At 40.0% G+C, this 72,089-nt stretch overlaps 1 protein-coding gene and 1 non-coding gene across 2 annotated transcripts; both read left to right on the top strand.

Annotated features, from left to right (window-relative positions):
• Positions 1-41,628: 41,628 nt before the first annotated feature.
• On the top strand, positions 41,629-41,701 carry trnar-acg (transfer RNA arginine (anticodon ACG)). Its single transcript has one exon. It is a non-coding gene; the product is annotated as a tRNA-Arg (tRNA).
• A 7,169-nt stretch (positions 41,702-48,870) lies between these two features.
• On the top strand, positions 48,871-50,604 carry LOC146580199 (protein FAM200C-like). The gene has a single exon (XM_085268047.1). The coding sequence runs from the start codon at positions 48,871-48,873 to the stop codon at positions 50,602-50,604; it is 1,734 nt and encodes a 577-aa protein (XP_085124173.1).
• Positions 50,605-72,089: the final 21,485 nt, after the last annotated feature.

Below are 72,089 nucleotides of genomic sequence, written 5' to 3'. Positions count from 1 at the left end.
GTGCAGTGGTATGAAATTATGCTTGCCCTTCAATGTGGAATACATCTGAATGCCAGATGATATATTTTCAGCTTGAGAGTTCTTCGGCCTCTTTTAAGCTGAATCTTTTTGGATCTAAATGCCTCTTTAGCAAAACATATACTCGAGTCATTTTGGTTCTGTTAGCTGGAAGGTTTAATTGAACTTTTCTGTATCAATTCTGTGCAACCTGCAGCAGAAACAAACGCTGCATTTTCTCTTTAATATCCAACTTCTTGGCTGTCTCCATAGACCTTGAAGATACCACAGGCTGTTTTCATGGATGTCATACTGTTTTCGCTCAGTTTTTTTTCCCCCTCCTCTCAGGCGACAGAACATCTTTGTTTATGTGATGATATCCTCCTAGAGGGTCAGATCACCTGCGTTTGTATACACAGGTCAGATCAGTGGGGAGTTGTCACCAGCTCTCGGTGTCTCTAATGAACTCCAGCCGTTTGACTGACAGATGGGTTATAGGCCGGGAGTAAACTGCAGAGCGACGTGCCGAGCTGCTGCGTTTGTGTGTGACTGATTGGATACATTCTTAATGAAGACACACACACACACACTGCACAGTGTCACAGATCTGTTTGAGGGTATGTTGGAATTGCAGCACTTCTGTGTGTCACGCGTAAATGTTTGTGTAGTGCTATTTACAAGCGCAGAAGAGAGAGAAACACACTGTATTTGCAAATGTGTTTAGTGTGATAGTGTTCTCAGCTAGCTCGTACCCCAGAGGGCCACCTCTCCAGCTGCTATGGAGTAAGTGTAAAAACTATGGATCATCTAACTAACAAAAATAAATGAAGACATTAAAACACCTGCTTATAGTATATATAGTAAGCAGGTGGTTTTTCTTTGTTTGTTTTTTTAAACTTAAGAAAAATGCAGAAGCAGTGCATCATCATCATTCAACAGTTTGTAGAACCACCTTTATCAGGAATAACTTGAATAAATGATTTTCTGTAACACTTTTTTCAGCCATTCTGGTGCAGATTTACTGCTGTCCTTGGGTTCATTGTCCTGCTCATGACCCATTTTAGCCCAAATATTAGCTGACAGACAGGTGGCTTCACATTTGACTCTAGAAAGCTTTAGTATACAGAGGTGTTCATGACTGTCAGTGACTGCAAGGTATCCAGGTTCTGTGGCTAAAAAGAAGCCCAAATCATCACCCCTGCACCAACAGAGTTTACCATTTAACATGCTAACTGAGATGTAGCTTTTGGGATTTGTGTACTTTCTCTGAGCCTTGCACGGTCTTACCTTGGAGGGAATTTGGTGGGTCACTCCTGTGAAGATTCTCAACGGTCTTTTCCTCTTGTAATGTTTCTCACTTTTGAATGATGGACTATGTTTTCTTCTTGGGGTTTTGTTAACACATACCTGAATGCTCTAGAACACAGCTTGGGCTTTTACAGAGACGCTCACGTTTGCAGATGATCAAGTGTATTTCATCACCAGTATCTGTTTCAAACAATATTTTATCATTTAACATTTTTACATGTATATTGTATAATGTATATATTATACAATATATACTCCTTAACTCCTTAACTGAAGTTAGAGCACTAAAATAAGAAATCCTACAGGAACATCTTTATTGATTCTTGATATTGTAGCGATTAGTTGTCATCAGGAGATTCAATTCAGTTTTATTTAATTCCCAAATCACAACAACAGTCGCTTTAAGGCGCTTTACATTGTAAGGTAGACCCTACAATGCTGTTTGGGGTGAGAGAAGGAAGACATGATAAAAAGACATGCTGTGGAAGAGAGCAAGTACGATTCAGTGCAGAGCGGTCAATTAACACATAGTGAGTAAGAAAGGTGAAAAAGAAATCCTCACTAAATCACGGGATTCCCCCAGCAGCATTCAATTTTGGATTTAACAGGGAGCCAATGAAGATCAGACATGCGATGCTCATATCTCCGAACAGCAGACAACAATGTAACATTATAAGCTAACATTATGCCAGCAAATTTTCTCTCTTTAAGTACTGTTCCTCTGATAAAAACTTTTATTATATTCTCATATCATATGAAAGTTTATTTGCTAAGTGCAAGTTTGTCCACATTAGATCTATCTTTAAAAAGGTTTAAGTAATAGCAGCGAACTGGAGCTAACAGTAGCTAACAGGGATAAAGACTGTAATGTTTGTCGACAGAAAAACATGGATACACTGTCATCAATCACACATGAGCTTGCTGCTTTTTCCACAATGTAAAGAATAATATACAGAGAAGTGTCAATATAATGCTGTAATAAAAATCAGGTAACTACCTTAGCAGTGACCAGTGACCTTGGTCCACTTATTCCAGTGACTGCGGTCTGTACCCATCTTGAAACAAACTACTAATAAAGATCCAAACTTTTGTAGGGCTTGAGATTTCGCCCGGTGTAATTTGAGGTGTTGTTGATAACATAATGATACAGTGTAACTCGTGTGGCATGCTGTCAGGGAGAGTGCCGGGGTTGCACTTAACATCAGTAAACACACTCGGAGGGACTAAGTAAACATCCATCTTCAGCCCCCCACCTTCCCCAGTTTCTTCACATAACAAGCGAGATGCTTGCCATGCAAGTCTTTTACTACCTCTGAGAGAATATATGCACTTGTTTGTTTTCTCATATTTGCCATAGTTTATCGCATCTACATAAGGTTTAGTAGGTTTTTTAGACACTTGGATTGCTACGCATCCAATATGGTCGACAAATAAATGTCACGTGATAAGTGATCATGTGCCTGCAAAATCTCAATAGAGTTCGGCACCACTCGTGGTGAGTGAGGAAAGTTTGGCCACAATGAAACACGGAGGTTTCTATTTCTGCCTAATTACTTGCATATGAATATAGCTATTTATGGCTATTTATAGTTTAGTTGTTTATGGGTAGTGCAAGGAGAACACAGACTGACATTTTAATAACAATACATAAAATCAGTATTATTCTTACTTCTTTAATGGTATGTCTACATAGGCAATTTGAATAATTGGAAGGACCCTTGGTAACCTTGGCAACTGAAGTATAAACACCGATCTTCTGAATCAAAAGTACATATGAAAGTACATCTTCACTTCAATTTAGTCTTTTTGTGTACCACTTCACCACTTCAGGTACAACCACTATTTTTAGATTGCTTGTACACAGTAGTACGGAAACCTAGGCTCACCCCATAGAAACTTTGTGCAGTTTTGTTATATTTGAACAAGCAAATACTAGATAATCTTTGAAACTGTCTACAGATACAGATGATTCGCTAAAGAAAATGTCACACAACTGACATTTTGTAGTCATTTTGATTCGTTAATTTTTTAAAAGTGGACTAGTCACATGGAAAGAGTAAAAACACCCACCTTTCAGACCTTAAAAACATTATAAAATTGCAATGAGGGATCCAGATCACTAGGTAAGAATCTCCTTTCAGAATAACAGGTGGAAAAGGTTTTGTTTAAACACCCAACATATAAGGTCTGTAGTTAACGTCGATATAAAAGTAAAGTATGTGTAGATATGGTATGCCAAGATCTAAAGAACTCTATAAGCAGTTAGAAAAAACTGTTTGTGAATGCCTTTTGTCATGATGCCAGAACAACAGGGCTTAAAGCCTTTACACAACAGAACTAAGCTCGATTTACCGGATAGGAAGAAACAGAACAGACCAATCAGATTAATGCATTTGGCAACATTTAGCACAAAATGCACAAAATCTTAACAATGATCAACATATTCTCTATACTCTATTAATCGACTACATATCAAGCCTTCAAGCTAGCTGTAGTCAAACGAGTACTTATAAAGAGATCACTGGACCCAGCTATCTTAGATAATTATTCAACATGTGATAATTAGCCAACCTTCCTTTTATCTAAAAAATTCTTGAAAGAGTAGTTGTAAAACAGCTAACAGATCATCTGCAGAGGAAGAGTTTCAGTCAGGTTTCAGAGATCATCACAATACAGAAACCGCTTCAGTGAAGGTTACAAATGATCTTTTTATGGCCTTTGACAGTGGACAGTGGTTTGAATCATATCCATCTAACAGACTAAGGTTAATTATGGAGTTCCACAGGGTTCTGTGCTAGGACCAATTCTCTTTACATTATACATGCTTCCCATAGCCATATCAATACCATGCAGATGATACCCAACTTTATCTAACCATGAAGCCAGATAACACACACCAATTAGCTGAACTGCAGAAATGTCTTAAAAGTACAAAGACCAAGATGACCTCTAATTTCCTGCTTCAAACAACAGATAAAGCTGAGGTTATTGTACTGAGCCCTAAAAATCTTGGAAATGGTATCTAACCAGCTGCGTACTCTGGATGGCATTACCTTGGTCTCGATGAATGCTATGAGGAATCTTGGAATCATTTTTGAGCAGGATGTCTCTCAATGGGACTGCTTTCTTCCATAGTTCACTATTATGAAGCTGTACTAAAAACTCCCTGAAATCCTGAAATACCTTCAATTGATCCATAAAACAGCAGCAAGAGTACTGATAGGGACTAGCAAGAGGGAGCATACTTCTCCCATACTGGTTTCTCTTCATTTCAGTTCAAATCACATTGAATTGAACTGAACACAGTTTCAACTCCTGGAGCAAACCATGAAATTCTCCCTGCTGCTGCCTTCTACTGAGAAATGGACGAACCCAGAATCTCTGTTTCTACTTTTTTTTGTTTAGAAGCATCAGGACCAGTTCATTATCGCTTGATCTCAACTCCATTTGTGTTTTTAAGGGAAAAATATTCCATTGAAACGCTATATTTTAGGTGAAAAATACTGAATTTTATGTCTCATATAACTCAAGGAGGAGTTTCCTTTCGAGGAACAGGTCGTGTTTCACCAGCATATCAAGTCTGTTCTTGTGCCTTCACTGGAGGGGAAAGGCAGGCTATATCCAAAGGCCAACGAACGATGATGGAGAGTGGGTAAACAGGTGGGTTTAAGGTGTTTCAGTTGAGCGAAAGATTCCTTTAGTTTGCGGGAGGCGAACAACTTGGAATTACCAGATGAGTTTTCCTTTTATAGGTGAAAACAGCTTGAAAACTGCAATCAAAGAAATTAGTAGAAGTGAGGACAAGAGAACAAAGTCAAGACTCTGAAGGGAACAGATCACCCAGTTACTTAGCCTGATCAAAACCACACAGGTGATAGGTGGAAAACCTGAAAACCAGAGTGTAAAGTCTACTGTAAGGAAAGAAAACTGAACCAAAAATAAGTCTCCAAATGTCATTCAGTAGACGCACTATAATCACAAAGTGACTGCACAAATTTATCCTGCATGGGAGATGTGCCGGACTTCTGTCCAAAAAGAACATTAGAGCAAAAGTAGAGTTTTGGTAATAAATACAAAGCGGACTATTGTTCTCTGGACAGATGAATCAAAGATAAAGTTGTTTGGCCAGTAAACAGCAGAAGTGTTTGGCACGCATCCAGCACAGCTTTTCAGGAGGAGAATCTCATATCAGTTGTGAAGTATGGTGGTTTCATGTGCTAGACTATGAATTCTAATGAAATGAAGATGAACCAAATGTAGACCTTTCACAGGACAGCAATCTTAAGCACATAGCAAACCCACGGAGGACTGCCTCAAAAAAAAGGTTTGGAGAGGCCAAATCAAAGCCCACATTTGAATCCCACTGAAAAGTTGTGGGAGGATTTAAATGGGACGTTACATTCAAGGAAATGTAACGCCCCCAGAAGCCCACTTGACCAGTTGATGTCAGAGACTGGAAGCTATTTCTAAGGTGCTAAGGTGGGGAAAGTAGAGCACGGTTTCTAAAGCCAACGGTAAATTAGATTTTTAAACAAATAAATAAATTATTGCCGCTGCTAATCGAATGCCCTTGACTATTATCCATATCTGTGGGAATTATTTTCAAGAGGATGAATGATTTGCTTTTTTTCAAATGTGCCACATAACCCAAAACACATTTCCCTAGAGACTTACATTTTTCACACTACTCCACAGTGTGTGTGTGTGTGTGTGTGTGTACTACAGTGAATGGTTTAAGTTCTTTGAAGTTTACAGTTCTTTTCAGTCATTCCTTATTAGTCATTCAGTACATTTAGATGGATCTGATTAGTGAAAAAAGCATGAAAACAAGCCAAAGTTATAGATATATATGCAACACACAGAACAAGGAGCAATGGCAGAAAGTAACTTTAAAATCAATGCGAGAAAGGTTGTGCTATGCAGCTGAAAATGACATGGTTAAGAAAACTGCATCTGGCCTTTTATAGTTTAAATGAAGGCTTTACCAACAGCCTGGAATTACTATTGTAAAAAAAAGAAATACATAAAAGTAAAACGACTAAATCAATTGGTTTTCATTTTGTATGTACGTAATAGACTTGCAACTACTGGCCTCCTGTTGTAGTATCAAATCCTTACAGTACTTGTTTTTCACAGCGTGAACTTTGTCCTCCCTCTTTAAATCTGCAATCTAGACGGCGCATTCGATGCACAGGACTGTCCTTGGAAAAAGCATCACTCATATCTTTTATCAAAACAACTCTTTTGGCAGCTGACTCCGGGGAATCCAGGGCAATATAACAGAAAATAGTCAACATCTCATACTGTCGCTGTTCTGCTGCCACGCGTCCTTTTTCTTTTAACTCTTTCATTTTTTTTTTCATTTTCCTCCTTTAATGACGAATACTCTAACCTCAGGTGTGTAGTACCTCAATCTGTGCGGCTTTGTTGTCTTGTCAGTGTCATGACTTTGAAGTCATATTTTATGTTGCACAATGCTCATTTCCTTTCTTTTCATATTTATTTATTTATTTATTTCCCGTGGCAGTCCAATATCATTATTTCCCCCCTCGAATGAAAGAGAATGAAATGATGACGATAAAAGAAGAAAAAGAAAGCAAAGAAACCGAGCCCGTGCCAACTTTTCTTCCGGTTCTCGACTCGTCTGAAAATTCAGTTACTCTTTCAATTATTCTAAACTAGAAAATATCTCTCCAAAGGGGTGACAACACTGACAAAGCTAGTGTAACATCTATCAGCATGGAAATAATTTGATGTCAGTCACTTTTTATTTGTTGCATATCGAGGATAGTGGTGCTGGAATTGATTCGCCGTGACATATTTTGGGAGGCGGCGAAGGGGACGAGACGCGAGGAAATGAGAAAAAGGTTGTGATGTACTATGCAGCGATCCCTTTATTCTGTCCCTCAGCTTAATTGGAGTAGCCTAGCAAGTGCTTTACATAGCCCGTCAAATTGTTAGCAGTGAAAACAGAGACTTTTCAATGTTGTCTTCTTAAGAATTCTAAAGGTGTTGCGTTGCCCCCTCAAGGCAATGACGCAGCTTTGACTGAATTCCACAAAATGGCAGCCGCCGTTCAAAGCAGCTCGTCTTTTGGGGTTTGACTGGCTGACTGGAGTCCAGACGATTCAACATCACAGTACATTGGTTTACAGCAAGCTCTCGATTTGATTTGATGTTGCTCCGGCCCGGTTCATTGCAAAGATCTGAAGCCGGAGCAGAGACTGAACTGGAGAGGTTATCTTCTTGTCTGTGTGCTGCAGGTGTAGCTGGCACTAGACTCTGACGTGTGATATTTAGAGTTTCACTCTGCGAAACAAGCTGTGGACATAAACGCACATTAGCACTAACATTGCAGGTGCAATCGTAAACGTGCTTGCTGTTTTTCTTAGTCATGAACGCACAGTACAGTGTGCTGTATTCCTCGCTGTAATGACTCTGTTTCATTCTTTGTCCGTGGCTGTCCGACTCTGACTGCTGTTAGCGCTGCAGCTGCTGTGTTAACGGCAGATAAATGGCACCGCTCGTAGTTTAGATTACATTATATCGCCAATCAAGAGGTAATGGCCGTTGTCATGGCAACTAAATCGAACAGGCAGAGGAAGGCAGGCGGCGTGAGCGAGGTTGAATATGCCAGGACTTGAAATACATTACATGTGCAAAAGTCTTCAGCCACCCCTCATTTCTTTAGATTTTGTTTCCAGCAGCCAGACTTTCAACATCTCCACTGGACAAGCGAATGAAAAAAGGGCTATCTAAAGCAGATGACCACTATCTGAAAGTAATTTCCTTAAGAAATAGGAAAGAAAATCCAGCAAAGACCTGACACGGGACCTGAGAGATGCGCCAGACCCCTCAGTCGATCCATCTACTGTTCGTTGAAGCCTCATCAGAAATGGTCTCAGTGGAAGGCTGGCTGTCAAGAAGCCACTCTTAAGAAAGTGTGGGGTATGTCAATTTACACAAGAACTGGACTGAAAATCAGTGAAACAGGTCTGATGGTGTGATGAATCCATCAGACCTGTTGTTCATATGTACGGAGGAGGGTAGGGAAGAGGTACAACAGTGAGTGTGTATCTGTAAAAATACAATGACATCTAGAAAGCGCCCGATTGGCAATGGTTTTTATGCAACAATGTTGCAGAAAATGTAGCACAAACTCACTGCCAATGCAGTAAAACCATACGTGGATAGAAAAAACACACAGTGGGACACTAACAGTCATGGATTAGCCTCCTAAGAGCCCTAACCCTAACCCTCAGTATTACTGAAGCAGTTTGGGATCATCTTTACAGAGAGTAGAACCAAAAGCAGCAAATATCCAAAGAAGAGCTTTGAATGTCCCTCAAAAGGAGAACTACTCGTGAAGACTACTTAAAGAAACAAAAAGAAAGCTGCCTCAGGCTGTGCTGACAAATACAGGTGGTTACGCCAAATGTTGATTTTCAAGCTTGTTAGAATTGTGTAAACTGTATTTTTGCCGTTATATACTGTAATTCCATATATATTTGCACGTTTCAATAAATTGTTGCGCCTATTTCCCATTTTCCTAGCAATCCCCTCTAACTTTAATAGAATAAGAAAACAAAATTCATGTTGTAATAAAAAATAAAAATGCATACTAACTGACTTATACAGGCCACACAAACATATACTGGTCCAAACAGATCCTTGTATCTGGGCCAAGCAGTTTAGGATGAATTATTGAATCTCATTCTTTTCATACTTCTTTTTTTATACATATCTGAAAACTTCCACCCCTCCGGTTACTCTATACTGACAAACAAAACATGTCTGACTACCTCCTTTCAGGACTGTCTTTTATTCCTCCATTTGCGCTAACCCTCGCGGACTGACTTCAGGACAAAGATTCAGCACACACTGAACTGACAGCATGAAAGGCTTGATAATGTTTGCCCCCGCAAGATACCGATACATTTTATTGGACTGCTTTGTTTCACATGACCTGATGTAATGTGACAGGAAAGTGTGGGATTGTGTTGAACCAAGAAATGTGTTTGTAATACAGATGAGCTGTCTGACTGTTCTTTCTGGAAGTCGAGTTCTCGTGGAATAAAGACTACGACCTGAGTCCACGGTGGATTCCTCTGTCGCTGTGCTCCTGTGTGCACATCATATTGCATTCATGACAGTGCCACGGCCATATTTAAGCCTGCAGACATTCAGAGATCCTGCTCTAGAAAGGCAGGAAAATAATATCTAAATTCTCTTAACCAGAGTTGGTCAAGGATCACTTACTGTAATTCAGTATAATTGCAGGGTTTATAACTGACGTGTGTTTGGACTGAACTCTTTCTGCATGACAGCTGTCTCACGGACGCCTCCAGCCCAGGCCCAACAACTTGGACGGAGGAACTGCATGGGTGCTAGTTACCTACTTGAATGAGTCCTGGGTTTGTGTTTTTTCCCACCATGACTGAGCAAAAACCAAAAATTCAGGTTTGTCAGTTTCACTGAATAAAATACAATAGCTCTGACTCTTGAGCTGTAGCGCTGTTCTCTTTTTCTCTGAGGCCATTTTACATGCTGTTTTCATGACATGGTAATAACTACTTTCCCCTTTCACGTGGTATTTAACTGAGTAATTTATTAACTACTTCTCAACATTTGAATCAGCCTCTCAGATCAAACGATGGTATGTCCCCTCGAGGGACTGCCACATCGTACGAGACAAAGGTCACGTGACAAATGCATACAGCAGAAATAGGCCGTTACTTTTGCAGTCAGGAAGTGATTAATGCCAGTACAGTAGGTCACATAGTTTGCATGGTTCCTGAAATGCTTCTGTAATTTCTGTTTCTTATGAGCAGTTTAAGATCTAATTACATTTTATTGAATGTGGCATACATATGAATGTAAAAACATGCATTTTTACTTAAAGTCATTGTGGCTTTGCAACTTCAAATCCTAGAATCCACATCTGCTCGATGTCCCCTTTAGTGCTCAGTGTCTCGTCTTGCGACTTCCACCAATCATAAACCAAATAAAAGATGGGCGTAGCTATCGTGGCTCCACCCCTTAATCTTTGAAACCACGGTTGCCATCTTGGTTTCAGAAAAGAAAAAAAAAAAAACAGTGACAAGGAGGGGCGGGTCTAACTGTGAAACTGGATGCTTATCGGCCAATGATTTGTGATTAACACATCGTTAGCCAATGAGTGTACAGTTTCATAGCATAGATAATCGTTCATTTTATAGTAGCCAAAGAAAACTTTTCAATTCAGCACGACCCAAAACAAGTGAATGAGTCCATATACTTAGCAGGGAAGTATTTACAGAGGTCAAGACAGAAAGCTATTTATCCATAGACATTTACAGGACCGCAAAACTTTGTGTAACTACAACTATCGCCATCCGATGGCCAAACAGTAGAATGCAGGTTAAAGGCAGTTTTCTGACCAAGAAGCAACATCCATGGATTTTATTATGTTGAAATGCATGAAAGCATTGCTACGTAGTGTTCCTAATTGTTTAAACATTTTTTTAATATGTTAAAGAAATTATCTGGAATTTTAATTCAACATATTTTTGTTTTTTTAATTGGTGGAATGGCTCTACTAAAAAATACTGTTTCTCTTTTCTGAGTGTCTGCCTGGTAAATAAATGCTAATCACTGAAGCAGAGGTGGAAATACACATGCAGACAGTACAGTATATTATCTCTGACGAATTGGCCAGAGAGGTGTTGTTTCGTATTATAAATTCACGCATTAAAAGCCAGTCTCTTTACAAGCTGTTTTTCAATTATGGATATTTTTTTATGGTCAAAACAGCAGATGCCAGGACGTAAAAATAAAAAAATGCAGAGAGTGAAGGATAGTTTCACCGTATCTACATTTGTGTGATTTTAAAAGGTGTGTTTACTTATTCAAGCAATTTCTAAAACATCTTCATTTGCACAATGTCTTTAATAAACACCATTTTCAGACCTTGACATTTACTGTTTTCATCCAATCAATGACAATAACTCTTTCAAAACTAGGAATAACTGCTTATGTAAACATCGAGGACGAGATCCACGGGGCTGCTGACATCTGACTTGTCAGTCTAAATTCCACTGCAGCACAGATCCCCCCCCCCCCCCCCCTTTTTCTTTTCTGCTGGCAAGCGACAACAATGCGCATTTATCTCCTGCTTTTCTTTTTAACCGCTCCCACACACTCCTCTCTCTCTCTCTCCCGTCGTCTTCCTCTATCGCACTTGCGAGAGAAGATTACCTCAGGTCTCACCTTTCAAAATTTTGAGAAGAAGCTTGCAACCTTGACAGAAGCTCTAAACATTTTACCTCCGTGTAAATATTAGGCTTTGTGCGAGATTTAAATCTTGGAGGCAGCCGACACAGAGCCGGAGGGCAAACATGCAAATCTTGATTAACTTGTGTAGTACCTATGTACAGATCTTTCTTTTTTCTTTTTCCTTCTCTCACTGCATAAATATGCTGCTTATCTATACACTGTATCTTGTATGTTTCATCTTGTTTTATTTCATAATTTAAAGAAATGCCACTTCAGAAGAAGGAGAGGAATGAGGCAGGGAACAATGGAAAAAGAGGAGTAGAAGAAGGCTGCTGAGAGTGACTATAGCATTACTGAGTATGAACATGATTGAAATTTTATCTTGCCCAATGTCATGAGGAAGTTTACAATGTTCCTAATATACTGTCAGATAGGTAATAGAATATGATTTCAAAGGGTTTCAAATGCACTCCTGTGTACCACGTCCATTCACAGTCACTCTGATAGAATGTTATTGGTGGGAATATACTATATCCAATATCTGTACTCAGGCAGCAGAGAGCATAAAATAAACCTTTAATCACCGAAGAGTGAATGCAATGTCCACAGAGCTGCTAAGCTGTCCAGATAAAGGGGCATTGTGTGTATGTGTGTGCCTCTGTCAGTGTGAGCTCATGTATTTTACATTATTTTGCCTGCTGCTGTCTATGTTTGTGTAGTACTGTGAATTCACAAGAGTCGTTTCTGTCTGTAACTTGAGCATGGATTAAATATTGTGGGCAAAGACTGCGGGAAAAATCACACAAAAATTTCACGCAGCAGTGAAAGGGTGGACAAGCTCATTTTGGTTGGGCAACTGGTGGTAGAGTGGGTCACTTAACAGTTAGAAGGTCCAAGGCATGTCAAGGTACCTTGGGTAAGATGCTGGACCCAAAAGCTTTGAGGTATAGATAAAAGCGCTGTATGAATGTGTATGTGACTGGTTCAGTGAGACCTAGAAAGTAGAAAGGTGTTATTTTCTAAAGGCGTAGGGTATTGTTACAGAAAATTCATTCACTTATCTTAGTTTAAGTGTAAAAATTCATCACCAAAAAACCCAAAAAATGAAGTCGACATCAGGCGATGATGAGCTGATTCTGATGTTTCGGAAAAAAGAAAAAGAAGAAGAGGAGATTCTGGGTTTGTCCAATTCTCCAGAGAAGGCAGCAGCAGGAAGAGTTTCACGGTTTGATCCAGGAGCTGAAGCTGTATGACGGCCCCTTTCGTACATATTTCAGGATGTCAGCAGGGCAGTTTGAGCTCCTGTTGGCAGAGTTGGGACCACATCTGAGGAGGCAGAGAAATCATTTCAGAGAGCTGATTGACCCGGAGCAGCGTCTAGCTGTGTGTCTGAAGTAAAATAGTGTTATTTTACTATTCATATATTGTTGTGTATTCAGTATCGGTGCACTTTTGAGCTGTGAGCACAATTGCTGCAAAATGCTGTGGTGTGATTGGCCAGAAAACTGGAAAAAAAATTGAAGAAAAGTTGGAAAAATTCATCTTAATTCGTTCAATGAAATTACACGATCAGTGCAAAAAGGCTGTTTAACAATAGGTGAGTCCAAGAAATACCTTTATGTCTGGTATTCAGGTCTTTTTCCTCCTGTTTTTAAGACTATTTGTGTGTGTGTGTGTGTGTGTGTGTGTGTGTGTGTGTGTGTGTGTGTGTGTGTGTGTGTGTGTGTGTGTTTACAGAGTATTTGTGCGATGGCATCCAGTGGAATCGCTTCATTCTGACAGTAACTAATGGACATTCCAGGTTCTAGCTGCCTAGGTAACCTAATGTATTTACCACCCTCTCTTATATCAATCAACAGCATCTCGCTCTGTCATTGGTAGTCGCTCCAATTGCTCAACTCAAAATTGGGGAAATAAAACTGGACCCATCCAGTTTGCGTCACCAGTGGTTACGTCGCCCACTGTCAGCTGAAGTTCCCGAATGTCTTTCTATGGACTGAATTTACTTCCTGTGCATATGATCCCTTGGGAAATACAGCATGATCTTTATCATGTAAGTTATTGCCCATTTGGAGATGTGGCGGAAAGTTTAGGGACTGGCTCCCTTGTGGTTTAGGGAGATGCAGTGGTTAGCAGTGGCGCCTCAGAAGACATCATAGATTCAAATCTACTGGCTGAGGATTGCAGGTGCTTCGTGTGCCTCTCCTTCCTACTACAGTTCAAAGAGATACTTTTGAGACTAATTGCCTGCTTTTTCTGTTGTTTTTCTAAAAAATAAACTGTGAACATGAATGGTTGCCTGTCTCTCCCTGTGTTAGCCTTATGACAGACTGGCAACCTGTTCAACAAAGGCATTATTCTTTTATGTCAATAATCAGTAAACTTCCTTAAAAGAAGCATCTGTAAATGTCATTTCTCTTCTAAAGTTGCTTTCTTATTTACTTTTACGAGTACAATCAAAACTTATGATCCATACTGTGCATTATGCTGCTTGTATTAGCGCTGCAGTCTGTCACCTGCGATATAGAATTCAGCAAACAAAAATAACGCTTTGACAAACATAGACATCTTGTCTTACAACTGCCTTATCACCGTGTAACCTTTTCATGCAGGGACAGATGTTTCTAATTTGCAGTCAGATTACAAGTGATTTTCATATGCAGGCAGCGTTGCCAAACATAGACGCGTGTATGTTTTCTTTACAAATTCCAGTTGCACTGTAGTGTTTTCTGATTAAAGCCAAAGAGAAAGATTGTGAGAGTAGGCATGTAATTTAAAGGGTGTGAATTAAACAGGCGTACGTTTTGACGCAGGCAGGCATCTACACCACCCGTCAACAAACTCACACATGGATGCATAGATGCGCTGACGTATGGCATTATGCACAGACAAAAACAGGTGCCATCTCCTTTGTTTTGGTTAAAACTTTCCAACCCCGCTAGGGCTCTTTCTTTAGCCAAAAAAGGCACAGTAGAAGACACTTGTTGGATGGAAAATAAGTGAGAGAAGTCAGCAAACGGGGGTAAATTGTACCGATTTCCCATCGAGCACTCATACACTGCAAGGAAATACACAGTATCACTAAAAAGCCACTTATTTACCTGCATATAGAGTCCATATTTTCACTTGTCACCGAGCTCATCACATGTGACATGAACAGAGAGTTCCTAATCAAAGGGTGTTTTCAGATACCTGCCCAACTACGCCTTTTGAAAGATGGTTTCATAATGAGAAAGTATAGTTCACAGTGGATGCCTGGCTTCTTTGTCCCCATGACAGGAATAATGCCTACCTTCATTAATTATGACTTAATGAAATACAAAATTGCCCCAGGTGCTGTTTGACTGACAGCTAGTCTTACAACAGAGAAACCCCCTTAAATGTATATAGGCTTCGCAGTACAATGTTACCCTCTAATTGGCAATTTACTGCCCGCTCAATAGCCAGGCTTGCTTTCTCGGTGTCAGTCGACGTATTAGCAATGGTGTTTTTCAACATCCAGATTAATTTCTTAAAAGCCTGCCTTTAAAAACTGTTGGGTTTGCAAATAAAGGGATATGATTTAAGGGGTAGAAAGTGCTCATGTTGGAAGTATTGTGAAAGGGCTCTGAGGAAGTGAGAGAGTGAGAGTGGTTGACAGAACAAGACAGAGAGGAAGGCGACGGAGCAATGGAGAGAGAGAGAGAGGCCGGCAGCATTAAACTCTAGTGAAATAAATTTGCTTAGCAAGTACTTCTGTTGGAGTCACCTCCGCTCAAAGAGGAGATCAGTCTTGCTGGTTCTGCATTGCCATTTCATCTAATCCCTCTCCATTTTTCATGAGCTTGGGAATCTGTCATTCACAGGCCATTCATTTTAAACACACGTGCCATTAACAAAATACTATAAATACTCTAATTTGGCTTTCTATGGTCTTGAATTGCTAACAGATAAAGGGGAAAGACAGCTTCATTAATAAATCGCTGTTTCACTGATTATTTATGAAGTGATAACACTGAATGGATTTTAAATTATTTTCGTGATCGTTACCGTCCAAACATGAACATTGGCTTTCATATTCCATGACAATAAAAGTAACATGAATGAAAATAGGGCATCTGGATCATTTTCTATAAATCTCGTTTCATAACAAAACCCATGATACCCCTGTCCTCATGTCCTTGACTGTTTGTTTCCACCTGTGTCTCCTCACCCAATCAACCGCTGTGTGAATATACATGTCCACCTGTCCGTGTCATGTTATCTATTGTTTTTTTTTCCCCTTTTCACCCCTAGCTCTACTTATTTTGCTCTGTATTCTGCATTTGGGCTGCCTATAGATCCACATTAGACTTCTTTAATCTGATAGGAAGGTAACAATAACTGCAAATAACCACTTATAAAAAGGTATGCAGAAGACCATCTCTGGAAGCACATCATGTTGAATATTAAAGGAGCTACAGCAGCAGAAAACCACATTGGTTGCCACTCCTGTCATTTAACAACAGGAAACTCAAGCTACAATTCACATAACCCTTTCGCGCATAGTGGTCACTACAGTGTACAGTGAATGCCAGAATTTGGTGTGAATAACATAAAAGTATGGATCCATGCTGCCTTATATCAGTGGCTGAGGCTGCTGTGGTGTATTAGTGTGAGGGATGTTTTTGCTCCATTTTTGGGACCTTTAATACCAACTGATCATCTTTTAAACCCCACAGCCTACCTGAGTATTGTTGCTGACCATGTCCACCTCATTATGACCACAATACGTCATTTTCCATTCCAGAAATACTCAAATGAAGTGGTTTAATCATGTAAGTTTATACTTCTTCTTACTCCTTTTGAATTTGAGTTGCTTATGAACAGACAATAAACAGAACTAGTGAGTAATATATTGGGTATTTTGCTTTGTTGACTATCCATATATGTCATTTTTATTCTTTTAAATGTTCAAAATAAACTCAGATACCCAAAAACTCAATACGTCCACAGTTGCCAGATCTCAGTTTAATAGAGCACCGCTGGGATGTCGTGGAACAGGAGACTCTGCAGCATTTGTCTGATGCTGCCATGTCAACATGGACCAAAATGTCTGAGGAAAGTTTCTACGACCTTGTTTAATCTGCGCTATAAAGAATTAAGGCAGCTCTAAAGACAAAAACATGGGTCCAACCTGATACTAGCACAGTGTAACCAATGAAGTGTCCAATGAGTGTATATTAACTGTTACAAATACATTGTAACCACTGGTTTACAATATGTGCTTTTTAAATGTGTTTGACTTTTGCTTTGTTTTTTTGTGTCTGTGTAATGGTTGATCTCTCCAAGTACTTAAAATGTAAATCAATAAGACGTAAACGATGGATGCCTTTCTTTTGTCTGTTTCGCAGAAACAACCACCGAAGCACAGCATGGCCTTCTAAAAATTCTGGTCCATCCTTCGCTTGTTGTTTGTTGGCAGTGGCCGAAACTTTTTTCTTTTTAGTGCACAGTAATTAAAAGTAGTGTGAGGTGAGTCAGTTGCCTTAATTAGTTTAGTCTTTCTTCTACCTCTCTCGTGGAGTCATTAATGTTGACGTGAACATTTTTCTCTCATTTGAATGCGTAAATAATGAAAGCAGAGTGACAGTTGGGAGGTGAGCTAGTCACAACCTTTTAAAGCAGCGGGAAGGAGGCAATTAACAGGATGTGACAACCCACACGCAAATACACACATGGAGGCGCACAACAAACATTCAAATAGATTCCATACATACTAACATAAAGACCTGCAGCTGTGAACTTTAGACCAGTGTATTGTTTGAGAACTTGGAACAAAAAAAACACAAATTTGCCGTCTGTCACTCCTGATTCACCTCGTGTGTTTTAAATAACAGAAATCACACGTGTGCGACATATCCCAAGCTTGTCCGTTTGTCATTGAGATTTTAATCTTGACTTTATTTTCTGTCACATTGGGTCACCTCATATCGAGCAGCACCCATCCCAGCAGAGAGATAGATGGACGAAAGTTCAATTAACAAATCAAAGCTGTAATTGTTTGGATGCTTCTCTCCTCTATAAATTTAGCAGCGATAATTAATTATAGTGAGTAAAACCACTCATCAGGGAGATGACCCATTAGAGTGTTAGGTAAACAAACCCTTATCTATTATGGGTGAGTGGCTAAGGAATGATGAGAAAAGTTTGATTTTCACACAAAAAAGCCTCGTAGCTTTATTTCAGCCTCAATACAGAGTCAAAATACCAGCAAGTCATCGTGATAAAGTTTTAATTGCATTAGTTATTTTATGTTTATCAGATGACAGAATGAATGTGTTTGCAGTGTTTGCTCATCGGTGAAAGTTTACCTGGCTGTCTTGGTGCTTTTGTTGTCTATATTAATTAAGCCGATTTTGTCCACTGTCTTGATCTTTCTTTCATAATAAGGCAAATGCACATTAAGGAGCGCTTAAGGTAACTTTTCTGACATTAATGGGAAATAACGTATCAATGTAGAACATATTGATGATCATTTGTTCTCTTTCATATCAGTTTTTACTCAAAGTTTCTTTAAGTAGAAACTGTTTTAAGTAAAAAGTTTTTTCAAACCAACTATTTGCTACTGCTTCTGGTATATCCAAGGATAGACCAAGGTATTGCCACCCAGCTTAGCACTGCATTTGGTAATGAAGAAGGTTATATTCTTCTTTGATTTTTAATTGATTTGATGCACACATAGAAGGAGCCACAGTGAAGAATGGGAGACTATTTTTTATCAACGTTTTGCAGTTTTCATTTTTCTTAAAGAGGTGTAAAGTTTTTCAACAGAAAAGCCATTTTTAGAAAAAAAATTACAATTTTCCTCACAATTAAATGTAAGTCACGCTTTTTATAAATTGATACAAAAGCGAAAATTAGCACAATTACATAATGGCTTGTTGTAATGAGTCCAAAATGCTCCAGTACTTTACAGAAATGACTGAATTAGTTTCCTTTCTGCATCTATCGCAAGTTTTATGGAGACGTTACTAAATCAGTTATCGCAGGTTTAGATATTTTGAACGTGTCGACAAATGTTACATTTACTGATTCTTAATATCTACCTGAAAAATGTATCTTACTGCCTAAAAAGCACTGCCTGGTTGTCTGGGTCGTTTCACATTCATTATTCACCGGGGACTTACCATAAATTAGCTAAGAATTAACACATGCAAATGTGAAACCCACTGTAGTAACATTCATTTTTTCTCCTCCACGATGAGCGGTTATCACATGTAATGTAATTAACACCTATTTTTTATTGTGTTTTATGCTTTAAACATAAGCAATAAAGGGTAGTAATGCTTAAGCTCTACTACGATGTGTCCCTAGAAGCTTATGTTAACAACAAAGTAATCCTTTTTCAGCAACATGAGTCATTACTCTTCCCTCTGAACATGTTACATTTTTTTGTCAAGATATTAAATTAGTTAATGCTCATTAGCCTCAACATTACATATGATGGTGAAAATTAAATATTCAGGTATCTCAAACCTCAGCAAAGTATGTCACCGAGAAAGAATGGGGACGAAAAGAAAGTTGAATGAGTGAGTGATGGCTGGCAGAGCCAGAGGGAGGCCTAAACAGAGGAGCGAGGGAGGAAAAATGGAAGAGAAGATGGAGACTGCTTGATTGGAAAATGGATCTGTGACAAAACGCCACAGCTTGGAGCTAAGATTAGGATTCCATCTGTCTTGAATGAAATATTCAAATATACGCTGACGAGAGGAGGCATATTACTAAAAGGATGGATGTGGAGAATATGTGAAACAATGACAGGCTCTTTACATCCAGAAGGGTCAGCGCTCACCCAGACTGTTATTTAGCTTGTGGTAGATGAGCTCATATGTTCCTTAGGCATATGTGCTGTTTCGTTTGTGAAGTGAGTAATAGGAACAAATTAAATGCGTTGAATGAAATGTTTCCATACACTGTTGCTGCAAACAGCTGATTATACTCAGTATGAGTATTTCATATATGGGAATTACTGCGCGTTCAGAAACAGAACATCCATGTGTGTCAAAAAAATGACAGGAACATCTTGCTACAGAATCTGGTGAGATCATTAAATATGAGCCAGGAAAACATAATAAAGTATTACAATTACAATAATCAAAAATCAGCATGATAGCTCCATGATTTATAAGATGTTTTGGATGACAAATCAGTTATAAACTCAGAGGAAGGATTTTTCAAATTTAAAATGGGACCACCGTGATCGTTTGTGCTGCAGGCCAACAGTAGAAATATGGAGTTCATGAAGGTTCTTTGGCTGTGTTAAAATAAAAACTGTTACTTAGCTCTGCAGTCCTGTGAAAATGTATTTGCCTCTTTAAGATCATTAAACAAATTTTAATATTGATAAGTTGAGTAAATGTACACCCAGGCACGATTACAGTTAGATCTGATGAATCAGGAAATCATGTAAATAGAAGCTGTCTGGCAAAGTAAAGTAGCCTGAAAGATCTCAAAAAGCAACAAATCATGAAACAATCTAAAAACTCGTGAAAAAGTCATTGATCAGTCTGGAATGGGTTGCAAAGTTATTTCTAGTGGCACTGTGATGGTGTGGGGCTGGTGTGGGGTGGTGGTGCTTTGTGACCTGGACGATTTGCCGTAATTGATGCAATCATGGATTCTGCTCTCTACCAGAAAATGCTAAAGCAGGAAGTTCAAGTGGTGGAAATCAATCAGGAAGTGAAGCAAATGCTTTTTGCAACACAAGGCAAGGCAGCTGATCTTAAATAAATATTTAATATCTAAGAGGAAAAAATGATTGAATTAATTAATGTACTCGGTTTTTTATTATTTTGACCAATTCTAGTATATTTTTGTTAGCATTAGCATAAGCCTGTGTCGAGACTTAGCTGTTCTATGGCTACATATCGCTGCCAAAACAAAAACAGCAGCAAATGTAAATGGTTACAATTTTACCAGTCGGCTTCAAAATAGAAGTCCTCAAACCAGTGGGGTATGTTAATCATTTATATACAGTCTATGCATAAAGATAATATATCTGTCAAACAGTTGCAGGTTTCTGACAGATCATAAATTATATTCTCCTTCATGAATGTCTGGCTCACTTTATTCCCAGCCACATCCTTTCCTTTTCTTGTAGCCACACAAAGACCACACCACTGCACACACACAAATTGAGAGTTGTTAATGAAGATTACATGTTGTCTCCGATGAAAATAACTAGTGTACACTTTTGCTTCCCGAGCATGTTGATGCCAAAATGTTTGAGGAGCTTTTCAGTTCTGAGACACTGAAGATCATTATCAATCTAGCCACAAATGCACGAGTGTTGTCTGTATTTCACAGAAAATTATTAACTTTCTAATGCAATCCTTCTCCAAATGTTGTGTAGCTGCTGTACTAATCTCCTGATTTTGAAGCCAAAAATCAATTAAATCTGTCATTAATCATTTCTACTGCAGCTTTCATAAGTCTTGATATTGAGGGTGGGAAGCAGAATGAAAACAACCCCCCTTGGCATCATTGAAAAAATAAACACAGAACCCCAAATTATTGAAATGCGTCTTCACATAAGTTTAATATAATCAGATGTCTGCTGTTTGGCAAAGTGTGGCTAGCAATTTGTGGTGGATTTCCTTATTGCAGGATCAAGAGCACAGACGACCTCTGAGGTTATGACAAATCACAGAGAACCAAGCGTAATAAAAGCCCTGTATAAATAGTACTTTTAAGTGGAAAAATTAAAGGGCACCACTTACAAGAAATTGCTCAGACGTTCAACGTCATTGTTGAAGATGTCACAGCCACCACATGGAAAGTTGTTTAGCAGCCGAACCCTGACCTCCCTGTGGAGTATGACAGTCAATATCCATGTAGGTGGAGAAGGAGGTGCAAGGTGGGATTGGCTGGGTGGGTATGTGAGGAGACATAATTAGTGCTAAATACAAAAATGCATTTAGAAAAAGAAGTCGTGCCATGATATTTTTATTAGTTGCACCTTTCAGGAGAGCCTGGGCTTGGTCCAACTCATCAAGCATTAAAGGTGGATTGTGGACATAGTGATTTTCATGCTTTAAAGTAATTTAGGAGTGACCTTCAAAGAGAAAGCAAAGAGTGCAAAAACAAATAAGGCAACCAAAATGTCAGGACTGTTATGGGAGATGGGATGTCATTAGGAAATGCACCATAACAGATCCGCTTTAATTCCAGAGAATGGGAGTCTATCAAATGAACAGTGAGCTTTAGATGAGATGCATTGACACATTTCCAAAAAGTTAACATTGTATGAGGACCTGCTGTGGTGTGATTTTAAATGTCATAATGTAGCTATGGGTGGATCATTGAGGACTATGAAGATTGTTATTATTATCATTGTTATTATTATTTACCACATGCTTTCAGCGGCGCAAACAATCCTAAATACATGGAACATCCCATCTCGAATTAACATAAAAAGGACTCAGTAAGTGTCTTTAACAATCCGTTACAATTTGTGATGTTTTACGTTTAAAAATTGTTTAAAGGATTAAATAATTAGCTAAAGTTATAACATCAATATAAATGAATGGTAGCTATGACATTATGGCCAATATCGTTTAGAGTCGTTCCTGGTGGCTAATTTTCATATATAACATTGCAAACACACATAGTTTTAGATTAGTTTGCAGGGTTTAGCTAACATTAGCAGTGCTAGAAGTAGCCTTGTTGTCTTTCATGCTAGTAACCATGTGCTGGTGCAGAATGTGGCTGGCTATTTTCCACTTTATTCTGACAATGGTGACGAAGCACCTGATAGTGGCCAGTAACTCCTATTTTACATAAATAAAACATGAACAATGCATTTAACTTACATACATTTCTGGAACATGCTAGCAAATACAGAAATGTTAAAACATCTAGACAACTAGGTGAATAGTTGCACACATCACTAACAGCTATATGTATTTTTAAAAGCTTCAAAGATAGCAAAAGAGCTAAAATAGTCCTTTACACTTGCCTTATAAATGCATACAAGAAGATGGTCCAGTAAGTTAACATAGCCTCCAGTCTGTACTCAATCTAACGCAAGATGAAAAGCATTTTTCCTCAGACCATCATCATCAACATTTGCTCCTAGTAAGATGTTAGATATTAAATCAAAGAAATTCTTCTAAAAGGAGAGTGAACTTCAGGATAAATTTCCACACTAAAAACAGGAATAAAGTTTACTGCTTGACTGAATTTCTTTTACACTGGTAAACAAGCAGCTTCCAGAGATAACACATAAATCTAGCCTTTAAAGGGGGCTTACTGTGTAATGTTACAAACAGTGTTAATGTAATTACTTAGTAAGCTTGTTGTTTATAAGTAGCTGAGACAAAATGCAATCACTGTATATGAGTAACCCAGTTATCACTTAGCCATCAAATTGAAGCACGTAGTAAACGAACCAACAGGGCACAGTGACCTTGTTTGGGTGAATCAAAATGGATTTTAAGTGTTGCTGACGCCAACACAGTCCACAAATGTAACAAAAAAAACTTTGTGTAAAAATGAACAAACATACAAGCATAAAAAATATCAAATGTACTAATGTGTGGTACTAGGCAATTTGCACTTCTGACCATATCGTGTTGAAAACAAAAAGACAGTAATCAGCGCTGCTGCAATGTGTCTTGTGGGAAACATGACTGTACAGAATGTTAGAGATCTACACAAATAGGGTATGTGTAAGATATTTTACCTCCAGCTGTTATTAGTAGACATATCTAAAAGCGCACACACAAGCAGCAAAGAAAGACAAAATAAGCTTTCTAATCTGTAAATCTGGAGCCCAACCAATAGAACACCGATATTAGCTATTTGCTGATATTTGAGTGTTGATGTTGCATAGTTTGTCCACTAGATGGCACTCCTTGTGTAAATGCCACAAACACAATAATCACCTACTCTAAGAGCCAAAGCATAAATGGCATATAAAACAATACATATTTAAATGATTTTAAAACCACATTACAATGTTATCTTATTAATAACGTTGTTGCTTTACCAGGTGTAACAATTAAGTTTATCGGGGCGATCGTGGCTCAAGAGTTCGTCTTGTAATCAGAAGGTTGCCGGTTTGAGCCCCGGCCCCGACAGTCTCGGTTGTTGTGTCCTTAGGCAAGACACTTCACCCGTTGCCTACTGGTGGTGGTCAGAGGGCCCGGTGGCGCCAGTGTCCGGCAGCCTCGCCTCTGTCAGTGCGCCCCAGGACGGCTGTGGCTACACTGTAGCTTGCCATCACCAGCGTGTGAATGTGTGTGTGAATGGGTGGATGATTGTGTATAGTGTAAAGCGCTTTGGGGTCCTTAGGACCAAGTAAAGCGCTATACAAATACAGGCCATTTACCATTTAACATCCAGGCATCCAAGAAAACAGAATTTATTAAATTTAACAGAGTTAGAGGTTAGCAGGAAGTTAGCTCGCTAGTTTCCACCTAAACATGATGTAGCATGTTCTGACTGGGAGATATCTGAAAAAATTAAAAAGTACAGCTCTGCTATCATTTCCAACATAAATGAAGACAGAAAACTAAACAGTGAAGTTTGTAGGGTTACTGAAGTTGGACTAGCTGGTATATAACGATGTGCTATGTGAAAACTGGTCAGTAGAAGCAATTAATCACCACTTTTGAAGAAAGTATTTTTATTGTTCTATTTTGTTTGAAGAGTTTTATTTATTTATTTATTTTGAAATGAGCTTTTTTCCCCCTTCTATCCCACTCGATAAAAGCAATTAGACAATTCTGCACCCATGGATCACACATAGTTGAATTATGTCAAGGTGAACAATTATCCTTTTGAGATGAATAAATTAGAAGAATGTAATTACCAGCCCAATGCCAAATAGATGCAAACCCAAACTCTGGCATTTCTGAAGTGAAGATTTAATCACGGTTTGGGTGGTTTGAGAGACTGTGGCTTTCATTGGCTGTGACAACCGTGAGCCTGCAGGGGAGGAGGGCTGGAAGTTTTGGCAAAGCAAAACAGGAATAAGAAGCTGTAGAGTTGAGGTTCGGCGTTGGCGCTTTGCAAAGTCTAGACAGCAATCACTCAAGGTGAGATAAAGCCAGGCTGGACCGGCTCTGGGGAGAGTGTACGACGGGAAGGGGGACTTCCATTACAACTCGTATCACCTGTGAGATAGAAGCTTCGGATAAGAGAGCTTCATGTTCTTTTTTTTTTTCTTCTTTTTCTTCTTTTCTCTTAATCGTTTCGGTCCCCTCGTACTTTCATGTCAGCATTTGAAAACAGCAGCCTGTTTGGTGTTTTCTTCACAGCTTTCTTTCTACCGCACAACTCGCCGGGTACGTGCTCACCTGTAATGCTTCTTAACCAAACCGAACACAAGGCGTCTTTAAGAACAACAAAAAGAAGATGACAACAAGTAAACAATCTCACTTCCCCTAATTAATGCCTCTAAAGTGTATTTCCTTTCCGTCTTTGATAGAATCACTTTTGTTTACGCTTCTTCAGAACACAACTCTGCGATGTGAAAAGAAGCTCATATCAGTGTCACGAAAACAAACAAACTAGTGCTTCATTTGATCAAACTTTCTTCTGTTTTTTTAAGGGATGAATTTAAGTGTTTAATTTATGAGAATTTTCGGTTCAAAGAATGAAAGAGTACGTGTAATTTATTCAGCAGTCCAGCGTTCCGTATCATGTAGTGTTTTTGCATAATGCAGAAGTTGGCAAATAGTGAATTTAATATAATAATTTAATTGAGGTCTATTGTTCCATCAAATGTCACTCCGTTGCTTCTATTACTTTATACTGTGTTTTCTGAAGCAACAATACTTTAAATGAAGCAAGTCGGAATCTTTTCAGTGGGTTAATTGGAATATTCACAAATGCTTAAAAAAGAAAAAAACTGCTGACGGTATGCTCTAATGGCACAAGAATGACTGACGCTGGCCAAGTGTAAAACACCTCGAACGCGCAGAGCCAGTCATACATTTGACCAGGCGTGAAGATCAATTTATTTATTTGCACTTCAATAAGGATGGAGGGGAAAGTTAAAGGTTTGAGACAGAGATGTGTTTAGTTTGTCCTTGGAGGAAATGTGAGGAACAATTCAAAGAATGTGGATACAAGACAAGAAATATCTCCGTAGCCCCCTCCTCCCCGCCTGGACCCAATGGAGTACTCTCAACTGCCCATGATCATAAATCCAGATCTGGGCTCTGCAATATAGGGTAGCTCCGTGCTTCCTCTCCGCCCCCCCTCCCGTTTCCTTTTTTACCTGCACCGTACCTGTTGGCGGAAGCAAAATACGTCCTACATATCAGCGAGGAAGAAGGGAGGCGAGCCACCAACTCAAAGGATGTTGATCACTTGTGTCTTATCACAGGCTGAGCCAGGCCACCCCTTGTGAATTAAAGGAGAAATAGTATCTCGCTCCCTCATTTTTCACCGCCCAGAGATGTTCAGTTGCTCCCTTTCTTCCGGCTCCTGCGCCAGAGAGATAATCCGGGCCCATTTCGGGCAGCGGAATCCATCTTTCTCTGGATACTGGACCGCTAGTCCTTGGCTCTCCTGAGGTCATCAGTGTTGCCAAGCAGAACCTCCTTTTTTATATATATGTATTGTTTTTATTCACCGATTGTTTTGCTCCGAAAGTTTGGGACAGATAGAGCAAGGACCACAGCGCTGAATCTTTTAGTTATGTGCAGAAGGGGGAACTCATTGATTACATTTTTTAATTCCTTCTCACAAAGCCAAATCATTTTTGCTACATTTTACTGTAAGAGATATTAAAAGACAACATTTCATTCTGTGCTGGCGGAGAAATGTATGGAATGGAAATACATACTCTAAATTTTTCATAAATTGTCAGGAAGTCTTTTTTTTAAATTTAGTTATTTAGTAATTAGAATGCAGTTCTGCTTAGAATGAATAGTTTACATTGTGCTGCATGCTTTTGATTACGTGGGAACAGGGGTTAAAGAGGGATTAGTTGTAGTGGTGCAGCGGGGTCATCGTCATCTGCGTTGCAAGCTTCATTGATACAGGCCATGATCAGCTGACTTGTGCTGGTGCCACTTTGAGAGTCACTGCTGAAATCAAATAGGTATAAGGAGATGTTACATGAGCTAAAAGGACTGACAGCAGAAATTAGTATAAAAGAAAGAATTCAGTGAGTCTAATCAGCACCATCTGCTTAAACTGATGCTCGCTAACCTTGATGTGACCTTACACTGGCCATAAACATCACAGCCTGCACTGGCGTCCAACATACAGTAAATGCTGCAAACAAAGCAGTTTAGTCTTCATCAAACAGCCTCATATTTCCTCATGCAGCCTATGAATAACACGCGATTATAGTGCTTCAGTTTGATGTTACACAGATCACTTCAGCACTGCATCATGTATAGATCCAATATGTGACTAAACAAGTGTAAAATGAATTAGGACACTACAAGAAAGATTTAAATTTCCAATGTATCAAATGTCACTTGCTGAGCAGTTCTCACCGATGAAAATGACTCCTCGTCTTCCTCTCCTGTCCTCTCTTTCTTACATCTTTCTCCATCTCTGATGGTGTCATATATTAGCTTTTATTCCTTTATTGCTGCTCCTCTTCTGTAGTGGTAGCTAGATGCTGAGTACATCGACCAGTAATAAGGATGAAATGTGCTTACTATTCCCTGGAATAGCCTCCCACTGTCGTTCTCTAAAACGTAAAAGAGAATTATGGATTTGATCAACTGGTCTCTGAATGCTATTGACACCCTTTTCTCAATGAGAAATCTGGGCTCGGGAGAGCCTGAGTGCCCTGGAGGGACTTTCCCTGCCGGATACACGATGGACGGGTGGCAGAACTGGAGGGTCATGTGTCTGGCGGGACTGTCGATCGAGGACGCTGAAGATATCTATCTATTCGGAACCATGATAACAGGGTTCATGCTGATCGGAGTTGGCTTAGCCCTGGTTTATCGGAGAAATAAGAGAGCGGAACCGGCTGTTCAAACCCCCCCCAAGGCTGCCCGCTGGAATCGAAATGGAACGAGGCGCAACCTCTCACAACGAACGTAATATGGTCAACACCTTGGAGACGCTTGCAGCTGCTGTGAAGGCTCAAAACAACACCATTGAGCGTATGAGGGGAAACATCAGAGAGAGGCCTGCTCAAAATGAGACCCTTGAGCGACAGTTGGAAAACATCACGGAACGGATCATTGCAGTTGTGAGGTCTCAGAATCAAAAGAACGATAACAAGTTTGATACCATCATGGGGAGGCTCGCGGCTCTCCAACGGGAGATTGAGAGGCCAGTGTCGGAGTGTTAAAGAGCAGCCTGAAAAATTCTCCTGGGCTGCTCGCATGAAATTAACAAAACCAACATAAACATTGTGGATCCCCATCACGGCGCCAGCTGCAGGCCCAAGGCTGGAGCCGAACAATCACTCCCTGATAACGACTGTGTTACGGCTATTCTTCCCATCCCATGCAAGGACACCTGGATTGGCTGGAGGACTGTTTACTTAGCCTGATAGGCCGAAGGACACTGTCTCAGCTAAACTATGGACACGCACACACACACACTTACATTGATAAGCACTCACTCATCCCCCCTCCCTTTCCAACGCCTTCGATGCTTGTGCCCTACCGGGGATGATAGCAGTCAACTGGACCAGCACAGATGCTGCAGGACCGGATGCGCTGTCTACACCGGCTCTCTCTTACCCTTTACCCGCCCCTGTTGCTTGTCTTGTGTTTCTATGGTGTATTGATAGTCATGTGCTTTTGTGCTGAGGTGTTTTTTCTGTTATCAAACTGTTCTCCCACTAGGAGCTCAGTCTGAGTGGAGTTTTTTTTCTCCTCCTCTTACCTCATGTAGTGTATTTTCGTTGTTTTTTCCTATCAGCCTACCTTTCTGACATGTCTGCCCAATGTGATGTTTGTGTAAAGTTGGTCAGAAGGTTCCTTTGTAAGTGCGCATGCGCCATTAGCATGCTGCCTGCTGTAACCCTAATTTCCCTCGGGATGAATAAAGTATTCTGATTCTGATTCTGATTACTTGCTAATAATCTAATCAAATCAAATCACTTTTTATTGTCACATCACATGTGCAGGTACATTGGTACAGCACATGCGAGTGAAATTCTTGTGTGCGAGCTTCACAAGCAACAGAGTTGTGCAAAATACAATAACATAAACAGGCAAAATATATGAATGGCTAAATCTGAAACTAATAAATAATAATAGGTTATTATTTATTATTATAATATTATTATTATAATAATATTATATAATAATATTATAATAATAATAATAGGTCAACGAAGCATGTTTATGTTTATAGTTATTATTAATATAGCTGTTAATTACTTCATATGGTGGATCAAATTATATATCATGTCACTTTTGTGTTATGTTTTATTGCCTTTTGTGGGTTTTTTCTATTGTGTCGACATATATTATGTCGACACAATAGAAAATATATTATGTATATATTATATTATGTTTGAATGAATATCTCCATGAAATATATCTTATATATTCCAGTTTTTTTCTCCTCTGTTGGTTGTCCTTTTAAGCTGGTATTCAGCCTTCACTGAGTGTATGCGATGAAGACTTTTTTGGTTGATGCAGGTAGGCTGTTTCATATTTGTATTATTTGTATTAAATAATTTTATTATTCCGACCAACATGAGAGCCTCAGGCATATTTCTGCTTTTATATATCAATGAACTACTTTTCAAATACATTTATATTTCGGTCACAAATATCTATGAATTGTGTTAGTTCATTATAAAAATGAGTAAACGTTGGTATGCAATATGTACAAAACAAAATGTGAGAGGAATCTTATAGTTTCTTTTTTCTGCCGGAGTCTGTTAGAGAAAGTGCTGTTGTTGTTTTCTTTTCTTTTCATTAACTTTACCTGCATAGAAATGGCTTCGTTTTGTTTTGAAAGTCTTGTCAAGGCAAGTTTTGTGTTCCTATGACTTGGAATTGGAGAATCTTTCCCGGCGGATCCTACTGGTGGTTCTACTACACAGACCCCCCCCCCCCACACACACACAGTATCTAGTTGAGAATGACCAAGCTAACATCCTGTGTGACTTCCAGATACAGACAGACAAACTGGTGTTGGCCAACCAACCAGACATAGTGGTGGACAAGCAGATGAAGACGGCTGTAGTGATAGGCGTAGCGATACAGACCAATAGCAACATCAGGAAAAAGGAACACGAGAAGCTTGAAAAATAACATGGAGGGCGAAGGCAACAGTGGTCCCAGTGGTAATCGGAGCACTCGGTGCAGTGACCCCCAAACTGGGCGAAAGGTTTTAGTAGATCCAAGGAACAACATCCGAGATCTCTGTCCAGAAGAGTGCAGTCCTAGGAACAGCAAAGATTACTGCAGGACCCTCAAGCTCCTGGGCCTCTGATAGAGGACCCGAACTTGAAGGATAAAGGATATACTCTCTATATAGTAACTAGTTATCCTTCAATTGTTTATTCCATCATCTTCATGCAAACATCTGTGCGCTCTGCATCATTGCCCCATAAATATATATGTTGTTATTGTCTGCTGTCTACTGTGTAACGTACAGCGAGAGCAAAGAGCTGGACCTCGTGTGTGGACGCACACTTAGTCAGTAAAGCTGATTCTGAGCGTAGCTTTTCCTAAGTTAGCTGCTATAATATAATAACTTCCCAATTTTCTAGATAAATAAAGTGTATCTTATCTCAGCTGGCCTGTGCTCATGAAATTTTAGATTGTTTTTACTCCTTGGCAGGGACCTGCTATGTCAATTGAAAAGAGGTTGTTTTTTTTCCAACATTGTTCCAAATGTTGCTACAAACAATGCTATTTCATTCCTCCCCTCATTGGATTGTATATATTTTAATATAGATAGCTTTCCTTGCAGGGTCTTGCTCAGCTGACCTGTTGCTTCCACTTACAGAACAGGGAGATACCACTTGGTTGGAATTTCTTATTTATCTGTTGTGGCTGTAGTGTACAAAGGTTTGTTTGTGTGTGATATATTGAAAAACGCAGGATTGACTGGATATTGCTGTGTGACTTGCTAAGCCCTTGTCCTTGGCTTCTCCTCTGACAGCAAATAAAAAAGTCAGACATCCTAGAATCCTGGATATCAGCACCTATGAAGTCGATGAAAACTGCCAGGATTGTGTGGGCGAGGGGAAAAGAGAAGTAAATAAATAGCTTGGAAAAGATATTTTCTTCTAAGCTTTTATGCATCTCAGAGAGGCGACACAGTTTCTTTGTAAGGGGAATATTGGTGTGACTTGACAGGAGTTTAAAAGATTTATGAAACACACAGTGAGTGGTTGTGTGTTCCTGTATGTGCAGCCTACCCTCTACTCCTGTAGAGGGTAGAGAAATATCTCTTTCCCCCTTGCTTTAAATTCAACTGTGATGCAAGTCTGGAAACTTACACTGTAAACTATAGATGTTAAGGGACAAAATGTGATTACTTTGGACTTGTGGACATGTGTTTTGCCACTTTCTACGCTTGGCTTCAGATGAGTGCTTTCAGGCCACTAATTGGACAGCAGAGCATGCCTGCTGAATGGCATATGTTTCTGCCTATAATGACCCTCCTGTAGTAGCTCAGAGTGGACAGGAGGAGAAGAGGGGATGCCGTCTGACCTGTAAATGTGCCAGAACCCCAGCTCATTGCATGTCTTTGATGTGGCATTTTGTAGTCCAAATCGTGCTACGACAACTTTGCTCCCAGACCGGAGTTCGTCACACGGACATGTACTATGTTTGTGAATGTTTCTGACTCCAATTTCAATAAAAATGCCTTTACTGTGCTGATTAACACGGCATAATCAATGGCCCTCGTCTCCACTCCAGAACTTGGCCCTAAATTAAGATGATATTCATTGTGAGAGTTGAATTTCAGTGATGACACTCCCTGCTGTGTCCCCTATTCAGATGTCGAGCGTGGATACATTATTGAAGGTCAAGATAGAGCCTAAAGCAAATGGTCTGAAAGGATAAGACAGAGAAAAGGGGAGAGAATAAAGATCTTCAGGATCTGAAGATTCTCTGTCTTTCAGCTTTCAGGCCTGCTCGAGGATGAGGACGGCCATTTCTTTAATTGGTACTCCAGATTTTTGAAGCTTTCTCCTTTTGCTCAGTCACGACACTTCATAGGATCATCTCAGCCAAAAAGACAGTGGAAAAACCGAAGGAATAGCGATAAAGGGGTCTTATAAAGAGATTAATACCACTAGGAAAATTACCAACGTTAGGTGCAAGTCTTCTTTTCAAACGGGGCTCTTTATATAGTTTCCCGCACAAGCATTTGCATTTGATTTAACGTGCCGGATGTTCAAATTTAAACAATGGCTGGAAGCTTTATCTCGTGGGAGAGCATTTGTAAAGGTGTCGCTGCACAAACTGAAGTGTCACAGCATGACAAAAGTACAATCATACACGAGCGCCACCATTCATCCAAATATCTGTCCAGGTATCAGCTCGCGAGCAGCTTGTTCCTTCAAACTGCTCATGCATCACGTGTAATCTTGAAGGAGGACTATCCCGTCAGTGTCTGCAACGGAAGAGGTTTACTGGCGATTTGCTCTGAGGTTTTTTTTCCATTAACTGAACTGTGTTGCTTCCTGAAATCAGAAGCCCCAGACTCAGATAACGCAAGTGGATGTACTGTGTATGTGAAGGGGAGGGGGACCACATGCAAAACAGAAGAGAGGCAGACTGAATCAGAGGAGAATTCGTTTGATTGGTTTTAGTTTAAATGCCAACAAATTAAGCAAAAACCGATGACTAGTGCTCCTGTGCGATATATACACATAGTATTTTAACGAGTAGCGTCTTTGACACAGCTTTTGCTTAATCATTCATTTCCAGTCACATACACACACAAGACACACAGGTATGAAAGACTGTGCTGAGCACTCAAGTATTGACAAGCAGTGTCTGACAGCAACAGGAAGTAAGTTCATTCCAATAGAGGGAAAAAGATGGAGAGCAATGGACTAGCACCACCTTGTGGCCTTTGGACCATTTTCCTGACCAAGTAGAAAAATAGAATTTTCTCAAATAGCCACTAGAACCAGTTTTGTTCTGTTTGCGTGTGGAAAATGTGAATGTCTGAAATCTGCGGATGAGCAATGCATGATAATGATATATGGTATAATGTCACCAGCAGCAAAGGAGCTGCACTGGATTGGTCTGAATGTGGAGATGGCATCGAGGGTCAGGTAGCTCCATGTGCTGTGAGACTTGTTAGAGTGAGTATTTTTTATAGGCACAAGCTGCATGGCTTTATGACATCACAGTCTGTCAATCGGTCCGTGCACAATTTCAGTTCAAACAACTATTAAACATGGATTGCCATGCAGTTATATATATTCATGTACCCCTGAGGATGACTCTTAATTGTTAGTGAAGCCCCTTTTCTACCATCATTATGAGGTAGAGTATGTGTTTATCCCATTATGTCCACCTCACTGGTGCAATGCTTAAAATCTATCCAGAGATTAAGCATCATTTAAGCATAAGGTTTTCATTGGTATAAAAATGGGACAAAAGCATTGATTGGAATGAGATTTGGTACTCACATTCATGCACAACTTCAACTCATTAGATATAACTTTTGAGGTCCTTTGACTTTTTACTTGGTGTCACAATAATATTTTCTTTAAACTTTGTGATCAATAGATTGCAGCTTTAATTAAATTTCCATCAACATTTGGATGCGTAGTCATGTGAAAAAGAAAGTTAAAAACAAATCTATGTAGTGCTGTGAAAAAGGAAGTAGCAGCCAGATGCTGAATATATTTGATGCGTTTGATTAACTGATCGTCAGGAAGTCCGACAACCTCTATAAAAGCAGAAGTTTTGGCAGTTTGCGGGTCTGGAGCGTTCATGCGTGTATTCACACAAGGTCAGATTGTCAAGCTACATATCAGACTCAACAGGTTGCAGCCAGCATGTGTAATGTTAAAGTTCATGACAGCACAATTAGAAAAAGACTGAACAAGTATGACTTCTTTAAGACGCTTACAAGCCTCTTCCCTAAAAGGAACATCATGATTAGATCAGAAAGTTTCATTGGAGAACAAAAACAGAAGACTTCTGAAACACTGTCTTTTCAACAGACAAGACCGAAGTGGAGACATTTGACCATAATGTACAGCGACATTTTTAAGGAAAACCAAACACAGCTTATCAGCACAAATGCTTCATACCAACTATCGAACACGGTGGTGGAGGTGTGATGATTTGGGCTTGTTTTGAAGACACAGTACCTGCACCTTGCAGTCATTGAGTCAACCACAAACTCCTCTGTACACCAAAGTATTCTTGAGTCAAATATGTATCTGACAGCTAAACTTTGACCAAAATTAGGTCATGCAACAGGATAGTAATCCCAATCCCAACATGACTGGCTTGCTTGTGTGGGACTTTAAGAGAGTCGTGCATAATCGTACACCCGCAAACCTCGATGAACTGAAACAACGTTGTAAAGAAGAGGCCAAAATCCTCCACAACAATGTGAGAGACTCATAAAGTCAAAAAGAAAATGATGACTTCAAATTATTGCTGCTCAAGGTGGTTCTGCAAGCTATTGAAGCAGGGGGGGGCACTTAGCTTTGCACAGGACTGTATTGTGAAAATACTTTCTTTTTCACATGACTGTGTTGTTAATTGCCATTTAACCACACGGTTTACATAGTACCTACATGTATGTCAGCAATATAATTGTAAACAATGTTAGTATACTCATTATTATTTAAGACAAAGCACCACTGTGCTGAAGCGTCTAGGGTAACTTCAAATATTAAGTCTTACAAGTCGATTTATTTAGACAAATAGTTTTTTTGCGTTAGCCACTCACTTTAATATATAGTATATTATTAAATATTATATATATCCATCTGCATTTATTCAGGGAATACAATACCTCGGTCTGTGTTTCAAAGGGTTCATGCACTCGATGCACAGTCTGCCTGATAGGCGGACACACTTGACGGTCAAAGGAGGCGGTTGTCACAATCCTCGAGTGACTCCTGTGATTGACAGCCAGATAACAAGTGTCACGCAGACCATTTGCAATTGTTCCATGTAATCAAGTCTTTACCTGGCATCTGTGAAGTGCCACTGTGGTCACTGGCAGCATGCTGTCTCAAAAACCCTTGACACTTTTGTTATGCACCTTGCCATTCCCTCTATTATCACTCTACACCTCCCGCTCTTGTTATTTACTCTCTAAATTCATCTGCATTTTTATTTATTTATTTTTATGACTTTTTTTTTTTAATTTCAAAGCTGCCTCACATTACAAGCATCAAAAAAATAACCTGCACATTCATCATCTTTCAATTTAGAGCCACGAGATTCAACCTCCACTAATACTCCAACAGGGATGCAGATATTTGCATTTTGATTAGTGGGGGGCCAACGTCTCCTGTCTCTCTCTCGTGTTCAATTCCACCGGCAAAACTGGCAACAGTCAAACGGCAACTGCACAGATTGAAATGATACAATTAAATAATGAATCGAACGGGAGGGGTGTTTCGGTGCCATGTTTGATGATTACTTTAGAGTAGTGTTTCCTTGTCATTTAGTGTCAAGAGAGACTCTTAAAAATCTCTTATGCGCTTGCTTTTCAGCTGCAGCCAGCTTTTTTTCCCCAAGGTTTGGAATCTGTGACACCTCGTATTGTTCGGCGGTTTAAATAGGGGGAAGGAGAGCAGTTGTTTGAGCTGTCTTGTGTCACTCATAAAAAGCACGCTATAGGGAAAAACCTGCTAAATTCAAACCAAACCTTGTGGGAGTCGTTTATTGCTTGTATTAGTAAGAGCTCTTCTTTGATGTTCCATCTCCTACAAGGGCTTGGATGGGGAGAAAGGAAAACTGCAAATGAAATAAAACAAAAGTTTTCATCTCCCTCATGCCTCGCCATAATTCAGTGTGCCAGAGGAGCTGCGCGCTGTCTCCAAATACTTTGTTTGTGTTGCATTAATTTCACAGGGTGTCTTGTATAGAGAGAAAGAGAGGAGAGAGAGAGGAAAAAAACACATCTCTTTCCAATCAAATCTGCCTGACAAATCGGTTCATTTGTGTATGCAGACAAGCTTTTGCTCACATGTATTCTCAGCCAGACCTGCGGAAAATGAGCCACCCCACCCGCTGAACAAAAGGCTGACCGTTCTCTTTAGGGAGCACAAAAGAAATCAGAGTGGCATGTGTCAATCAAAACTCCGGCGTTGCCATCTTGTAACTGTAATCGGGGTGAGCATGGTTATGTATCAAAGGATGGAGAGTGAAGTAATACATTGCCATATGTTTGCATAACCTTGGGACTCTGTAACCTTGAAAAAGACAGCTGTTTCTCAGCTTGGATGCTCAGTCATCGCGCAATAAGATTTCAATTACAAGGTGTGATTGCAGAATGAGAAGAATGAATTTCATGGCTCTTTCTTCAATGCCTCACATTCCCTCTGCTTATATTCACTGATTCTGACCAGAGTTTGAGTCTTTTAGCGACAATTATTTTTAATTAAAAGCCAGACGAGAGTTTTAGTTGAACTATGTACTATCCCTCGCTCTCTCTTTCTCTCTCGTCCTCCCAGTCCTTCTCCCTGAGGCCTTTCCGGTTCCAGTCGCTGTTTGTCTTGGGGCATTGTTTTATTACCTTCAAAACTCTACTGGGAAAATCTTAAGACAGCAGTTGCCTAGCAACAAGGACCTGACGGTTCCGCCACAGGAGCGGAGTGAAGAGCGGCCCGGAGCGAAAGGGAGACATGGAGGGGAGGGGACGAGGGGACGAGGTAACAGTCTGACTGGAACAGCAGCAATATCGTCACAGCCGGAGCCGTGGGTTAGGACCTGGTGAAGCAGCAACAGCACGTTGACCTGTCCCCTTTTGAATCGCTGGTGGAGGCAGAGAGGGGTGATAAGATGAATGTGAATCAGTTTATCTGGGCTTGTAACTGTTTTATCAGAGGGTAAGTGCTTTAAAGTCACTTTGTTAGAGGTATGATTACAGAAAGTTCAACGTGCAGCTATCGCCTATTTTCTTTATTGATTAAGTCGTTGTTCAGGGAGATGAAGTTTTTTAACGCAGAGACTTGAAGCGAGCGAAATGAAATGCATCAATTTAGTTAGCTGTGGAGGTCCACAGAGGTTTGTTTTTCTTCAGACGGGTCAGTTATCATGGTATGTTTGTACATTGTTGCTCAATTTCAACAATTCTAGTGGCACAACCTGAATGTCGTACACTAATGATGTCCGCACGAGGAGCAATTCACTTGTCTCCAGTGCTGGGTGTAAAACTGGGTGTACTAAAATTAGTACTGCAACACAACTTCATCTGTTTGCTAGCATTTGCACAGGCCACATGCTAACACAAAAGCTAGCTGAGAGCCAACATCAACAGTTCACAAAGCCATTGAAGAGCTTGTAGCTGCCATTGGTACCTGTACGTGTTTCCACAGTATGGTCAATATGGCGATTGAGCCTCTTTCAACTTTGCGTTTTGTTGTCAGTTTTGTGTTCACACATAAAGAGAAAGATCACACATCTGTGCAGGCGCCTTAGCCTCGTGTTTATATAGTTAGCTAACAATTATGGGTCAGTGCAATTCAGGTGACGCTCCAGAGTAATGTGAAAGTAATGTAACGTGTCACTTTCTTCAATGCGTACTATATTACTTTACTACTTTACTGTATTACTTGCCACCACTTTAAAGGACATTGCTTTGTCACTGACACTTGGTTGCTAATGAATTTTCTAGTGTAAACCTCTAATATATTTAGCACCCTTTTACATGTCAATCAGTGGTATGCTGCACTCTCATTGGCAGTCGCTTTTATTGCTCATCTCAGGGCTAACATCTGCCCACTTTGCATCACCAGTGGTTATTTTGTCACTTGAAGTCACTCAATAAGATTGCTTCCCTATAACCACTGGTTACCATGACGCTGCAAATGACTTCCTGTGTGAATGGCCCTTAATACTAAATGATGACAATCAGCAGTGAGGATTGCACAGAGTTAGACACTATTTGACCGTTTAAACACTATAAGACAACATCTGGGTACTTGTAGCACATATTACGTTGCTGTACTTTTCAGGGTGAATGTATTTACACCATAAAAACAGTCAAGCGTAAATACAGGAGCACACTGTTTGATACTAAACACCAGATCTTATCATGGACATTGTGAAGGATGGATATGATTTCCAGGTTTAAACAGTGAGGCTAGTGCAGGAGGGCTTTAAGCCATCATTCTTAGTGATTGTCACCGAGGGGATTCCTCAGGTTGCAAGCAACTGTAAACATTTTCCTGATGAGAGTGTTTGTTAAATTGCTAGTTTTGGGTCAAGAAAACATGAAGTCCATTTTGTAAAGGATAAGTAAAAGTCAGAAAAGGGAGATTATCTAGGATGCCCTCATTGTGAGGACAACACACTCAGTGTGGGGTGTCCTTGGTTGCCCAATCAAATCTACTGGTCACGACATCCAGTTTGAAACTGGTAAAAAATGCTAGGCTTGGGGGACTTCACAGACCACACCGATTACATCATGGTGACTACATTCATATTTAATACTGTCTATGGTCACAATGTGGGTGTCTGTCTTGTCATCTAAATTCTACACGGCAGAACTATCTATCATAAGCTCCAAGTCTACTTTTGTTTTTTCTGACAAACAGCCCAAAACCAAAAAGACAAAAAAACAGATTTGCCATTTGCAGTTAATTGTCCTGTAGACCTGTTTTCTCAGGACTGGAAGTGTGAATTGTTTTATATTATTCTGACTATCACCATAAAATCAGATAAAAGACTTTTCCAGTGGAAAGTCAAACTCTTGACTCGCTGTCAATGTCTTGGATTTGTTAAAGGAGATGTCAGTGGCAACTGGTCTTTTTCAGTGAGGACCTGACACGGTGTCAAGCCAGGAGGCTTTCTCTTTAACTGCTGATGGAATTTGCATTTGTGCTACTTAAAGTCCCCCTCTTCCCCTGCCTCTGTATCCACCCTTGCTTTCACCCTTTTGGTTCAGGAGACTTTGATAAGCAGCAGCCTACAGGCAAAGAAAAATCAGAGCTGTGGTTACAAATTGAGGTCATGAGAGAGAACGCAGTGTTTGCGGGTGCACCTATTTAAGCTTTATCTGTGTTTACAAGCATGAAAACACAGTAAAGTTCCATGCATTCACTTCACTACATTGCCTTAAACCAATGCAGAGTGACTCCTTGACATTTGCACTACTGCTAGCTGCACTAGAGATTGCTTTGCTGGCACCACACCAGATATTTAATCATAATTAGCCAAACAATTACCAGGCTAATTGTTATTGGTGCGATATTGGAGTGCAAAGAGGACAAATGTCAGGTTTATTGGCAGGGGATGTTCATCCTCTGGCTTGCCTTTGTCTCACTTCACTTTAGAGTGTCAAACTCATCTGATTCTTCAACACAAACGTCTGTACAGACACGGCGCCACAAAAAGACAAGGTAACGCACATCTGTACATCGTCACCACTTGGTCGAGCCTATTTGTGACTGTTCTCTGAAGGAAATAGAAAAGAGGGGAAAAAAGGAGTAAAAAGCCATTTAAAGGCCAATGTGAATGGCAGCGCCTTTTGAGTATCAGCATTGTGTTTTACAAAAAAGAGGTCAGGCTCAAAACTGTGTGACTGATAAGTGTGGATGTTTCAGAAGGGTCACGCAGTGCTCAGTGAAGTGAGGCCTTTGCTCTCGCTATTGATAGCTCCACCAATACACCTCACGCAGGGTGGAAATCGATGTTATCTGGTGACTGTGAACTTTGTTTGTGCTTCTGAACCCCTGACTCACATGAAGGCCTGGAAGATTTTATCCAGAAAAGGTAATTATTTTTATTTACTGCAAGTGCTTCGCTTTGCTTGTTAAATGAAATAACCCAGCCTTTTTTTTTTCCAGAATTGCTTCGGTGCACTTTTAGTAAGAAACTTTTTGCTCTGTGCAAAAAACAGTGGCTCAATTGTATTTTCTGTACAACAGAAGACTTGAAAGAGAAACTCTTCATTGTTCTGGCACATTTGCATTGTTTTTTCTTTCCCCTCATAAATTCTGCTGAGCTCTTACAGTTTACACTCACTTTGATTCTGCCTCCATCTGCCATTCCCATGAAACCCATAATTGCTCATCTATTCATTTTGTCAAAAGTCTCTTTTAAAAATCATCTTTGTGAAACGATTAGCTAAAGCAGAGGAAATCATAGGAGATTTAAAGCATATGATTAATTCATTCCTTGTTGTTTTGTCAAATGGAAGATGACAAGGGTGTCAGATGACAGTTTATTAGATAGATTTCCTTTCTCCATCGAAATTACAGGCTCATTGTCATGAGCCTTTGGGAGGCCGGTTATTGGTCTAAGAGCTAAATTGCATAATACTCTGTATTTATGCGTGCTGCTCCACTATGATTTAAGCTCAAATTAATACAAAAGAACAAAAAAGGCAATATTTGCAATTGAGATTAGAGTGATGCAAGTAATGCATTATGGAGGCCAAATGGCGATCGAAGTTAGAAATGTGTGATTTAATCTTGATTATGACTTAATACACCATCCGCTTCTTGCAATTAGCTGTCCGTGGATGACCCTCCTATCATTTGTTAAGAGTTCAATGTAGCGTAAAATCTGGGACAGGTCAATCCCAAGTGTTTAATCTGTTCTTGGGTAAGGGAGATAAAATTAAAAAAAACGGCGACGTCAGCCGCGCAGGGTAATTAGCCGGGCGCATCATGTATGAGAGGCTGTATCCCGCTCCCGTTCTTCCATTCGGGCTCATGTAATGAGTTTAGCAGGAACGGAGCAGACGTGTTGAGAAAGGGGGGAGAGACGTAAAAGAAGCAGGAGTGCACAAGGGTAAGGGAGAGAGAGGTGCAGCAGAAGATGAGACATTCTCAGAAGACCAAAGCAGCTCTGCGGCCTGTCAAGAACAACTGTGTGTCCATCCCCATATCAGAGCCCCAGTGTTCCAATTCTGATAAGATAAATCCTCGTATTAGTTTTACTCTTGAACTGTATCACAAACATTGTTGCAGAGCTCATCAGCTCCGGATTTTCCTGTATTATCTGTTTAAAATGTAGGAAAAAAGGATCTGAGTACATGTAGTTTGAATTTACCCATTTAAAATTTCCATTGTGTATAAACTAAAAGTGATTTATGGGATTGTTGTCTCAGTTCCACAGAATGGGTTTAGAACGACCTATAAGTCCAGGCTGGATTATAACATGAATATGATTATTACAAAGGAAAATGTGTTTCTCAAAGATTCAAACATCAGGACAAAGCACGTCAGACACAAAACTTTTCTGCCTTCTAACTGTCAAAATGTGAGATCTCAGAGTACCTTATAGAGCTTTGTTTTCGTTGTTTTCTATGAGGATTTTCTTCTTTTGTTTACCTTATACACAAGTATGCTCACACACACACATATAGGAAGACTGTTATCTAGTAAGCCCAAAAAACGTATATATTTCCAACTCTGAATGTAAAATACTTTCAAATAAAGAGAACAGTAACCAAACAAACAAGCCCTGAGCAGAAAAGTATGAAATAAAACACAGGAAAGACTCAATCCAAATTCTAAATATAACCTCCATGTCAACAGAGAGGGAAGAGGCTGTGTGTAGCTCGCAATCCTGGCAAGGAGTTAAAGGTATGAAAATGTGTATGTGTATGTAAATTGGACCAAATTTTCCTTGGTTTTTGTGACCATTAGCAGGACTTTGAAGCAAGCATAATTTAACCGTGTGCTTTTCCATTTTCTTCATCATGCAAGAAACCAGGAAACTAGGAGCTGTCAAATAAAAAAGCATACGAATAAAGAAACTGTAAAAATGTTAGTCCTGTGTGGGATTTGGGTGAGTCAAGTGCTGCATAGATGACTCTTTCATCTGGCCAATCCACAGTTAGCATCACCCTGGTTTTCTAGATAAAAAGCCAAACTACTTTTCCCATTGGAAAACAAATTGAACATACGTACATGTATCTTTAAATAAATCGACACCACATTTTGATTGTGAAGAAAGGACAATGTAGGGTCACCCACCAGGTGGGCCAGTGGTGCAATGGATAACACGTCTGACTACGGATCAGAAGATTCTAGGTTCGACTCCTAGCTGGCTCAATTCTTGAATCCAGAAGAATCTTAAAACCTGGATTTATGGCTCCGGATAAAAGCAAGTGTTTTTAGCACATTACTTCATCATCGAAGATTAGATTTCCATACCAAAAGAGCAAAATTGTTACCTCGTTTCCAGTTTTGTTACTATAATATCATCAGGAGTTGAGGAACCAAACTTCTCATGTGTGTACATCTTATGTCATCAATATATATGACTTCATCATGTTGCCTAGCAACTACCGAGAAACACGCTAACAATACAGATTTTTAGCATTTATGCATCTATATCAACTGATTTAATTTTTATGGCAGTCTGTACTAGACTTACAAAACTTTTATTCTGAAAGAGTTACTACTGCATGATCTGCAGAATTTATTGGAGGATATGACTAATGAAATAAGTAAAGTGAAGTTCTGGCTTGATAAAAACAAATTATCATTAAATTTGAATAAATCTAAACTTATGTTATTTGGAAATAGTAGTTTAAATACAAATGCAAAGATTCAAATAAATGGTGTTGATATTGAAAGAGTCAGTGAAAATAAATTTCTGGGGGTAATAATAGATGAAAAACTTAACTGGAGAGCTCACGTAAGATATATTCATTCCAAAGTATCACGAAGCATTGCAGTACTAAACAAGGCAAAACAGGTATTCGACAGAACATCACTTCATATTCTCTACTGTTCACTGGTTTCACCATACTTAAGCTATTGTGCAGAGGTCTGGGGCAATAACTATAAAACCACATTACATTCACTTTTTACTCTTCAAAAGAAAGCAATTCGAATCATCCACAATGCAGGTTATAGGGAACATACAAACTCACTATTTTTGCAGTCTGAAATATTGAAAATTGACGATATAGTGAAATTCCAAACAGCACAAATTCTATTCAAAGCAAAAAATAAAGAACTGCCAGGTAATATTCAGAGTATGTTTTTTTTGAAAGAAGGAAGTTATAATTTAAGGGGTTTTTGTAACTTCAAAACAATGAAGGTACGTACTACAAGAAAAGGCTTTTGTGTTTCTGTTCAAGGAGTGAAACTATGGAACAAACTGAATATGGAATTAAAGCAATGTCCAAACATAAAACTGTTCAAAAAGAGTTATAAAAATATGATCTTCTCGATCTATAAAGAAAAGGAAAATATTTAAATTAAGTGAATGTCTCTATTTAAAAACAAACAAACAAAAAATTCATGATGTGATATTATAGTATATAGTATATCAGAAATCTGTTCACTATTTTTATTACAAATTATATCAGTAAGGAAGCTGACTAAATATTCACTGATAATTTATGGGACAGGGGTGGGATTAAATAAGTGTATACTTCTTCCCACTCCCTTTCAACATGTAAATTAATCAGAATGTTTTTTTGTATGTAATTTGTATAGTATATTTTTTTTTCTCTCATTTCTTTTCTAAATGTACTTGTATATTGTTCACATGTTGAAATAAATTACCAATCAATCAATCAATCAATCAATCAGTAGCATCTCATTAATAGCCACTAAAGTTATGTTATGCTATATAATATACTATGATAGTATCAATTTTCCTTGCAGCCATATTGCAGTGGGTTAAAAATTACCCGTTTTTAGCATCTACCATCGATATTTTTCTGCTTTTCTCAGCGTGATCAAGTATATCAGCCTGTGGTCTTAAATCATGAATACAAATTAATAAATAAAAGTTTCAGTAACTATTTTGCCAAATGCTTTCAGACTTTGCAGACACAGTTTTGGTGCAAAAATAATTCCTTTTCCTAAATGTGTGTCAGCCGATCCAAACATCTGTCAAAACAGTTAACAAGCAATCAAAAAGATTAAATTTATAATTAAGTATTTAGCTGCATGCGACCCATATGGGAAAAAAATCAGTAAGAAATATTTGTTTGATGTATATTTTGTGTTCTGTGTCTGTACTAGACTTACAAAACTTTTATTCTGAAAGAGTTACTACTGCAGATAAGGGATAATTGTGCTCTTTTTCAATATAGGATGATTTAATCTTTACTCCGGTCATTTGTTCCTATAACTCTGCACTGCCTCTTTGATTAACTTGCACAAAGTGAGCGCTAGAAAGTTGGTGTAATTCCTCGACCAACTTTGCAGACCTCACATGACCAGTACAGCCACCAAACACGAACAACTCCACAGCGATCGCGTTCTTCAACCTGGCCCAAAAGCATGACGACAGCAGCTGAGCCCCCTCCCTCCTCCGCACGCTCGCACCCTTAATCAAGGTTGGAAGATGCATTTGGTGAATTCAGAATTTCAAGCACCTCTCTACTCTACCAGTGTCTCGACTTCGCCTGATTAAAATGATAGAGGGGCTGGAGAATGTTTGATCTCTAAATCAATTTACATTTAAGATTCAATTTTGCACCTGCAAGACTTTGATTTTGGAACTTTACGCCTTCCCCCCGTCTTGCGAGGACGGAGATTAATCTACACCAGCTGTTGAAGGAAATATTGTTGATTTTTTTTCTCTCTCCTCTCTTTTACTCACAAATAAATTCAAATAAATTCTCACAGATGAATCAGCCTGTGTGATATGTTAAACTTTTTTTTTTTCCCCTCGATTAAAAACGTGCCTTTAAAACTTTGTCTGAGGTGAATATTAACACGGAGTGTGATCTAAGACTATCTGCTGCTTACAACTAATATACCCAGGGACACACATAGATGAGAACATGGAAACTCTCACACTCACATGCACAGAGAACAAAGAAGCAATCCAGGTCCTTTGAAGCATAGAGGGAGTTATTTATTTGGGGAAAAAAAATCCAAAGGGGTGGAATGCAATCGATGCTGAGAGGTGAGAGAAGAGGAACTGTGGGTGCAACAAACAAACAACAGGGCCCAACACTAAATCAGAGCTTACAGTCTTAATGTACACCTCCAGGGGGACATATCTGTTTTAGAACAACCCCAATGACTTATTGATCCTGGAATTGAATTACCCGTGCCCTCTCCCCCTTTATACAAGCCCACAATATTAAGACATGTTTGATGTTTGCATGCATTTAATTAAAACAGTTCTCAGGAGAAACACTTTAAGAGCTCGATTTGCAGTGTTTCAACAAAAAAAGAAAAGAAAGCAAGCTTCACTTCATTGCTTCATGATTGCAAAATTATTAATAAATAAAGTTAATACTATAAAGCTGAATTGTGGGAGGAATGTAATTGCACTGTTTTATTTTTTAAGTCTATTTTAAATGTTCTGTTTTGTCAGCTTGGAGCTAAATTATAGTTCCACCTCTAAAAAGAAAAATAATCGCAAAGCAGTGTTTTCCATCATGGAATAAATGGTATGCTTAGACAATGATTAAAAAAACAGAGTTTCTTATTTGTTTATTTAATGCAGTTTGGTTTTGGCGTGGACGTGATTTACAGATTTTTATGTCAAGGATGCTTTTGATTGATTTTTCACTTTTCCTACCCGAATGCAGACGTTAGATTAGACCGAAAGGTTAAAGCTACTTTGAAGTAAATATTCCTGTCAAGTTGACTTGACAGGGATTTGATTTGCAGTTTCGCTGGGAAATGTTGGTGAATTTAAAGCATGTTACAGAATATCATAACTAGACTGAGAGGTCTTTAGCCATGATTGTAGCCCTGCGCTCTTTGCGCTGACAAGCTGCCAATAATAAAGCTAATATGATGATGTTAAGCAGGTAATTACCATGGTCACCATTTTAAAGTGGCGTGTTTTAAGCCAAATATTGCTGAATAATGTGTAATTATTAGTCAAGGCAAGTAGGCAAGTACGTCAGGGCTGACTGGGATTTGTTTCATGAACGTGCGGTAAAAAACAGACTCATAAACATGAAGCAATCATTTTGAGTAAAATGCAGCTGAAATATATAAAATCAAAGGTTTATTTATTCAAATAATTTATCATTAAGGAGAATGTGCTTGGTATACCGTAAACTCAATTTATAAATGTTGAGGAATTATTATTTTCCCGATTTATTAAATTGTACTTACATACAAACATGTGTTAAAGAATTTGGGGCATAAATATTGTTTGGGGTGAAATACGATGAATTAAAAACCACAGTTCATCTGGGGGATGTAACGGGGATGGATGGAAATTTCCTTTCACACTAGACCTTTCTCTCTCATGGTGAATTAAAAGCAACCAAAGAAATTACGATATATCATCTGCCAATTACAACATTAAGCACAAAATTCGGTGCTAATCTCTCTTGTTATGAATTAAAATTGCGACATTACTGTGGCAAAAACAAAAGAACGATGTGCAAGATATTCCTCTTGGAAAAGGACTTTTTCAAGTGCTTTTTATTTTAGTAGGGACCAAAATGGTTGATTGATGGACGGACCTGTCATTGGAGTCACATGTCAACCTGCACATACTTTTACAAATTTGCAGTATGCATACATTAATGAATTCTACATGTGCAACTGCTTAACAAGAATAACTTATGAATACGGTAAATATGTGTTCTTTGAGATGCCGCTGGTGTGATAGAAATATGCACATGGTGTCCCTTGACGCTGGTGCTTCGATGCACCAACAGCAACAATGTTGGAAGGTGAAAGATAACCGTCCCTTTTTTAACCTTCTAGGACCTGGCGTCCACATATGTGGACATCACATTTTGGGTTGTCTAGACCAAAATACACAATTTTGCTCCACAAGGGCCCGATATCCAATTACGAGGACATTATACTGCCACTGTTCTATTGAAATCATATGTGGAGCTTATTTTTCTCAGAAACAAAAATCAAGTAAAAAACAAACAAAAAACCATCAGGTAATTCTTTGTTTTTACATTCATCAGGTCTCAATCAGCCCAAATAGCAAAGAGAAATTAAAAATGCATGCATGGAAGAGTTTGGGTCTAAGGAGGTTAAAGAACGATAATGTCTGCATGAGCAGACTGGACATGCAGGTCGCGGTTTGTGTTCCATTTGGGAACTTTATGCAGTTTAACCTTTTATCAGGTGGGAATCGGTATTTGATATTTGGTAACTTTAGTGGTCTACCTCTCCAACCTGTCTTCCCCATGTGTGATGTTTGTTTACTGTATGTACGGTCGGAAGTTTAAGGTGGAGCTGGTTGCCGGCAGCCTTAACCCAATTTCCTTTGGGATCAATAAAGCATTATCAATCAATCAATCCAAATTACCGCCCCTCTCCTCTGTTTTAGGTCATAGAACTACATGGATTTCTCCCAGCCAATCAACAAAGATCATCTGTCCCCCTAAACCTAATTTTATCTGTATAGCAACTTCATTGACCTTGATGAAGATCTTGTAATAGAATAATAGAAATAATGACATAATCTTGTAATAGATTAATTTAGAATTTCCCAGTATTTTAATGAGCACCCTGTAGAGGGTTACCGGAAGATTAAGTTACTTTTTTTTTTCCTTTTACATCATTAGTGCTAAACATTTTTATCTACATAAACTGCCACACTTACCCAGAATGTTTAAATGTGACACAAAGGGGTCCTTTGTAAACATGCATATGTAAGCAGTTCAGAGTGGCAGACTCCTCTCGCTACAACCCACCATGTCACAGCACAGACACAAAAGGAGACCATATGTGTATCTGTGAGATGCCAGCTGCCTTGACAAAAAGGCAGTGTTTGACTGGGAATGAAGCAGGCTAACACGTCATGGCATACATGGTCGAGGAGTCAGCCTGTTTGCTGTGTGGACGGTGCTTAAAATGTCGGGCTGCATGCCCTTGTCATGATGGGCAGGAAACATAACTTTCATATTGACCCATTAAGACATGCAGAAGTGAAAATGATGAGTTTTATGTAGTTTATATATACAAAAAAAACTGTTTATTGTAAAGACTTTTATTCTTGAAAGGTGCGGAGTAGGCTGATGTTCTGGAAATTTATGGAGGATGACAGTTAATAATGTGTATAGGAATTACAGGAACCAGGAGTTGTATTATCTTTAAAAGTCAACCCACTGTCAAAACTCTGCACGCAAAGAAAGAACAGATGACCACAGAGTCCTAATAATCTCCCAAGTTAGCAATTATCCTCGCAGACAGATGTTGTACTGGAATGATGACAGAATGTGTGGGTGGCCATAAGGCTGTCTTATGATCATGGCTGTGCAGTAAAGAGTATTGGGTCTTCAAAATCAAACCCATTTGGAGCATTAATGCACACACGGAAAATATTACGAGTTGTGAGGTACAAGTGTGGCATCTCGCTGACACTTTGAATATCGTCAATATTTGCCTCTCTCCCTCCTGGGAACACAACAAATGCCTTGCCAACAAAGCTATCAGTGTTTTGTTGAAAAGTTAAGTTGCCTAATGGAAGCGCTAGAGAAAAGGACGCACAGTCACCATAATCAATAGGGTTCTTCCTACGAGATGGGTGAATGTGAGCCACAAATTTCGTGCCAGCCTGGCCGTTTGCTCCTTAGATCTGTCAATCATCAGTACTGAGGCTGAGGACAACGAGGTCATGCAGTGTATAGGTTTTTCTTACCATGATTAAAGTAATAACTTTTTTTAAAGACCTTGTCTGAATGATGAAATGGCTGCATTTATTGGCCACCCACCAATACTAGTGTCAAATGACTCTTGTTTTAGGTTGACTTTAAAATGTTCCCCAAAGGCTCGTGTAACCCAAAGATTTAAACTGCATTATTTATTAAGTATTGTAGCAATACTTGAACGTCTATCACTGATTCTAAGGAGCTTGGAAAGAAAAGCGTCTGGACTTGTTTAGGTTCCTTGAAGATGTGTCACCTCTCATCTGAGAAACTTCTTCAGTTCTAAGAGCAACTGTTGGAGAGTCCCAGATTTTAGGCACTATGGGAGTTTCCCCCCCAAGACGGTCATGGACCCCTATTGATCCTCTACCTAATCCAGTGGTTCTTAACCTGGGTTCGATCGAACCCTAGGGGTTCGGTGAGTCGGTCTCAGGGGTTCGGCAGAGCCTCCACTGCGGAGGTCGCAGAGGTCCAGCCACGCCCGAATTATCGTGTAAATTTGTGATGACACGCCCCCTTCTGGCCATCACTGGCTGCAGACGATCATGCTACACTGCTTGGCCAATCAGGGCTGCGGGGAATGTAGCGCGCGCAGTAGTCAACATGTGAATGTCGTGGTAGTACTTCGCGTGATTTTTTTTTTTAACATTTTAATCCATACTAACTATGTCGGGCAAAAAAAGAAAGTGGTTGGACGAATATGTACAATATGGATTTACATGTATCACAGAACGTGATGGGAGTGAGCGTCCTATCTGCATGATTTGCAACGCCAAGTTGAGCAACTCTAGTCTCGCACCGGCAAAACTAAAGGAACACTTCTTGAAGCTGCATGGAGACGGGGAATACAAGAACACAACACTTGCTGAATTCAAGGTGAAGAGAGCCAGATTCGATGAAAGGCCCACTCTGTCTGCTCTTGGATTTGTACCCGTTAACAAACCGATCCTCACAGCATCGTACGAAGTTGCTTACCTGATCGCAAACCAGGGCAAGCCACACACCATTGGTGAAACACTCGTGAAACCAGCCGCGTTAAAGATGGCAAATCTGATACTCGGAACAGCGGCCGAAGGTAAATTATCACAAATTCCTCTTTCAAATGACACCGTCAGCGACAGAATAGAAGACATGAGTAAAGACATCTTGGCTCAAGTAGTCGCCGATCTGATTTCAAGCCCGGCAAAATTCAGCCTTCAGCTCGATGAGAGCACAGACGTTGCTAATCTAAGCCAGCTTACTGTTTTTGTGCGCTATGTGAAAGATGACATGATAAAAGAAGATTTTTTATTTTGTAAGCCTCTTACAACAACAACTAAGGCAGCCGATGTGAAGAAGCTTGTGGATGACTTCTTCGGAGACAACAATCTTTCATGGGACATGGTTTCTGCAGTTTGTACAGACGGAGCTCCCGTCATGCTGGGAAGAAACTCTGGTTTTGGTGCGCTAGTAAAAGCCGATGCACCACACATCATTGTGACTCATTGTATTTTGCACAGGCATGCATTGGCAACAAAAACCTTGCCTCCAAAAATGGCAGAAGTATTAAAAACCGTGGTGGAATGTGTGAACTATGTGCGAAATAGTGCTCTGAGGCACCGCATCTTCAGTGAGCTGTGTAAAGAAATGGGCTCTGAATTCGAGGTACTTCTGTACCATTCTAATGTTCGGTGGTTATCCCGGGGACAGGTGCTGAATCGTGTTTTTGCCATGCGTGTGGAATTAGCCCTGTTTTTGCAAGAGCACCAACACTGTCATGCAGATTGCTTCAAAAATCCTGAGTTCATTCTCATTTTAGCGTACATGGCTGATATATTCGCAGCTCTCAATCATCTCAATCAGCAGATGCAGGGTGGTGGAGTCAATATCATAGAAGCGGAAGAACACCTGAAGGCTTTTCAAAAAAAGCTAACGTTATGGAAACGACGAACAGAGAACAACAACTTTGCAAACTTCCCCCTTCTGGACAACTGTGTAAGTAAGGTCGAAGATGTGTCTGGAATCGGAGATGTTTCTGTATCCACGGAACTGAAGCAAACAATTGCAACGCACTTAGATGAGCTTGCAAAGTCTCTCGACAGATATTTCCCTACAAGAGAGTCATATCCAGCATGGGTGAGACAGCCGTTCACGTTTGCTGTTGAGACAGCAGATGTCAATGATGAATACCTTGACGAAATCATTGAAATTCAGCAGAGCCAGGTTCAACAGCAACTCTTCAGAACAACAACACTCTCAACGTTTTGGTGTCGACAAATGGACAAGTATCCAATTATTGCTAAGAAAGCCCTGGATTTTTTTATACCATTTGTTACAACATATCTTTGCGAGCAATCCTTTTCGACGATGCTGGACATAAAAACGAAGAAAGGAACAGACTTTTCTGTGAAAATGACATGAGACTGGCACTTGCCAAGGTGAAGCCACGCATATCTGAACTGGTCTCTCAAAGGCAACAGCAGAAGTCACACTGATTTGCAGGTATGTAATTTGTTGTAAGTTCATGCATTGTGTTGGTTTTGTTCTTTGAACAAGGTGATGTTCATGTACGGCTCATTTTGTGCACCAGTAAAAAAACATATCTATGTCTTGAATTTGAAAAAAAAAAAAATTTTCACTAAAGAGGGGTTCGGTGAATGCGCATATGAAACTGGTGGGGTTCGGTACCTCCAACAAGGTTAAGAACCACTGACCTAATCACACAAGCCAAGGTGTGAAAACAGGTGTGGGTCACAATCAGCCAAGGATTCAGGTGAACCCATTGTGAAACATAGCCCCACCCTATCATGTGATTTACTGAGGTCAAAAGGCCCAGGATGTGAGTGGGTGTTGAGCAATGGTCCCTCTAAGCTGCGCGCGTGCACAATCGCGTGCTGCTGACACGGTCTCTGCACCCAGAAACTTTGCGTTGCGCACAAAAAAAAAAATCTAACCTGAATTGCAATTAAAATAATTATGTTAACAACTCATTCTGTTTTGCAGTGTGAGTCAGCAAGTAACCGGTGACTGGCTGCTCCAGCCAATGCTGCGATTCACATTCGTATTTAGGCAGATAATCAGCGTCGTTGACAGGCTATGACAGCGTCCTTATGTGCCGACACCGGTGTTTTAGCGAGCAAAGCAGCGTGGCTGATGAGGAGTGAAGCCACGTTAATAACAACGTGTACAACCATTGGAGATGTGAGCAGGACAGACAGAACAATTGACGGAAAAAGTGTGGACTTTATAGCAGTTTTTAAATTGTGTTGATAGGCCACGTACAACCAGAGTTATGATAAAAATATGCAATGTTTGGTTTTCTTCCTGAATACTATCGTTGTTTATATTTACTGCAGAAACAGTAAAAACTGCGTTTTATAAGGAAAACGCTTGAAAGCACTCTCCACCTGTGAGAAAAGCCAAAACCAAAAAACCCCGCCCTTTCCTATTGGTGGAAAAATGTACCATGTCGACGAATCAAAAAATGATATGGCAACATGGCATTTAGTTGTTTAGGAAGGGGGGAAGTTTTAGGAGTGACGGCGGTGTTTTGAGATGCGAGAGATTTGTGACGTTTAGCGTGTTTTGAGTCTAAAGTTAGTGTGTTGTCTTGTGTAGTTAGTGTGTAGTGTAGTCAATAGTTTTGTTGTGTGTCAGAACAATGAGGTGACTGCTGAATGTTACAGGTGTTACAGGAGTGATACATCTCCTGTTGTCAGGCCTGCAGGTATCAGGCTTGTGATGTTCTCCTTTATCTCATAGTGGACAGAAATTATTTTTTGTGGCACAAATAATTTGTGTGGCATCAAATTTGATGCAGAACAGCTGATTGTTCTGTAAATAGTTTGAAATCTTTATTTAAAAAACGCCTTGGCTGCATTTTTAGGTAAATAGTTGCAAAAAACTTTGTTTGCAAAACTCAGTTACTTTTTTGAAGAAGTAACTATATAATTAATTGCCCAACATTGGTCATTATATACTGTATTTTGCAGACAGAGAGTTACAGGACTCTCTCCCAGACCACAGACTCATAATACAAGTCACAGCTTTCAAAAAAAAATAAGAAGAAAGTTGTGTTTTTAAAATTGGAGTTCAAGTTCTTTTTACTTCCAATAGTGTTAACATACTACACAGGTCGTGAACAAGATTTAATTTTCATTGTAAGTGGGCTAAAGCAGTTAATTAAAAGTAGTCTAACATAAATGTAAATGCTGTAATTTGATTATTTTAATAAACCATATAACTTAGATGGATTTGATGCTGGCGTGACCACAGTGCACACATCTGCTGTTGCTCACAGTGGTCCAAGGGACCGCTCAGGGAGTTTGTGTGTTCGCTCAGACACATGAAAAATTAGAGGGAACATTGGTATCGAGGCATCTGGGAAGGGATCTCAAAACTGGATTATAGATGGCACACAGTTGGTGTCGTAAACCCCGCCTCTGTTCAAAGATGGTCGCTCACAGTGGACATAAATGGCTTATTTCACTCCTCTTTCAAACCATCTGTCTTCTCTGTCCAAAATGTGAACATTGGCATCCTCGAAAGAGTGTCCTTTATCCTTAAGATGCAGATGGACAGCTGAGTCTTGTCCCGTCGAGGTGGCTCTTCCATGTTGTGCCATGCGTTTATGAAGCTCCTGTTTGGTCTCTCCAATGTAGAGGTCTGAGCATTCCTCGCTGCACTGCACGTAGTGTATGCTGCACAGTGCAGTGCGGAATGCCAATGTTCAAGGAAATACAGTCTATAAAATAAAAACAGACTTTGTACAATCCTAATGTGCTTGAAAATCAATGGTTGGTATGACCACCTTTATTCTTCATTGCAGTCTGAGCTCTCTTAGGCGGTCTTCTTCTCATTTAAAGGCTCTTCTTTGGATGTTGGCTGCCTTTTCTTCTGTTCTTTGCCAAGATGATCCCACACTGCTTCAATCACATTGAGGTCAGGACTATGGGGAGGTCAATCCATGACTGATAGTGTTATATTGTGTGTTTTTCTATCCAAGTGTGTTTTTATTGCATTGGCTGTGTGTTTGAGATCATGGTCATGGTGTAAAACGAAGACAGTCAGATGCTTTCTAGATTGCATTGCATGGTTGGTCAAAATCTAACATTAGTTCTCTGTGTTTATAAGCCCATCAGTTTCAACACAATCTTCAACACCCACTGACACCAAATTATGACCTTCATTGTGTTTTATAAATGGCTGCAGGCACTCATCCTCTAACCTCCCCTATACATAGTAACAATTTGAAACACCTGATAGAGTCAACTCAGTGCATTTAGACATCTTGACATGGTCAAGACCTACTGAAGTTGAAACCAAACATCAAAATTGGGAAGAAAGGTGACTTTCATCGTGTTATGGTTGTTGGTCCCAGATGGGCTGGTCTGAGCGCCTGAGAAACCTGTTAAAAGAGAGATTTTCCTTCCCACCATCACAAAGTACTTAATCATAGGGGATCGCTGGGGTTTTCTCTCAAATATTGGAGGTTCTTTACCTTTTAGTATAAAGTGCATTGATATATAAATAAACAGGAATACTTTCTTGGCACACTTCGGGCCCCATCGACCTAACTGAGCATCACTTAAATCCCACCGCTTACCTGAGTATTGCTGCTGACCATGTCCTTCCCTTTATGACCACATCTTCTGATGGCTGCTTCCCAAAGGATAACTCACCATATCACAGTTCAGATCATTTCATACTGGTTTCTTGAACATGTCTGTGAGTTCACTGTACTCAAATGAACTCCACAGTCGCCAGATGTCAATATAACAGAGCACCTTCGGGATGTGGAAGAACGGGAGATTCTCATCATGGGTGCACATTTGCAACTGGCATGCAGCTAATAACACAGTTCACTCTTAAACATACAATTTGGAAATTATTGTCCATCAAAATATAATAAAAATTCTTATTTGAACTCATCAAACTGTGACAAAGATGATCAATGGCTTTTATTTGCCAGACGCAAATTCTTTATTACGTTATTTTGATGCTGCAGAAGGTAAATTGCCTCCTATTTTTGGCCAGTAATTTCCAAATTGACGCCCTGCATTGTTGAAAGCCAAGCCGGAGCAGCGACAATCAAAATATCAGCCTGCAAGGTATTATTTAGAAAATTATTTTTAAGCCATGTTTGCCTGTTTGTTAGAGAGTACAAAGTGAAAACAGGCACAGATGATAGGGGAAGAGTGTACGAGCACAGAGAGCATGTAGGGCAACCGTGGTCATGAGTCAGACTCAAACTTAAAATGCACCCAGGGATGTATTAGGGTTTCCCATAAGTGTCCCAGAAGTGTTTTCACAGAAATAGTCACCAGTGGTAGATTATTTGACACTTTGGAGATAAATCCAGATGTAGAAAAAGACCAAATGATCATCACTTAAACCGAGAGTTCCACAGATATGTTTAAATTATTGTCAGCAATGTTAGTATGACAGACAAACTTTCAGAAATATTTCAGTTCTACTTTTAAACCCATCATTATAATGAGTTGGAGGGCCTTGAAGGTTAATATACTACACTGTACTGTCCTATTCTACTATACTGCACTATTCTACTGCACTATTCGGTGTGATCCCGAAGGAAACATCTTTTATCTAAATGTCGATAGTCTCAGAAAGAATTCACTGCAATGTACCTGCAATGAAACTCATTTCTGTTTAAATTATAACTATAACAGTACTAAGAACCCAGATAGGCGTTCTTGCATTCAGAACATCTACTGGCACATTACAAACCCTTTCAAAAGGCTATTTTCTAGCTTTTTTTCCAGGTTTTTGCAAGTTTGAGGAGGCGATAGGTATCCCTCTCTTGTCTGAAAGTTGAACCAGTTAGCTTAGCTTGATCCACAGATAAGCTCTGTCTATCCAAAGCCAAGCAGTACCTGTAAGCCAAGGCAACAATCAAGGACCCTGTCCATGTGATAGTCCTGTAAAACCTCAATGTATTGTTCATAGTTAAATGACCTGTTACATGTTCACTGTCACATGCACAGACATGCAGCTATAAGTTATATGGCTCTTATTTCAGCAACATGTTAGCCATATTATGTCCATTCTAATTGTCTTAACTAAATCTTGTCAAGAAAATGAAACAGCATGGGTTTTAAAATGCCCAGCTATTTTTTAGCTAATATGCTAAGTTAGCCAGGCTTAGCTTAAATGCTGCACAATGTGGAATGAGCGATTTTTACCAGAGTAAAATGCAAAAGTACATTTGGCCCCATGACGCAATCGGCAATCGTGCAGCACTGCATACATCTTTATGCCTAGTTTCACCAACTGCCTGCCAGAAACCTCCAGCAACCAGTCGGGGAATACACATTTTTTTCCCAGCAGCCGGTGGTTACTTGCTGGTCACTGACTGGTCTCTAGGTCTGTGTGACTGGGGCACTAACCAATATGTAGTATACATTACCAGAATGCTAGAGTTTTATGGGCAAAATCAGCTTCCTTAACTTGTGGCATTCCAAGGCAGGCAGTGTTAGCTCAGTCAAATCTAAAAATAAACACACAAATGTGAATATCACAAATAGCACATTAGCAAGCAGAGCTTTGACAACAGACAGGATACGTAAAAGCCAGTTTAATAAAACGGGCAAGGTGATAGGTGCAGGCTCAGCCAGCACTTTCTGTTTTGCATATCTGAGAAACCAGTACTAAGTTTCAGCAGCACACCACCTTCCCTTTATCTCCCTGTAGATACAGACATCTGACCATATCACACCCCTTTAATTCACCTATTTGTTTGTTTTAATTATATTTTAGTATTGTTGTTTTAAGAGATGCAGGCCTGTGTTTTCAAATGATTGAAAAGAATGTGATGCATAACTGCAGACTGAACAGAGCAGCTCAAGCTTAACCATCTGCAGCAGTAATACTGATCCATACAACAGTAATGGGGAACATTTATCTACAGAATAAATACTTGTACTTTTGATGCTTTATGTACAACTTTCCAGTAATGCAGTTTTATGTGTAGTGTTTTCATAGTGTTTGCTAAACGGATAGTGAATAATTTTGGCAATACAGTAGAGATAGTATTTTCCAATTCTTCAGCCAGGAGGAGTTCAGAAAGGTGAAGACGTCCAGGAAGAGAGCAGCGAGCTGTAAATATATTTGGCATAAGCACAAAATAGTATTTTGGATTTTTTTTGTGTAAAAGTCACGCTGCCTGTAACATAAATACAAGATAATAGTATTGTTTCAATTCAGGTCTGATATATTTCCAAAACTTTTTGTCTACAAACACTCATATTTAACCAATTTTACTATGACAACAGGGAGTGAACAGACTTTCTAATCCCTATCTGCATCAAATCACTGTATCCACTCTTATTAAAATGGTAAAGTTTTGCAAAAAAAAGTAACTACACTTAATAAGTGAATGCATAATTAAATACATGCTATTTCTGGCTTTATAAACTTCCTAGCCTATATTGAAAGCATTTGCAGTTTTAACTTAGTAAAAGATAACTTTAAAGGTTAGCAAACTTACTCTGTTCTTGATCAGCCTCATGCTTTATTCAGCCTCATATCAACAAAGTAGACCATGTGACCTGGGGTTGAGTTGACTCATCATCAAGCCAAAGCCATGTTTTCCTTCCTTTCTGCTGATGGGAGCAAAAAATAGATTTCAGTTGGGAGGAGAGAAAGACTGTCAAGGATGAGAGGGAGCGTCAGTTTGCCAAGATCAATAGGTGAATCAAAACCACTGCTGATGTTTCACTCTTCAGTATCCCACTTTCATGTATTCACCTTCCTTTTTCTCTATCAAGTCTTTCTTCATCTGATGCTGCCAGAAAGCCAAAACTGCTGACAAACAGTTGTCTGGGTGCTTCCAGCATCTTTATTTGCACTCGATCCAAGAAGAAGAAAAAGAGGAAGATAAAGAAGAAGAAAAAAAAGCAACCTCCAGCCGCCCTACACCTCCTCTTAAACACTTTGTCTCTCCCACACTCTTGCAAAGCTGCTCTCCATAGGTGAGCGAAACTTAAGTGCTTGTGCCCCGGAGCTGAGGAACACCCTGGTCCCAAACCTCTGTGCAACCAATTCTCTTACTTTGCTTCGGTCTCGTCTTCAAACTTTCTGTTTCTGCAGCTAGCCTTTGCTTTGTCCACCCACACCGCGAGCTTGCTGCATTGATCAGTGTTTGCCGTTATGCTTCCTTAACGCATTTTAACAAATTAACTTTTTGCTTGTGTAACGTATTTTTGCTCCTATTATTAAAGCTTCCCCCTTTTGTCTTGAAAAGAAAAACACAAATTAAGAAACAAACAAGTTCTGAATTAACTATGGAGAGATTCACATATGTTAACCATGCAGGGCATGGAGAAGTGACTGTCATTTAGCAAAAAAAAAAAACCCAAACAAAAACAAAAAGACCTACACCTACACCGGAAGAATAGACTATTGTTTCCAGGCTTTCGTTGTCACTGCAGTTTGAAAGAATTAATACAAACCAAAGGGGTGTGTGGGAGACACTCACAATGCTTGATCTGATTTTCTTCAGGGAAGCAACCGTCCTAAGCTACGAGCCAGCGCCTCCTCCACCGGGCTATTCACGCTAGCGTTGCTGTTTTGACAAATGGGCAATAACAGCTAGTCTGCTTTTCTAACTGAAATTGAATTTGTATAGAAATGAGTGGAACAAGGGTGTAGGCCCAGGACAAATAACTTAACTCCATCAGATGCTCCTGGCAAAACTGCATTAATTTGAATCTATTAAGAAGAGAGGATAGAAAGAGGTGCAAGCGGACCACACTCCTGCTTTCAGTTCCCTGTAGTCGCTTAACAACGAAAGGTGAAACCGTCTTATTGGTCTTAAACATGACCATAGGATGAGTTTCACAATAAAAGATTCTGCATATGCAATAACTGCATAAGAAAAAAATACAGCATATATATATATATATATATATATATAATCTCAAGATATATCGTGAAAAATTATAGATTTATGTGACACAATGACACAGTGCAAGCCACGCTATATATTTAAAGGCTAATAGGTTATGGGCCATCACAGGTATGTGGCGATCCCATACTGTACCATAAAGCACTTTAAATGCAGTACGTCCTGGGGCAGATGGATCCCATAAATGGCCTATATTTTTGAATTCACACATGCCAGCACACACCTGCAGATCATTGTCAGGTGAAAAGCTTGTGTTGTGAAAATTTGAAAGAAACAGGCCCTTTTTAAGCCATCCTGCAAAGCTTATTAGATATTCTCTTATATTCTCGAGAATTTTAAGATTAGCTTCTAAGACATAACTAAAATGGATATATAAGGACTTTTTGTGCCCTAACCGTCTACGCTGACCTCACTATGTGGACACACGTTATTTTATAGCCTTAAAAAAATACTTTAACATGAAATAAGCCTTTCACATATTGCCCCATGCCATTTTATTAAATATTCAGTATATGAATGAATTATTCTGAATCTCATCATCTGGAAACCCCCAGGTAAAACAGCCTGCAAGGTCTTACTGTATGTTCATCTTACTAAGGCTGTGAGGAATAACTTGATAAGTAGAACAAAATAAGGGGGGAGTTAATGTTCACGAATTGTAGTGATATATATACATGCATGGTAAAAAGAAAGAACACACTCTTTCATTTCTTGGGTTATAAATAAAGAAAATTGTTCAGTCAGATCTTAAAAATTATTGAAATTCGACCTCAGATGAAGAACAACACATGAAATATTACACCATGTCATTATTAATTGAAGAAAAAACTGAGCCAAAGTGCAGAAGCAGCATGTGGAAAAACTAACTACACCCCATGATTCAGGAGCTTGTAGAACCAACTTTAGCAGCAACAAGTTGAACTTATTTCCTGTTTGGCTCGTGGTCCACTCTTTTTTACAGCATTGCTTCAATTCATTGAGGTTTGCAGGAATTCATTTATGCATATCTCTTAAGGTCCCACCACAGCCTTTCATGCAAGGTTGAGATCTGGACGTCGACCGGGTCATTGCAGCACCACGATTCTTTCATTTTTCAGCCGATCTGTTATAGACGTGCTGCTGTTTCACATCATTGTCCTGTTGCATGACACAGTTTCAGCCACCTCTTAGCTGTCAGACGGATGATCTCAAGACCTGCTGCTGCAAAAGAAACACTAATATCACAGCTCCAACCATGTTGTGCTGATATGCTGTTTGGTGCTGTGCATTATGGCCAACCATCTTCACCTTGGTCTCATCCAAAGGACATTGTTCCTTATGTTGAGATTTGCTCAGATGCAACTTTACAAACCTAAAATTACAAATAATTGTAATTTTTTTGAATACTACTTGTTTTTTGTTTTTTTTTTGCACAAATGGAGCCAATGCAACAAAATCTCATTGTGTACTACAAGATGTAAATTTGAATGACAATAAAGTATGTCTGTGTTAAAAAGGCTCTCTCCTGATAGGCTTGTTCAGTCTTGTCTTAATTGTGCTGTCAGGAAGCATAACAACAAATGACAAAACACACCATGTACATGTATGTTCATGTATATAGTGTAGTACTGGAATTATATTACTGGTAGGGTGCAGTAGGGTAGTAGTGCACTGGGGCTACGACATACAAACAGAATGAAAGAACATAAAAAATGATTAAAATCTTTAAAAAATAATTATGCTACTAAATGGGTTAGACTTTTACTAATGAAATGAAAACAACTGTGTGACCTCGCTCTTTTGTTTTTACCTTTGAGACCTTACCTATCCTTTATCTGGCATCTGGAATAATATGGCTGTAGTTCACTAAAGGGAGCATCTGTTTCTGTTTGCAGATGTTCGTGGATAGATTCTGCAGATGTGTAAAAAACCTGCTGGTGAGCCATATTAAACCGACCGGTAGTAGACTTTGCCTTTATTACAGTAAAGTTGTGTTTTTATTCCAATTTATTTGCAAGAGATGTGGAATTGTAAAGTGTTCACCTCCAGCAAAGTAAAGCAAAAGGAGATCCAAGCACTCTCCTTAACTGAACAGCAAGCAGCTCGTCAGTGCAATTACTCTGACATTACCGTTAAAAGGATTTCATTTATTTTTTTGAGAAAGAAATTCAGGATATTGGATCTATCCTGCTCACATTATAGACTGCACATGCATTTAATACAAGAAAACTTTATATTGAAAAAGATATAACCTTTTTACGCTGTAATAACACTTTCAGTGTTCCCATGACTCATAAGAGCTTTAGCATACTGACACAGTAAGGAGTCATTTACAGCATAGTTTGGCAAACATTGCCCCCAAACGACTTATAGAGCGTCATTAAACCGTCCTTATGGTTGTATATGATCTCATTGTTTTTCTGGCTGGACTGGCAGCAGCGCATGATTTGTTTTCTTCTCATTTCCTTTTCATGCCGATTAAATTTGCATGTCGGAGAGAGCAAGCTATATCATCTCTTGGATTTGTTCCAGTGTTGAATGTTTTTCTCTTTTCCTCAAAATAGAAATAAAGTGTATTGTTTGCACCATGGCGTGAGTGGATAGTAGGTGTTTTGTCCATACTGAAATTGGACTTGTGGGTAGCTTCTATTGCTGAAATGGAGGTAAATCCAAACATATGGCTAAAATAGAAATTGATAAGAAAAATGAATAAATGTGGTAGGAAACGGTGGAGAAAATACGGAATTAGTGAAGCAGATTTGGAAGCGATGATAGGTGAACTTTAAATTTAACACAGAGGCACCTTCTCACACAGATGGTTTATCATGAAGCAGTAGCATCATAATCCAACGAATGGATTAAAGTGATTAAGTTCCAATTGTGGAGCTAAAAACAGACTGCACACGATTCCTCTTGACAAAAGTGTGTGTTCCTGTGAGGCAGAGCGAAATCCGTGCCCCAGTTTTGGATTCTTATCAAATTTAGACAAACCTTGTCACATCAAGCTTCACTTATCTCTCCGAGAGCTCCGCTCCCCTCTGTCCTGATGAGACCTCGCCCCTCCCCGCGACACATTTCATCTTTTGACCTTGTCACCGGTTCACACATGACCGGCATTGGCCTAAACCCCTGTCAACATAAGCTTTATCTCTTCCGATCGCTAAAGTTTTTGACAGACATACGGGTCTCGAAGAGCCACGGTTGGGATGAATCTGCCACAATTTGACCATGGATCATGCTTGATCCGGGATAAAACACTGCAATCTTGGCCCTGTCATGAAGGCTGACAGATCTCCTTTGTTCGCGGGGACCAATCGGACAACCAAAACTCTTTGCCGTGGCAACAACTTTGCCTCCATCTTTGGGCCACAGGGGTCCATTTGTGCTGTGAGCTGTCGGTTTGACGGCGCCCTGGGCGCACCGTGGGACTGGAGATCCACACACTTTGCACAGAGTTGTCACTCTGTCAGAAAAATGTGCCGCTGAGTCGTCACGAGCGGTGGCTTGTGCGCCGCCGCCAATGTTTTTCATCAGATGCGGTTCACCTCACACGGTTTAGGAAATATGTTTAGCGGAAAGCGCAGGTTGTAGCCAAGGTCAAAGGTCGTGATGAAAGTCATTGCAGCTTATCTTGATCCGTGAGCACTCCATCTGACTTCAGCATCAGCTCGAGATTTCCTCGCTGCCGCTTGCTGAGAATGACATCCTTGGAAATTACGATTTTTTTCAGGAAGTTAACTAATACTGCAGAATGAAAAACACTCTGAAATCCTGAAAAGATGGATGGAGATGGAGAACGAGAATTATTCAGAGGTATGGAGGAGAAAAAAAAATGCACCATAAAAAAAATATATAGGAAAATGTTCCCACCTCTTGGTGCTGCAGTGTGCACCATCAGATTCTTCACCCGGGGACTGTGGAGCACTTAACTCCGTGCTGTCGTGATTTCTCCAATTACGGGTGACAGCTTCCAATCCGCGTGGGAGGTGGATCACCTCTGGAAGTGCCAGGCAGAATACGAAGCGCACCACAACATTAATAATTCACCGGCAGAACATTCATATTCAGTCTAAGCACTGCAGTTTGGGGCCCATTAGAGATAAAGGCGAGCCAACGCTCCCTTATACCTTTCCGCTTGATGTTCAATCGCAGGTATAAAGCCCACATGTTTGATTTTTAAGAGCTGAAATGCTTTTATTTCATTGCCTCACACCAGGATGCAACCACGGGAACAAACATCACGAATGCTCCTAAGACTCCAGACTACAGGTACTAAAATACTGCAGGGAAAGTTTGTTATGATCCTAAATGGGGTTGAATGATTTGTTAGGCACTGTTTTCACTACGGACACCAAATTAATCCATCAGTGGCTTAATTATTTACAGAAAGAGAAGTTTGCAAAGACAAAATAAGTCACAGAGAAGTTTGAAAGACATGCTGAAGTTAATTGTCTGTTGGTAGCGATTACTGGCATCGACGACAGACGGCATCGGTTCCCAGCAAGTACATGATGTACCCAACCAACTGCCTGGGCTCAGCAGGCTGCAGCACACATTGCTTTTTCATATAAAAAGAAAAAAAAAAACACACCTGTTCTCCAGAGGACCAGAATAAAACGAGCTGAAATACAATACAGAGCAGGCATGAAAAATGGATTGCATGTGGGTGCGCGGGAAAGAAAAGCTGGGATGGCAGTCATAGCAAAGCGATGAGCTTCGGTCTAGACGAGCTTTTAAGCAGCCACGAGTTTAAATTATAGCCACGACACTTTCGAAGTCGGCCTTTAGGAAAGATGTGAATTATGTCTCAGAGTTACATTCAGTTAGAACCTGTTTTGTTGGGTATTTGCAAAATCAGCAATTACAAATCTGAATATAACAGTTCATAAACCGTTAATAATTAAGTGTGTGTGCAAACACTTTACATTCTTATTGAGTCCTTCGAAGTATGACCTCAGGCTACAGCGTTTCTTACCGTCTCCTTAGTCAAAGTAGAAGTTTAGTTGTTCAGTGAATAACACTGACAATAGCTCTGTGCCCATGTAAACCCTGACAGTGAAGCCTGCACGCACTGGTGGACCTTGAAACGCAAAAAGAATTCCTTCATTTCACTCATCATTTCTTTACACCTATGCTTTTTCTACTGTGACATGTCAAAATGTCTGGTGTGAAGAAGTAGAAGACAGCTAATCTCGGTCTGTCGCAAGAAAAAGTAGCGTTGAAACTTCTGGGAGACTAAATGTTCTCGAGCTGCAACTAATTTGCTTGATGAACGCGTTTTTGACAAAATGCTTTACGTGTTGGCAAAAATGCCCCCGCGTTCGGCAGGTGTGATCTGCACGATGAGCTGCAAGCGTGTGGGAATTTAGGGGTTAATTGTGTCAGTTAATAAAAATGCAAAGAAGTGAAGGGTTTACAAATAGCCAAACAATAACTGTAACGCAAAATAGTGTCAAGTGCAAAGAAGTACAATTTGCATACAATTTCACAGCCTCAGCACAGCTGTACCGCCTGTGTATCGGCTTATTTATTACTTTTCCCTTGTTGTGTGTGTGTGTGTGTGTGTGCTTCTCAGTTTTTGTATAGGCTCCTTTGTTGTTTGCATTTCAGAGGATGGACTTTCCGTTAAATGGATAAATGTTCTAGTGGTGGGGATTCGGCTCCATTACAGTGCTTGTCACGTTAGCCGACATTACTTTTAAGACGCGACTGGTAGCATCCTATACAAATTTTTAAAAAAAGTATAAAAAACTATTTAACAATTTATTTTTTTCCACAGCAGCCGAGTTGTTTTGACCAAAAAACCCAAATTAACTAACAAAAGCAACAGACTATTAATCTAATACGGCCACAGGTGGAGTCTCCCAAGTAAGTTATTTTGAGCTTGTGCAGGCCACCCAGGACTGAGAGAGATGAAGCAGCAGCCTGGCTGCCCACCTCCTTACTGCCCTTCCTGCAGGCCCACTCATACCTCTCCATTCCCACAGTGAGAGAGATGGAGCAGGAGGGCCTATTTTCCTTCCATGTGTATTCCCCTGACAAATCACTACACAGATGATGTCCCTCCCCTGTTAGAAAGGACACTGAAGAAGAGCTAAGGAGTCGAATTCTGCCATTAACCCCACCTTTCAGTAATGTTCTGGGCTTGTTGCTTCCCCAAAAAGCCAGAGAGCAGTGCTGCAGGATGAAAAACCCTGTCTCTTCAGGGATAATGACTGTCCCTCAGTTGAAGGAACTAAAAATATTATCAGCTTTTTAAAAGTTTTTTTTATTTTATTTCTAGTTTGGCACAATGGTGCAGTAGTACTGTAGCCTCATAGTAAGAAGATTCCTGGTTTTAACCTGATGAGCTTTTCTGCGTGGTCCTCATCACTGCCTCCCCTCCAACACAACAACACATTACAGCCTTTTCAATATTGTGCCAGACTATTGGCTTGACTAAAAGTCACGTATTACAGATTACTCATTACTTTCTTAAAAGCAGTGCAGTACATTATTACTCACTGGAGTAAATTAATTTTGCGCGACTCCATCAAATGGCCTGAAACGCACACAATTATCAGTTAACAATGTAAACCTCAGTCCTAACGAGGACACACACTGGAGCTTTGTTGTAGTTTTAATGTACGAACACAAAGCAACGTTGAAAAGCAGCTCAAAGAGCCTTTAAAGTCACAGTGATTCTATTCCAGAAACATCCAGGAAGAAATGGAGACCATAATGCTGCAAGCCTGGCTTCTCATCACTGCATATGTTACCTGTTGAAGATCAGACTGGTTGCTGAGTTGGAGTTGACATGCAATCTGGGTTCTTGGCTAGTTTTGTGTTAGCAGTGTTGTCTGTGCAGATGGGTCCAAGAAGTCATGGATGCAATTTAACTTTACCATCATGCACTTTTGTGCAGTAGAAATAGAAATAAAATTAATTTCCAAATCTTCATTCCTCAAACGCTGTAGAGCACAAGTTTTTTTTCTTGTATTAATTTTATTTGTGTAAGTGTGATATATTGACATTTTGCAACTATTAAGCTGTTCCCTCCAAAGGAAGTTAATGCATGTTACCCCATATTTGAAGCGTCACAAAATTTAATGCCTGTTATTAAATAGGCTTGTCCATGTATCCTGTTCAGTCCTGTTTCATTTATATAGTAGCAGTTGACAATAATAGTCATCTTCCATGACCTCTCCATGATAAATTACTCATACAAAACATAAACAAACTGTAATATAAGTGCGCGCCAGGAGAGATTAGTCATTATGTGTGAAGCAGTATACGAGGATGAAAAATGTTTATTATACTGAAGGCACTTTGAAAATGCCAGTCAGTTATCGACCTAGAAGAGTAGTGACTACTCTCTGTAGGAGCTTACTAGTTTTTTAATTCTAACCAGTTAAGAACAGGCACCAATTAAATCCTGCTCCTGGTGATCATTCACTGATGAGTCCTTCTGATGTGATAAGCATTCCCCATCAGTCCTGCCGATGCTTATTATTAATTACAGAGCAAATGACACAATATATCGGCATCCACTTCACACCTCAGATGCATTACAACAACTAATACAAGAGCCACAAAAGAGCGTTCTTGAGCAGCATGCTCATCCCAGGACAAATAAACTACCTCCAAACTGCCTTTCATGCCACGAGCTTGGTTACTGTTTCAGAGTTACTGATGGGGAACAAACAACCACTGCGCTATCCTCATTCATCAGAGCAGAAAAAGAAAACACTTGAGCACCCCAGAGTCACAGATAAGTGAATTTTGAAACCTATTTTTGCTGCCAGAATAAGTCATTTTTATGACAAATGCTACTTCATGAACACAGTTTGGCTGGGAAGGAGAGATTTCTGACACCGGTTACTGAGTTACACTTTACAAAGTCCTTTTTTTGCAGTGGAAATGTACATTCATTGCGAGCAGGGCTTCGGGGCTGGGAATGCTAATCCATTTACAGGTCCAGCACTTTGGTCCAAACCGACATCTCAAGAAATCGGATGGTTTTCCTTGAAACTTAGTACAGACATTCATCATTCAGTGCAGTGGTACGCAGTGACTTTTACAGAACGGCAAGTAGAGACGATGACCTCACACAACACTTCCTCCACTGTTTAGCAAGACAAATTGGTACAGTTTCATAATTTTGTGCTGCCCAAATTTTATTTTTTTTTATATACATTGACAACCTTCTGCATCTTGCTGAGCCTGTTCCACTTACTTGCTTAATTAAACCCGACAAGACAGAAGTTTCCCTCTGTATCACCAAGTCTTTCCTTTCTAACAGAGTTATTAAAAACTTCTTCACACTACAATATAACTCCTTTAGATCACATGCTGGGCAAGTTGGTTAGTGAAACCAATCTGTTAAGATGATGCATCACACTTGTTTACTTGTCGATGGTCGCTCTATTTCCACATACTGTGCAGATCCTAAATCAGAGTAGTGAAAGCAGAGCCAGTGACAATCTATCACCAGCCTCCTAACAAAGACTAAAGGTTTATCCATAATGTGCATGCACAAACAACCAGTAACCAATATAATTAGAAACAGACACCCAAATCAAATCAGCAGATACTACAGATTCCAATGACTCAAAGTCAAGCAGAATTAATCCTGCTTCCAGAGACAGCAGCCAACTGTGGGCACGCGATGGCAGTAATCTGTAGACGACGCCATCAACATGGCCCTACACTTCATCCTGCAGCATCTGGACTCCCCAGGAACCTACGCCAGGATCCTGTTTGTGGACTTCAGCTCTGCCTTCAACACCATCCTTCCAGACCATCTCCGAGACAAGCTTTCCCAGATGAATGTGCCTGATCCCATCTGCCGGTGGATCACTGACTTCCTGACGGACAGGAAGCAGCATGTGAGGCTGGGAAAGAATGTCTCGGACTCCCGGACCATCAGCACCGGCTCCCCTCAGGGCTGTGTTCTTTCTCCTCTGCTCTTCTCCCTGTACACCAACTGCTGCACCTCCACCCACCAGTCTGTCAAGCTAATCAAGTTCGCAGATGACACCACCGTTATTGGACTCATCTCGGACGGGGACGAGTCTGCCTACAGGAGAGAGGTTGAACGTCTGGTGTCCTGGTGCAGCCACAACAACCTGGTGCTGAATGCCCAGAAGACAGTGGAGATTATTGTGGACTTCAGGAAGCACACAGCTCCACTCCCCCCCATCATCCTGACTGACACCCCCATCACCTCTGTGGACTCATTCCGCTTCCTGGGTACCACCATAACCCAGGACCTGAAGTGGGAGCCCACCATCACCTCCGTCATCAAGAAAGCCCAGCAGAGGATGTACTTCCTGAGGCAGCTGAAGAAATTCAACCTGCCAACACGGACGATGATGCAGTTCTACACTGCAATCATCGAGTCCATCCTCACCTCCTCCATCACCGTGTGGTACGCTGGAGCCACTATCAGGGACAAACAGAGACTGCAGCGTGTTGTGCGCTCTGCTGAGAAGGTGATTGGCTGCAGACTCCCATCTTTGCAGGACCTGTACACCTCCAGGACACTGCGGCGTGCAGCTCGGATCTCAGCTGACCCTTCTCACCCTGGATACAGTCTGTTTGACCTGCTCCCCTCTGGCAGGAGGCTCCGGTCCATTCGCACCAGAACCTCTCGCCATAAGAACAGTTTCTTCCCCTCTGCTGTTGGACACATGAACAATAACCATATGACTGTTCCCGCCACTAACACATGACCCTACGCTGTGTTCACTGCATCATTCCATGTTTGGCACTGATCACCACCTGCACTCATGTATATATCTTTCAACGTAGCACTCTTAATTCTTATTCTCATGTATATATCTCATGTATAGCTCATGCACATATCTTTCTACGTAGCACTTTTAATTCTTATCCCTACTTTTATTTTTTCATGTCTATTTAAGTGCTATTTATGACACTATGTTTGCACTGAAGCACCGCAGCAATTTCCTAATGTTATAAACCTGCTCAACATTTGGCAATAAACCCCATTCTGATTCTGATTCTGATTCTGATTCTAATTTAAAGGACGGAAACAGGCCAGATGTTTTTTTCACAGAATGAAGTTTGAGATGCAACGAAAAAATTGCTTTAACTTTTTTTTTCTTCGTGTAATATCTTCCAACCAGAAGTGGATATGGTGGCATGGTAGAGTAAGGTCTTTGTGGTCCATGCCTGAAACCTGAAAAAGTATGGGATGGATTTGGTTTAGGCATTCATGTTCCTCTCAGGGAATGCAGCATCTCCTGAGTTATTAAGGACTATTAATACATAGGGCTGTGCGATATGACCAAAATCTCATATCCCGATATAAGACATCTATCGTCCCGATAGTACGGAGCCCCGCAGGGGACATGGGAGAAAAAAAAAATTAAGACGGACTTTTGCGACATCTCGCAAAACAAACTCGGGATCTCACAAAACAAACTCGGGATCTCGCAAAAGTTTTAGCCGCATTCTTTCTTCGACCTCCCATTAGCTTCGAGCTGACGGGAGGTCGAAGGCCGAAGACCTACTACAGCCGGGAGGAACACCGCTTTCCTGGCACATCGTGCCTCGACCTCCCGGTCGGCTTCGAGCCGGCGTCCGAAGAATGTGGCTAAAACTTTTGCGAGATCCCGAGTTTGTTTTGCGAGATCTCGCAAAAGTCCGTCTTAATTTTTTTTTCTCCCATGTCCCCTGCGGGGCTCCGTACGTATGTTCTAACATTTGAGTCTGAAGTTTATTTTTTAGCACCTGCCGGCTCTTTTTTGCTTCTCATCTGTAAATACTTTGTGTCATGGCTCGCTGCGTGGCAGGCAGGATGAGGACCCAATCGCAAAACTCACGGACTCAAGGGATGAACTCAAAAGGCAGCTTTATTGCTGACAAGCTGACAGGAAAATACAAAACTAAAACTGGGAACAATAAACTAATACTCGGAGAGAGACACAGGGAAATCCACGCAGCATGAGGGAGAACGCGACACAGAACTGAGGAAGACGCAGACATAAATACACAGAGGGTTAACGAGGGAAGTGGGAGCACACAGGGAACACAGGTGACACTGATAATCATAACAAGACACGGCAGGAGTGAACGCAACACTAACGGGAGACGGGCAAAGTAAAACAGGAAGTACAGAGGTTCAGACAGGAGGAGAGAGAGCACGGGGAGAACACAGACATAACGGGCTGGGGAAAACATGGAATAAAACACAAAGAGAGACGAGGGCTCATAAATACACAGAGGGGCACACAGGGGGTAAGAGTCACGAAGGGAAAACACTTAGGGAACAACACAACAGGGCAACTCAGGAAACATGGCCTAAATAAGGAACGAAATACAAAAATGCAAGGAACTAAGAATACTGGGCCCACATGGCCCAGGACCATGACAACTTTGCATACTCTTTCACGTGATTCAGTTTATTTTGAAAAGTCTCAACAGGATCTTGAGCTTTATTGTGAAAGGTTTATGTGGAAAATAAATAAGCGGACACGCGAGGGTTTTACCGTCGTTGTTGCTAACAACAACGCATAAAAACAGGCGCTTGTCCGTCTGTAGTGTGGTTATATGAAATATAAGAGAAAGAGAGAACTTTAAGAAATTAATATAGCCACTACAGTGACCATCAAAACGATGAAAAAATATTGCCGTAAACAGCTTATTTTGCGACACCACGAAACAAACGATAGCGTAAAATGAAACGATAGACGTTTTTATATCGTCATATTGAACAGCAGTATTAATACATGATATTCTACATTTTTTCCAGTATTTGTTTACACACCCTATAAATGTCTCATCAACCTTTGCTTGGAAACATTTAAACGCTACGGCAAATGTTAGCATTGTAACATACTACAATACTGTAAACATACTAATGCTGTTAGTGATATGATTTCTAGGTGTTTCTAAGTGTTGCTAGCATGACTTCTGCATTGTTTATACTTTCACCAACGTGCCAAACACAAGAGTAATATCTGCATTGTGTGTTTGGTAATTAAATCTTTCTTAGTTTTACTGGCATGTTCATTTGTACTCGGAACGTCTGAATTTGACCTAATTAGTAATACCCATGACAATGTTAATTCGAAAAAAACAGACAGGAGAAGATAAAGGAGAGAGATGAATATACTCTTACCCTGAAATTCATGTTAATAGATGCCCTCAGTGTGCACTGTTATGTCTCATGTACGCCGTTTCACATACCCACGGCTGAAGAGCACAGAGAATGTTTTTAATAACAAAAAAATATTCCTGTCGGCAGTGTTTAAAGCCGTGATCTCTATAGATGTTGCACTTTAAAGAAAAAAGAAATCTGTGTTTCTTTGGATCCCTAAATGAAGAGCTCGATTTACTCTTTTTGACATAATTATACATTTCATCGCGTGTAGCATATAGTTTACATATTGCGCGAAGATACTGAAAAGAGCAGCGCATGGCGATGCTTTAGCCACGAAGGCGTGTAAAAAGAGTCATTACTAAGTTTAAAGGAAAGTGATGACATTCGTCTGTCAGCAGGTGAGTGTGAGCTCCATGAAAGCCATATGACCTTTTCACACAAAGCCTGCTCTCCACTTAGAAAGGAGTGAAAAGGGTGAAGAAATTGCAAGAGGAAGAAAAATATTTCATTTAAGATTATGAACTCCGTATCAATGGTGGCTGCATAGCGACACCTGATTCTTAATAACATGATTTCTTCAAAGGTATTCAGCAAATCGCAGTGCATTTACATTTCAAAAGGAGAAAAATTGCTTTCATTTCACTCTCCCTGTACCCCCCCACACACACACTCTCCTCCTCTAAAGGTGACTTTTATTTCTGAAAGTGTGTTTTTAAGAGTTTATCTTAAAGTAGGTTTGTCACGAGTGATGTCACATCAGCATATGTTTGGGACTATCTCTGGAAAAGTCCTTGGGAATCATCGCAAAACAGTGACACAAATTGGTGGCTTTTACATAAATGAGCATTGGTTCAAACAGTTTTGGGGGAGAGATTTAAAGAGAGGCACGAGTACACATTTTCCTCTGCCGGGGTTGCACAGTTTTAAGTGTTACTTTGTGCAGCACGACACGATCTAAATGTACTAAAGTCTGCTTGATCTGGCAAAGCCATATTCCACAGTCATGCTGTATGTGAACTTTACCTTTACTTAGGTAGTCCCTATATATGTCTATGACATAACTGAAAGCATGGTTTAGCTTCTGTAGTGATTACAAGTCGCTTTTGCATAGGCTCTGCACTTGAATTCACAGCACTGTTTCAGACAAGTAGCATCACGGGTTCTGAATATGATTGCTTGAGGTTGAACGAGGTGTTTTTAAAAAAAGGAATACATTTAAAAGAGTAATTAATCATCTTAATCTCATGGATGCAATGCTCCACTTTGGTATTTGCCTGAAACGCTGTGAGCTGTTCATCAAAGCCAGCCATGTAGGTAATAACTTCCTCAGTGCTTTAACACCCTTCCTGAATTTGCATTTAGATCGCAAGATGATCCCAAGCAAGCTCTTCATAATGTCCATTCATCCCTTATAAAGCTGCAGCCATGCGGTACGCCATGCTGGGTGGATACATACTGTAGTTTGATACAGCAGTAAGTACATAAATGCCAATTGATTTGTTCCGTCTATTGCTTGTTTCTTCCAGGGCCGAATGAAAGGTCTGTTGTACCTTTATGACGTGCATCGTAGCCGGTGAGTAAGCCTTTGCGGGTAAATGTCACCAAAACAATATCTTGTGTTTTTATATATCTAACGCAAGACCGAGCAAACACGGAGAGCTGACAGGCGGGCTGTGTGCAGACAGGTGAGAGATCGTGACACGCTCGCCATAAAGAGAAGCGCACAGCTGCTTAGAGCAAGCAGTCAACAGGGAAATCACCGCTTTTAATTTCATCTTCGCCAGTTAAACACATGCGCCTCACTTCCTCTTTTCTCCTTGTACTCAAAGAGAGGCACGCTGGGGGATCGTGCACTGTTTTGTGGGTCGTTACAGAAGGTCACAGTCATGGACC

The sequence above is a fragment of the Mchenga conophoros genome, linkage group LG3 (assembly GCF_057382185.1).
Source record: "Mchenga conophoros isolate Kocher_MC1m ecotype Shallow Benthic linkage group LG3, M_conophoros_male_GT1.1, whole genome shotgun sequence".
NCBI lineage: Eukaryota > Metazoa > Chordata > Actinopteri > Cichliformes > Cichlidae > Mchenga > Mchenga conophoros.
The sequence above is the reverse complement of the archived record's forward strand: the minus strand, read 5'-3'. Positions and strand labels throughout refer to the sequence as shown.

Excerpts from the sequence above, each read along its gene's own strand:
- LOC146580199 (XM_085268047.1), top strand. The coding sequence starts at position 48,871 with ATGTCGGGCAAAAAAAGAAAGTGGTTGGACGAATATGTACAATATGGA.